At 40.4% G+C, this 72,089-nt stretch overlaps 1 pseudogene and 6 gene segments (V, D, J or C); all 7 read right to left on the reverse strand.

Annotated features, from left to right (window-relative positions):
* Window positions 1-26,799: 26,799 nt before the first annotated feature.
* On the reverse strand, window positions 26,800-27,305 carry LOC127230521 (T-cell receptor alpha chain V region CTL-F3-like). The segment is given in 2 exon segments: window positions 26,800-27,149; window positions 27,260-27,305. Coding segments are annotated over 2 exon segments (396 nt in total).
* A 2,389-nt stretch (window positions 27,306-29,694) lies between these two features.
* Window positions 29,695-30,279, reverse strand: LOC127230073 (T-cell receptor alpha chain V region 2B4-like). The segment is given in 2 exon segments: window positions 29,695-30,044; window positions 30,228-30,279. Coding segments are annotated over 2 exon segments (402 nt in total).
* A 2,690-nt stretch (window positions 30,280-32,969) lies between these two features.
* Window positions 32,970-34,456, reverse strand: LOC127230432 (syntaxin-17-like; annotated as a pseudogene).
* A 5,405-nt stretch (window positions 34,457-39,861) lies between these two features.
* Window positions 39,862-40,391, reverse strand: LOC127230074 (T cell receptor alpha variable 9-2-like). The segment is given in 2 exon segments: window positions 39,862-40,226; window positions 40,334-40,391. Coding segments are annotated over 2 exon segments (423 nt in total).
* Window positions 40,392-49,285: 8,894 nt separating this feature from the next.
* LOC127230075 (T-cell receptor alpha chain V region CTL-F3-like) lies at window positions 49,286-55,908 on the reverse strand. The segment is given in 3 exon segments: window positions 49,286-49,592; window positions 55,291-55,624; window positions 55,752-55,908. Coding segments are annotated over 3 exon segments (738 nt in total).
* An 11,530-nt stretch (window positions 55,909-67,438) lies between these two features.
* Window positions 67,439-68,057, reverse strand: LOC127230076 (T-cell receptor alpha chain V region CTL-F3-like). The segment is given in 2 exon segments: window positions 67,439-67,890; window positions 68,012-68,057. Coding segments are annotated over 2 exon segments (498 nt in total).
* A 1,122-nt stretch (window positions 68,058-69,179) lies between these two features.
* On the reverse strand, window positions 69,180-69,778 carry LOC127230077 (T cell receptor alpha variable 13-1-like). The segment is given in 2 exon segments: window positions 69,180-69,559; window positions 69,724-69,778. Coding segments are annotated over 2 exon segments (435 nt in total).
* Window positions 69,779-72,089: the final 2,311 nt, after the last annotated feature.

Consider the following 72,089-nt stretch of genomic DNA (forward strand, 5'->3'; position numbering starts at 1 on the left):
CTCATTAAAGACCTGAGAAGAAACATAACAATACTAGGATAGACAGGAAGTGCAGATAGGCAACTTCCACATGGTGCAGTGAGGGCAGAAACAGCAGGCTACCTGGACAGTCACCCAAGGTCTCACTGTAGCATTGTACAGCCAGTTTTGGCTAATGCCAAGAGTACCTGACAGACCACAACAAAAGCAGCGAGGTAGAAAGGCTGTCTTACTCTGACTTGGCAGGGTTCAGCAGTCTTCTAGATTTGTCTCCTGCAAGCACACAGGACTGACCACATGTCCAAATCAGTGGTCAAGGTGAGGGCAGTTCTTTGCCCAAGAGGCCATTAGCCAAAGCAAGTATGGACTCCAGAAGGAGCGACAACAGTGTAGTGTCCAACATATTTTCAAGAAAGTGCATGCTGCTGTCAGGAGCAATAGTGTCTCATGTAAATGGGATACTAATATTAACACATTTAGATACCATATTCTGCAGGTCTATGAAGTGTTCAAAGATTAAGCATCTATGTCTGACTAATCTCATAGGTAAAGGAAACATGGGTGAAGATAATCTGTAATACTCAGGAACTTAGCTTAAAAAAAAACTGATTAAAACGTCCTTGAGTAAAGCAGGGATAAATACCTAAACAATATAACTATATACATATATATATACATGTAAATCCCTAAAATAGAGGTAGAGTAGAAATGTCTAGACAAGAGGTAGAACTATAAAGTGTAGCATGATAAAAATACCCTAAATTGTATCAAAATACAAAATGTCTTAACATAAGTAAAAGTATACATACATAAAATATGGTAAGGATAATGTGCATCAAACATCAAAAATGGAAGGATTTTATACAATATTACAAAATATAATATACAATTCTTCTGGGAAGGGGATATAAACTTAAATTTACATAGGTTACCATATAAGAGTCTATAACAATGTAAGCTATATAATACTAAGATCTCACTATTACTAAGATAATTCACAAGAAGATAGGCTAATCTACCTATATCCCATCTAAAACCATACCTTTCCCAAGCATACCCTATCCCTGTCTAAAAGAGATACCCAAGTCTAAGCATCACCTTTCATACCCAACCCTAAATAACTAAAACCAACCCTAAGAAGATAAAAATTATCCCTTAAGTGCCAGGAGTAGGGAAAGGAGAGCATCGTTATCTTAAGATTGCTTCCTGCTGAAATGGGATGATGATTGCTCCATGGAATCCTGTAGGAAGAAAATTTTTAGCAACAAAATTTCTCAATAGTATTAGCTGTGACATATGTAGCTGGTCTCTTTACAGCAGAAAACACTTAACTGGAGTTCTATCTGAAACTCTGGCCAGGGTGTAATAAGAAGGTGCACCATTAAAACTAGCTAGTCAGGAGTTGTCTCAGGCAAAACAGTCTCAAACCAGTTTTATGGTGATGTTTGTAGTTCAGATGCATCAGGTTGAGTCAAGTGGAAATGATAAAGTGGGGTACCATATGCATACGTGTAATTCTGGAACATTGATGCTTTTAGTTGTAGATTGTAACTTGTGGTAGTTATGCCTGGAGGCACCATATAGCATCTTTCAGAAGACCATCCTTCTGATCCCAGTTCAACATAGACAGAGGAACACCAACACGTTCCTGGTCCCAAGAATGCCTCCGGATGTTTTCCTGTCCCTGTGCTGCAAGCAAGAGGCCTGAGTAATCTTCTTACTCATAGTGTCCTGCAGGCATATCTGTGGAACATTGTTTTGATTAGTGATTTATGTGACCAGCACACTCCTTTGTAGGTATTGCCTCCCTTGGACAGGTGGACACAGGGTTTATAAGAAAGCAAGCTGAGTGGGCCAGTCAATCAAAGCAGTAAGTAGTATTATTCCATGATCTCTGCCTTAATCCCTGCCTCTAGATTCCTGTCTTGATTTCCCACCCTGGTTTCATTCAGTGAGGGAATAGTCTAGATGTGGAAAAAATGGAATAAACACTTTCATCACTAATTAGGCTTTTGCTTTAGTATTCTATCACAGCAAGAGGGACACAAACTAGAACAAAATTGTTGTTTATACACACAGACTTTCAACGATGTCACTCTTGGTGAGAGAAACCTCATTTGTAGCAGAAAATATTCAGTGTAGAAATATATATCTAGACAATGAACTGAGATAAGAAACTAAATGTTTACCCTAAATGTGACATCTTTTTTGTTTTGTTTTTCAGTTCTCTCTCTCTTTCTCTCTTTTTCTCTCTCTTTCTCTCTCTCCCTGTGTGTGTGTATCTCTCTCTGTCTCTCTGTTTCTCTCCCTCTCTCCTCTCTCTATACATACATACATACATACATACATACATACATACATACATATCCCAGTTCCCTCTCCCTATCTCCCATGCCCCCTGACACCCCCTCCCATCTCATTTCCCACCCACTCCATAGGAAGGGTGCTGCCTTCCAGGAGGGACCATCAAAATTTGTGAAGTCATTCTAGGCCCTACCTCCTGTCTCTAGGCTAAGAGAGTATCCCTCCATAGGGAATGTGCTCCCAAAGTCCTTTCACGCACCAGGATACATCCTGGTTCCACTGTCAGAGGTCCCTTATACTGCCCTGGCATTCTATTGAGACCCAAGTTCATGCGTGTGGTCTGAGTTGGTCCAATGCTGGTTTCCCAGCTATGAGTCTGCAAGTCCATGAGCTATCCCTTGTTCAGGTCAGCTGTCTCTGGGTTTCTGTAGCCTGGTCTTGACCCCTTTTCTTATTACTCCTCCTTCTCTGCAACTGGATTCCAGGAGTTCGGTCAGTCAGTGTTTAGCTGTGGGTGTCTGCTTCTATTTCCAACAGCTACTAGATAAGGGTTCTATGATGGCATATTAGTTAGTTATCAATCTCATTATCAGAGAAAGGCATTTAAGGTAGTCTCTCCACTGTTGCTCAGTTTGTTAGCTGGGGGTCATCCTTGAAGGTCTCTGGACATTTCTCTAGATTCAGTTTTCTCTTCAAATCTATAATGGCTCCCTCTATTATGGTATCTCTTTTTTTGCTCTCATCTATACGTCCTCTGATTCAATCTTCCTGGTTCCACATGTTCTCTCTCCTCTCTTCCCCTTCTCTTTCTCCTAACTCCCTCTCCACTCACTGCCCTTACTCACTCCGAATAGGCTCAGGAGATCTTTTTTCTTTCCCCTTCTGTATGAAATCTTTTAGGTTCCTCCTCGTATCCTAATTTCTTTGGCAGTGTGAATTATAGGCTGCTGATCTTTTGCTCTATGTCTAAAATTCATATATGAGTGAGTACATAGCATGTTCCTCTTTTTGTGACTGAATTAGCTCACTCAGGATTGTTTCTTCAAATTCCATCCATTTGCCTGCAAGTTTCAAGATTCCATTGTTTTTTTCTGCTGAGTAGTATTCCATTTTATAAATGTGCCACATCTTCTTTATCTATTCTTCAGTTGAGGGGCATCATGATTGCTTACAGATTCTTGCTATTATGAATAATGCTGCTATGAGCATAGTTCAACAGATGTCTTTGTTGCATGGATGTGGATCATTTGGATATATGCCTAAGAGTGGATTTGCCAGGTCCTGTGGTAGACTGATTCCCATTTTCCTGAGAAACCACCATACTGATTTCCAAAATGTCTGTAAGAGTTTACCTCTTTATCTACATCTGCTGCTCCGTGTCAAGACTCAGGAAACATTGAAGAGGAGATACAAAGAATATAAGCAGAAGATGAGAAGGTCTACTGTGGAATTCTAAGTTATGGACATGAATAGCTGTCATACATTCACACTTATAGCATACGTAGTTACTTACACAAAACTTAATTGAGACAAAGTCAGTCAAATTTCTGACTTACATGTATTTGTGCTAGGTAGGCTCTGCTCCAAAAAGTGTAGCCCCCACTCTATCTAGTGTAAATTGATGGCAGCTGGGGGAGAACAAATCACTCTTCCTGAAGGTGTACACATTTGTAGATATCCCATTATTCAGTGACTGGCCATATCCACACACCTATTGACAACATTTATTGAATTTGGAATTGTCTTGCTATGGATAATATCTTGAGAAAAAATAATTTGGGAGAAGGAAAGTTTCTTTTTGCCTTATGGTTTCAGAACACAGTCTATCACTGAGTGAATCAGGCCATAAAATTGAATACCAAGCCTCTTATTATTCTATATAGCTTTACCTGCAATAAGAGAATGCACTCTACAGCCAAAGAGGTACAGCAAGTATAAAGGAGAATGGGGCTCACTATCTGGTTTGCAAATCAAGTTATACTCATCCAGCTTTCTTCTACAGTTTAGGACCACCTTCCTAGGATGTTCTAGCCCACAATAGGCTGGTCCTCCCTATACTTATTAACAGTATCGACAAACGCCAAAGATATTCTGTTCCCCATAGGTCAGACATCCACAGCTGTACTAAATACAAAGAATATGTGAAACATGGTACTAAATCCACAGATATGTCTGCAATGTAACTCCTACACCTAAAACTAAAGAGAATCATAGAATATGTGGCAGAAAGATTGTAAGAGCCAGAGGACAAAACATCAATGTCTATAAAGTTTTCCATAGACATTAAAAGGAAATGTTCCCATGAATCTCAAAAATGGGGTTTCCTAAGCAAAACCAACATCATGATAACACCAGATGACATGGTAACATGGATAGGGAGAGTCCAAATGGTTCTACTCCTAGATGGTGTCTGAGGACTGGAGAAAAGAGAGACTGGAGAAAAGCAAGTAGTGACTTCACCTTGGTCTGCCTGTGGCTGAAGGAGCCCAAATCTTACATTCACTGTCACCAGTCACCTGTTCCTGCAAATCAAAGCTGCTTTGCACCTTTGCCAGGCTCAGCCCCACAACAGAGTTTTCCTGGATCCTCAGCTGCAGGTTTGGGTGTGACTCCAGATGCCTGGAGAGCACTGTGCACTTGCTGCACAAAAGAAGGTGGCTGAGTCTCCAGGCTGAGGATCTGTGATATGCAAGGAGAGCTGTTTATCTCTTTCACTAAAGACTGTGAATCTTCCATCTTTCTTTTTATTTGACATTGAACTTATGGTTATCAGGAGAGCAGGACCTTCACCAAGGAACTGCCTGTACCATGGGAAGTAATCAAATGCAGTTCAGAACTGAAGTCCCTCCTTCCCAGAATGTCAGAGATTATGGACTTTGTCTCACTTGCTGCTGGTCACTTCCCTCCTCCCTTGCTGGCTACTCTCCTTTGTGTAGTGAAATAACAGATGCCATTAGGTTCCTATGTATGTCCTTCCTGTCTATGGTTTCAGCATTCATGATTTTGTCTGGTGCCCTAGTTCTCCACATTAATCTCACATCCTGGGGTTTCTCCTCCATGGCTCCCAGGATGCATGAAGGGCAGGACTACAAATGATACTTTCAGGATCTTGTCCATTTCCTCCTAGACTGAAGTTTGGGGAGAACACAGTTGGCCTTTTATCTCTCCCAGAACACTGACACAGACTCCAATTTCTCAGTCAGCTAGTTCTTTCAACAGTCTCCACCCCTCACAAACACTTTGTCTAAAACTATTTCTGACATGGGAAGAACTTACCCATTTTGCTCAAATTTAGTATTGCTGAAAATACAGTCAAAGGGAATCAGAAATCCTCTGATAATTCTACCATTGTACACTGTTGGTAGAAATGTGTGTTGATATCGCTACAAAGAATAGCAGTATAGCAGTGTGGACTTTCTGAAAGTCATAAAAAAGAAACGAGATAGTGAATGTGAGAGAGCAAGCGATCAAGCAATAATCCACTTAAGAACACTTATCCAGGGTAACTGATGTCATCATATAAGAGAGAGACCTGCAGATGTGGTTATACAACACCATTCATAATTGGACATTGCAGCTCCAGCCTGGAAGCTACCTGTCAAAGGATGAATGAAAAATATTGTGATTGAAGCTACACAGTAATGCTGAACTACAGGTTAAATGATCTGAGCCATGTACAGAAAAATGGATGGTATCGAAAGACATATAGAGTCACTCAACACATATGTGTTCTCATATGTGAAAACTTAAAAGAAGAAAGACGGCAATGAAATGAAAGAAGACATGGTTTGAAAATAGAAGCTAGAGTGGCAATGTGATCTCGGTAAGATCCGTGAGTAAGATAAGACCATGTAGAAATACATATATCAATAATTATGGGTTAATAATTGAGACAGAGCTAGCCTGTAAGAAAATGTTAGTAACCAGCCAAGAGATTCATAATTAATACAGTGTCCCTGTGTGTCATTTGGTGCTAACATGGCTGTTGGACCAGGCTGGCAGTAAAATGCTGTTAACAAAATGGTGTCTCCAACGTGGGTACTAAGAACTTCCACTTAAAACTTGACAAAAGCTTAAAAAGGGATTTTAGAAACAAAAGAACAGAGACAAGCAAGGATCTTGGTAGCAGCATTTTTCTTGGGTGGGCTCTGTTTTGCTAGAGACAACAGACTCTCACAACTCTTTTAAGGGAGGTTCCTGACTCTACATAAGCAGAGGTAACTGCAGGGTGCCTCAACCCTCAAGACTTCAACCTAGAACCCAAAGACCTAAAGGAGGGGAATGGGGTCAAAAGACATGGAGATTGACCACAAGACAGGATTCTGATCAAGTGGCAAATTTAATTTTTCTACCTGGAAATTATATAGGCCAGCAGAGCAGGATTTAGGGGAGGGGACAGGGGAGGTAAAAAGAATAGTAAAAAGAACCAGGTGTTCTTGCAAGTAGAATATAGAAAATCACAAAGAATGAATGTTGGCAAGGTGGAAAGATCAAACAAGAAAAGTTACTATGGTAACAGGGCTAGTGGTTTGTTGGGGACCATCACCATCCTCACAACCCCAGGTATTTGAGATAGGAAATTACTGCCTCCTAAGAAATAAACAGGATATTCAGCAGAACATTCCAAGGTACAGGCTTGCAGTTTCACAGCCAGCTGAAGAATAGCTCAGGGCTATCTCTCCTGCTGCAATTTACAGCCAATTACAGGTTAGCTAAACAATTTAGGGCATTCCCTCTACTGACCTTCTCACTCTACCTACTGTGCCACTGCCCTTGCCCTGGCTACGTGCAAATCCCCGTTCATATCCTGCCCACAATCCTATATAAGCCTCCTCTGAGAAAACAAAATTTGTTATCTTGATTAGAATACTGTCTTGCTGTCCAATCTTCATGTCCCTTGTCCCTTATTTTCTTGTAGGTGTTCCTCAGTTTGTCATTGACTGCCCCGCGGGTCAGAGCAATGGTTATATGCTAGGCTGATCTTCGTAAATAGGGCTAGTAACTAAATCATCAACTCTTTGTGATATAACTGAAGGCTCTAAATGTAAAACCAAGGGAAAAAGCCAGAGTTCAGCCAAGGTTCATTCCATAACTGATCATAGACCCAGCCTCAGTTTCCAACAGCAGAGCATTTTTAAGAAGCCCTGCTAACAACTGAATGGTTTGTATGAGCAGCTGGCAATGGCAGAAATCAGTTCACCAAGCCGGCAGCATGCTGTTTGATGGCACCATAGACAAAGACAGTGAACATAGCTCTCAATGCTGGCAGAAAATATTCCCCAGCCATCTTGGAAAGACAGTGGCTAAAACAGCTGCAGCTTTAATTTTAGTGGTGCTGTTTAGCAAATAGAAGATATGTGGCTTGAAAAGGTATATAGTAAAGATATATCCAAATGAAGTAAAACCACTAAAAGTTTTATGACGTGTTGAAATATATATATATAGACTTGTAAGAGGATAAAGTATTAAAAAAAAAAAAAAAAAAAAAAAGAATTAGAGTCGCTGTGTGTGGTGGCACATTCCTTTAATCCTGGCACTCAGGAGGCAAAGGCAAGCAGATCTCTGTGTTTTCAAGGCCAGTCTGATGTACAGAGTGAGATCAAGGGCAGCTAAAGTTACACAGAGAAATCATGTCTCAAAAAAGGAAAAAATAGAAGCAAAATAAATAGATTAATAAAAAATGTAAAGATGAAAAATACACAGATAGTCTGGAGACTGTATGCCATTATCTTGTCTTTGAATTGTTTGACTGCTGAGGAAATAGCCACAACTGCTAAAAATGCTGCTTGATTAATTCAACTTATATACTTTTAAAATGCCTTGACTTGCAAATTTAAGTATAAGTATATGTTACTTTGGAAAAAAGATGTTATTTATGTTTCCACAGAAAATGAAAAGCTGTGGATTCCTTCCTGACTAACATGGTTTGATGAAGCAAGACCTCCTGGAGCAGTGCCCCAGGTGATCCACCACTCAAAACAGCTGGGACAAAGCAGTCTTGCAGACTATAGCGTAGATTTCTGGGTTTTTAGGATTCCCAAGGCAGCACTCCAAACAGCAGGAAGCAGTTTGAAAAAGGGACATCCAAATTTCCAAATATTGTTTATAAATATTTGTTTTCATTTAAATATGGTTGGTTATAAATGGTCAGTGATCACAACCAAGTTCTTTTTAAAGGTAAAAGGGGAATGTGGTATAAAAATGAATACTTTGTAGCGGAATGGATTTCATTTATTGATACAAATTTAAGCTCAATGCTGTGATAAGTATAGTTTTCCTCTTGTTTAAGTATTATGTTTATGAAACTCATTTAAAATGTAATGTAAAATTTAATACAAATCATAGATAGTTACCTATAATAGTCAAAACTTATAGTTAGGTTAGTTAAGTTTCTTAGATATGTAGAGTTTCTAGTGGATAGGCATTCTTCAAACCTTTCAAAAACCTACAGATTATGCCATTTAAAATGTTTAGGGTTTTTCTTGACTATGAGACACAACTGCTCCTGGCAAAACCAATTATGTCTGAGAAGAAGATGGGCAATGAAGAAACTCATTATGGATTTTGATTTAGTTCAAGACTAGCCATTTCGGCAAGTAACTACTCTTGCCTGGACTGTTTGACTGTTGCTGTATAAAGTGCACATGCAAGACCCTCAGGAAAGTGACTGCTGAACTTACAAAAAAGATAGATAGTCCCGAAGGGTTCATGCCAGACATTCTACAGGACACAGAGCAAAGTGGCTGACAAACAGCCAATACAACCAGTTAGTTTAAAGTTTCTTGCCAGACACACTATGGCCTATGGACTGAAGATGGAACACTATAGAACATTACAGAAAAACTTCCAGGTGACTGACCAGGCAGCGGGTTGTCTCTGTCATTTTTAGGGTTTATATACTATCTTTCTGTGGTCTTTGATGGAGTTGAAGACAGATAGTTATGGTTATAGTTTTTCTTAGTTAGAATAAAAGATAAATTACACATAAGATTTTAGACTCACAAAGATAGGATAGATGATGGAATATTTCTTTAAATCTTGCTAAATGTTAATGGACTAAATATTGTAACTATAGTTCTTACTTGATAACTATTTTGTTATATATAATTTGAGTATATTAAAGTTAAAACCTTTTTATTTAGACAAAAAAGAGGAGATGATGGGAAATGTCATTCTGTTAATATGTTGGTTAATTAATAAAGCACTATTGGCCAATAGGAAAACAATATAGGTAGGACTAAAAGAGGTGGAGGATTCTGGGAAATGTGGGATGGAGTTGAGATGTGATCTCAGGAAGAGAGGACATGTGAGTCTTGTGTTATCAATAAGATAAGACCATGTAGAAATACATATATTAGTCATTATGGGTTAATAATTTAGACAGAGCTAGCCAATAAGAATCACTAACACCTGGCCAACAGTTTCATAATTAAAGAAAGATAGAAGAAAATAGAAGCTATACATAGGAGTAAGTGGAGGGTGAATGAATACAGGATAATAGGAAAGGAAAATTGAGGGTAAAGGCAGGATGAATATGAAGATACCAATACAAATTCATTTATTTATATTTTATAAGAAACCCAAAAATTTGTGCAATTAATGTGTACTGATAATTATAATAATTGCAAAATTGATGAAAGGGTCAAAATAAACTTTTATGCATTGTAGAAGCTTATATATTAAAAAGAGTTATGATGTGGTTACCCTATTATAAAGAAAGAATAGGCCTCCTATACACCACCAGAAAACAAATAAATATGCCCATGTCAGGACAGGGTTAGCTCTTCTGGTGTTTGAATTAATTTGCTTACTATGGCTAAAATAAACATAATGGCCAGGTTAAACTTAGGGAAAAACTAATTTACTGTGTTTACATTTCTAATTATGACCCATTACTGGTTAATCTAATCCAGAATTGAAGCTGGAACAGTGGCAGGAAACATAAACAAAATATCCTTACTGGCTTGCTTCCTCTGGCTTGATCATGTTGTTTTTTACACAAATCATAACATTCTGTACAGGGGTGACAAGGCCCACAGTGGGCTGGGCCCTATTTTGTCAGTTGTTAATGAAGAAAATGTCCACAAACAATTATAAGAAATAAAATTCTTTGATTAAGGTTTTCTCTTCCTGGGTATCTCTAGTTGGTGTCAAATTGACAAAAATTAACCATCACAAATGACCCCTTACAAACCTGACACATAAAAACAGCTTATTGAAACATAATCTTTTGGGTCTTGCTGATTCCCAATATCTTATTTTAGTATCACAATATAAACCATAGTTAACTTTTAAAGAACCAGTCTTTTTATTTACACAATGGAGTATTAACTATTTAAAACAATGACTTCATGAAAATTGTTTGCAAATAGATGGAACCAGAAAAGATAATCCTGAGTGAGGTAACTGAGACTCAGAAACATAAACATGATATACACTCATTTATAAATAAATATTAACCATTGTGTCAGTATGAGTAGTAATTTGCCACCATAATCTCAAAGGGAATGGCACAAACTAGGAGTTGTGGCCTTACTAGAGTAGACGTGATCATGTTGGAGGAAGTGTGTCACTGTGGAGGCAGGCTTTGAGGTCTTGTATATGCTCAAGCCTCGAGTGAGCCAGTCCATGCCCTGTTTTCTTCTGCTCAAGATGTATTCAGCAACACAGGGTCATGGTCCCTGCCACCATGATAATGAATAGAACATCTGAACTGTAAGTAAGCCATGACAAAGGAAAGTTTTCCTTATAAGAGTTGCTGTGAACCTGGTGTATTTCAGTGTAAAGAAACCATAAGACAGCCAAAACCAGAGAGTAACCATGCTACAATCCACAGACATGGACTGTGGGGAGATGCTGGATAAAGCTGCTTCACATCAGGACTAAGGGGTATCAAATACTACCAGGCAAAATGGGTAATTTAAAACAAACATCAGTGGTGAGAGATTCTCTTAGTATGTGGAACAATGGGTGACTTAAAACAAATGGACTGTTTATTTCTGAAGCTTTCATTTGAAATTATAACCCATTAATTAATATAAGAATTTCAAAGCTGAAAAAGTTATCAGAAGTTCTGTATATTAACTGAGTGCCTAAATGCCTACTGTATGGGGAGTACTCGGTTATCTTTCATGACACACACTGTTCTAATCTTCATTCTAGTCTCAATATTCAAGAACAGTAAACTGAAGTTTACCAAAGATGCTTATGTGTCTACACAAGACAATGAAAGAAAGGGTGTGGATACTGCTGTGGGATCCACTCAGAGGAGATCCTAATGGAGGTGACTGATATGGCTTCAAACTATGAGTAGATATTTCAGTGGAAATGATACATAACACAGTTCTAGGCACAGATCATATTAGTATAGCTGGAAATTATACCAACTGTTGGTGACTGCACCATAATTATATATTAGAGAAGTTAATATGGCACCAGCCCTGAAGGATAGCATGAATATTCATAATGTTCACTTAAAATTCCTATTTCGGCTCAAGATAAACAGATATCATACAGGTAAATGGCCCAATAAATGCATGTACTTTTCTCTAATGAAACATAGGAGCTAAATTAGTTATTTTAAATAACAATCTCCAGCTTATTGAGGAGGGTGTGGAAGAGCCACAGCCTTCACCTACTGTGATCCAGCACTGCCCCTCTGTGGACAACTAGGAAGGTCTTTACTCAACAGTGTCCTGAGCTTAGAAGTCCATGACTTAAAGAAAGCTATGGAATCTTTCTCTGGAGACTATACTTTTGAGATGCAAAAAGAATTTTGTCTTTCTTGAGGTCAGATTAGCATAGTTTTCTATCCTTCCCTCTTCTAGTCTTTCTTTATGTATCATTATATTTCCTAATCTTTCTATTTGTCATAAACTACTCTGCTTTTTTTTTTTTTTAAATGGGAGAATCCTTCATAAGGAATGAGGAAATGTTAGCACTTATTACTCACAGTCAGGCTTCATAAAATAAGATGATGGCTATATTTAACTTAAGTCATATCTTATTGGCCCCTCACATAGAACATTTGTGCATATTGTGATTATTATGTCATAAACATCCTTTTTACTGAATATTTCATTATCACCTTCATTATTGAGAGTATAATATAATCACATCAATTTCTCTATCCCTTTCTTCCTTCCTAAACTTATCATTATACTCCTCTTTACTGTCTTTAACATTTATACCTCTTCTTTGATTAATCATTGTTACATATGTGGTATGTAAAGGTTTATTCCTAAATATGCAAACACAAACTAATCATTCTAAGTTATACCAATTGTGAATATGTTTTCTGGCTGTGAGGGGAGCACTTTGCATTTATAGCACAAAAATAAGTGCCTGAGTCTGTGGATTGGGAGGAGGAAATGTACAAAATGTACAAAGAGCTGTGATGATCCTTAGCTACTATCGTGGACTTCAGTCTTCTAGAAGGATTGTAAATAAGGCTGATGAGGGGTCCCCCAGGACTTTGATAAAACCACTGCATACTGTTCAAAACTGTGGAAAATTTGCACAGCATCTCTGCACTCTCTCCCTCCTGCAGAACCAAGAATTCAGGACTCTGCTCCACTTGTTGCCCTTTCACCCCTGAGTAGAAACAGAGAAACAGACACAGATGGAGGTCTCTGAGCATCCACAGAACCCTGAACACACCCCAAGTCCTCTGAGAAGCAGGCAGCTGTGCAGGACTCCTGAGCTGCTTCCCCGCCCTCCATGTGCCCAGCACAGTCCTCTCTGTCCCTGAGTGTGGACAGCCAGACTCACAGCAAACCTGGGAGCACAGCAGCCCCAGCAGAGAGCACAGCAGCCTCTTCATGGTGCTGTGTGGATGCTGGAGACAGAAGCAGTAACCAAGCCCTGGGCTGTGGTGTCAGGATGGCTATGAATGTCCCTCCTCCTGCACCAGGCAGCTCCACCCAGGACCCCTGCCAGGACAAACACTGCAGAGCTCCCTCCCAACTTCTGAGCCTGAAGCTCCTCCCAACCAGACCTGACTGAGAGTCTGGGGTGGAGGACAGTGAAGGGGGGGGGGAATTTTTAGATGACTCTGGGTTTTTTTTTTTTTTTTTTTTTTTTTTTTAATTCAGTATGAAAGCCTGGTCTTATCTTAGGCTTTTTTCCAAACTAGGTCTTTACACTTTTATTTTTTTTAACTCAATACTTAAATTAACACCTTTTATATTAATCTACTTTCTGATGTGTGGCTCATTACCTCTCCTCCATACTGTAGGTCTGACTTCCTTTGTGTCTCACTGGCTAATCCCCCTGCTTCAGATTCTTCCCAGAGTTCCTATCTCTGTATGGAGGTCCTCCCTGTCCTTTCCTAGCTATTGGACATTCACCTCTTTATTAAACCAATCAGAAGATGCCTTAGTGGGGTAAGGAATGACAGAGACACATCTTCACACAGTGTCATTAAATAACTCACAACACCCAACCTTATGCCATCTCAGTCCATCATTGTCCCAAACACTATTAGACCAGCTAATGACTTGCTAGGTATTTTGGTAGAATTTGGTAATAATTTGATAGAAATTTTAACTCAGGTCGTTGTGAAGGACATTTTTTTTTTTTTTAAACTGCAGTCAAATTTCTACTGAAGGACAAATCAGATCTTTTTGAAAAATGAGAAACAAAGACAAATAAGATCTAACCCATAGGAATGAACCATCTCCCAAAAGTCCAAGTCCTCTTTACTGTTGCTCTTATGAAATGTGCCAACTGCCTAAGTGCCTGAGACAGTTACCCTGGTCTCTAACACTAGAGTTTCAGGTGTCCAGCTCTGCACTTGTGACTCAGGCCAGAGGAACACCATCTTCCTCAGTTCTGCTGTCAGTGGATCATCAGGTGCAAGGAGTTTCTATTCTTCCACACTCAGTCTGAAATCCCTCTATGTCTGAGACAGGCTGGCTTCCTGGTGTGAGCTCAGGAGGCACCAGAGACCCAGGTGAGGGTATTGCACATTCAGAATGTACACAGATGAGCGAGGGATGAATAGCTGACCCACCCCAGACAGAGCAGCTGCTACAGATGCACAGGTGCAGCCCTAAGTCTGGGTACCACCTGGGCTCTGCATCCTCCTGTGTCATCAGTGATGTGTGGAGGACTCAGCACTAAGGTTGTCTCTGTTCAGAGTGAGACAGCACAGTGTTCCTTCTGTGGATGAGGGACTAAAGCAGAGTGACAGTGAGCAGCAGGGCTACTCTGAGCCCCAGGAGACACAGCAAGATCACCAAGGTGAGCAGGAAGCAGTTCACTCCTTCCTGGAGATTCTCAGGAATGGATACAGCCTGAAGAGTGGGAGAGGTGGACAGTGGTTGCTCTGAACTTAGGGATGTTTAGATACCTTCATCCCAGGGACAATGAAGAAGAGACATTGTCTTTCCCGTGGCCTGCTGTCGCGCCCAACCTCGACCAGCAAGGAAGACGCAACTCAGGGGAGATCTTCTTCTAGCAGTTTATTCAGGATCCTTGAACAAGCTTCTTCTAACTCCGGGGAAACGCCTGCGCAGGCTTAAATCCCCTTGTGCTGACCAACCCTAGTGAGCCACGTGGACCCTGCAGATAGGCTGCTCTTATAAGGAAGCAAGCAAGCTGAACAGGCTTAACCAAATAAGGAATTGTTTATGATAGAGAGCACTCACCATCAGGAAGGTGGAAGGCGGAAGCCAGTGCCATCTTTAAGGCGTGGCACTTCGCAGCTCTCTACAGTTCCCCCTTTTTGTTTTATTAAGGCAACAGGCAAGGGTAGTGGTCTGATCACCAGTAACATAGTGGACATTGTAATGACCCTGAATCCTGGTAGTCAGCCAAGTCAGTGCCACACCTGTCTGGTATCTTTTTCCTGGAGGTGGGGCCTCAGACTCCAACCCACATGCAACCAGACTTGCCCTTCTCGGAGTTGCTTGCTTCCAGAGCCAACTCGGAGTGCAGTGCTAAGCCATACAACCTGAGTGTGAAGGATCAATTCTTATTCATGACTGCGAGCCATGCCTGGGGGGAACTGCCCTGCCTCAATGGCTGTAAATGCCTGGACAATCATAGCTGCATGCCACCTCTGAGCAAGCCTCAGCCTGCAAAGGCACCACAGGCCCACGAAGGAGATAAGCAGCAAGAGGATAGCCATGGCTCCCATTCCCGCCCACTCTTTCAGATGATCCATGGCAACAGCAAGCCATGATGACAATCTGGCAGCCAGTCCCGCATCCCCAAGTTCACAGCAACGATGGCCACTCTCAGCTGTACCATTAAGTCATCGAAGTCAGCAGACAAATTTCCTAAGAGATGGTGTAAGACCCTCAGAATGAGGAGTCTTCCAGGTTCGGTCGATACCCCAAGAACTCAATGTCCAGTCCAGTTGCTGCAAAACGCAAGAGGCTTTAATGAACAGGAAACATTTGCGCAAACGGGCTCCTCCAGCATGCAGGCTAGAGAGAAGCTCCCTCCCATGGGCCCAGGTGTTTTTAAAGGCAAACCCACAAGCTTAGGGAGGGGGTGGGACCCTCTGTCCATTGAGTACGTGACCCTTGGAGGCCGGATGGTCTGTTATTAGGGTCAGCAGACCTTAGGGCCTCAGGATGTGCTAATTAATTTTCTCTAGCCAAACCGGAGTTGCAGCTATCTCTCTGTTTCCTAAGGACCCTTTCACCACCTGTTGACTCACAGGAAAGGAGGGGCAGTGTGAATTCTTCTTATCTCAGGGCCTGGTGAGAGGAAGCTAGAAAATTCCAAGGAACAGATATTGGTTAGCTTTCCAGGTCAGACTGTCCTTCATTTAACTTCACTTTTTGGTCTTTCATTGGTTAGACAATTGTGACAAATTAGCAGCACGTGTAAAATTCTCATACTGAGCGCTGGTAACACACAAGCCTGGAATCTCATTTCACATTCCAATTGGGCCAGCTGCCACAAGGTATCTATTTGCTCCTGCACCAGATCAATTCTTTGGTTCATGATCATAAGACCTCATTTTAACTGAGCATCAATTGTGGACTGAGCATCCAAGGCAGTAGCCACATTCTTGGACAATTCATTTAACTTAGAGGCTGTCTGTACCGATGTGCTTATGGCCACGGCAGCCGTGACTGAACCCACAACTGCAAAAGAGATAGCTGCAACTATGGCTGCTGTAATGCCAAAATCTCTCTGTTGTCTGAACACCGTCATAGCACTCGGGCCATCAACAGGCACGGGAATCCATCTAGGCAAGCGTGCAACCACAGCAAGGGGAAAATTCACAGCATCCCAGCATTAGGCAAAAAAGCAGGTCATATTATCACAGACTAACTTTTTACTATCCAATATACTACTATTACTTACAATAATCACAAAAGGTGGCCACACACATACTGGGGTAGAAGAAAAGATAGCATTAATATTAAATGGCCCTACCCTTCTCGAGGAAGGATTGGTGCTTACTTGGCCGCTAGGTTGAGGAGGATTAGGATTTAACCATTCACCAAAAAACGCTCAGAGGTAGACTAAGCAAATTCGGCCACCCCATGAACTCCTTATCATAAGGAAAGGGGACAAATCTGTGCAGCTGCCATTAATGCCGCACAAGAGCCAGAGATCAAAAGGGTTGGAAACATCCACCTGCTGAAGATCCTGATCAGTAAAGTTTCTCCCAGCAAAGGTTTTATTGAAGCTGGTACTAATTCCTGGCGAGAAGATAAAATATCCCTTGCTTGCCCAAACAACCTCTTTTGATTGACATCCTGTCCAGGGAAGGAAACCACCTCCTCATTTACTAGAACAATGAGGGGCCCACTTAGGCTGATGGGGTGCTGGCTTGTCAAACTCACTCTTAGCAGGCCACCATCCACTTACCCAGGAGGCGTTGACCTCCCTAATGGGGCCTCCCGTGGTGGGCACATCAAACCAAGCTGCAGATTGACTAAATAACATAATGCACTGACTCTTATCACTAATATCACATAAAAGCATAGGCTTCCTGTTAAAACAAAACTCCTATTTTCATTTATACTAGCAATCTCACTATCATAAGGCAAATCTAAGCTCTTATTAGTACTAAAAAATTGGGGAAATATTTTTGCATCATAGCGCATCGGCATGGGTCTTGGGAACACCGACAGGATCCCCCTTCATGGCTCCATCTGCACTGGTGGCCAAATCAGGCTGATGATCAACAGCAACAGCAGGCTCTTCATGTTTGTTGCACTTTCTTACAAACCTCTCCGGGACCCACAACGGTTCTTGGCGATCTTGGGGGAAAACACAAACAGACCCTCTCACCCATGACAAACACCAGATCAGGATCAGGACCATGCCATAACCCGGTGATCACATCTTTCCATTTCACATAGTCTTTTAGGCTCCCTCCTTGCTGCTGATGACGATCAGCAGCGGAAAGGCCATCAACATCCAAAATTAAAAATTTGAGGGAAAAAGGGCTAAAGATATTCTTTCCTTGGGAGTTCGGCCTTGGCCTACTCCCCCTTTTTGTTTTATTAAGCATTCTTTTAGGGTGCGATGAGCTCGCTCTACAATCCCTTGTCCTGGAGGATTGTAGGGTAATCCATGGACAAGCTGAACTTCCATTTGTTTGCAAAAGGAAGTAAATCTCTGAGCCATATAGGCTGGCCCATTATCAGTTTTTAGCTGTTGAGGTTTTCCCCAAGCCGCCCAGGCTTCCAGGCAATGTCCAATGACATTGCGGGCTTTTTCTCCACTTAAAGGCGTAGCATGTACCACACCTGAACAAGTATCCACAGACACATGTACATATTTCAAAGCTCTGAATTCTGAAAAAATGTGTGACATCCATCTGCCATATCTTCAGGGGCATTAACCCTCTAGGATTTACCCCCCACACCAAGTGGGTCTTGGTATATTATACACTGTGGACAGTTCAAAACCACCTGTCGAGCATCTGCTCTGGACAAATGGAATTTCTGTTGAAGAGTCCTTGCATTCACATGAAATTGCTGATGGAATTGCCTAGCCTGATCCAAAGATGAGCTGTAAAAAATACATTCCACCCTTGTCCATTGATCAACAATGTCATTTTCTTCACTTAAGGACCCAGGCAAACCCGTATGAGCTCTAATATGTTGAATATAAAAGCATTCCTTTCTCAACCAAATTAATCTTTGTAACTCTTGTAAGAATGAACAAACAACACTACTAATTTTAATAGGGCCTGCTAATTCCAAAATTTTTTACTGCATTCACCACATATGCTGAATCTGAGATCAAATTACATGCAAATGGACAAATTTTGAATACTTCGACTACAATTTTAAATTCCACAATTTGAGGGGATCCTGGCTGAAATTGACACAGCACAGGAGGCTTATTTGCAATCATATATGCCCCATAACCAGTTTTTGAACCATCAGTAAAAACATTTGGCACCCTACTAAGTGGGACTGAGGAAGTTACTTTTGGAAAAATCACAGGATTTTCCTTAAAAAATAACATTAAAGGATGCTTTGGATAACGATTATCTATCATTCTATCAAACCCACATTGCAATATGGCCCATTTATCAATAGTGCCACACAAGATCTTAACCTGGTGACTGGAGTAAGGCACCACAAGTAGCGCAGGGGACACTCAAAAAAATTGAATGCTTTGTTGAATTCCACTATGAGCCAAACTAGCGACTGCTGTGGGATAATGTTCTATTGCTTTCTCTGGGGAGACTTTGGGATAAATCCAAAGCAATGGTCCTTCCTGCCATAACAACCCTGTAGGCTGATTATAGGTAGGGAGAATGCATAACATGATAGCTTGACCTTCCTTCCATCTAAATAGAAATGCATTTTGTAGTCTTTCCTCAACTTTACATAAGGCTTCTCTCACTTCAACAGTCAATTGCCTAGGAGAATCAAGAGCCGATCCCCTACTAATATATTATATAATGGCTTTAATTCTTAATCTGGCAACTTTAAATAACTCCTAATCCAATTAACATCTCCTAATAACTTCTGAAAATCATTTAACATTTTCAAATTATCCTTTCTCAACTCAATCTTTTGAGGAACAATTTGTCTTTCATACACTTTGGCTCCTAAATAATTAACAATCTTATCCTTTTAAACCTTTTCAGGGGCTATAACTAGGGAGTCATGCAGTGTCTATTCAGGGCTTCAACTTGGGCTACAGTAAAAGAATCTGAAATCCCATATGTTCTCACAAACTCAGCCAAAGCCTTGATGACCTTGAAGTCTAAAGGCTCCTCATATCTATTTCCTTGGGCATCCTGGAAAACTGGAAAGGCTAGACCAAAATCAGTTCCCACGGCTCTCCAGACCTTAGGGCAAAAGGAATGCCCTGTCCCTCGGCCCCGCCCTTCCTCCATCTGATAAGGAGGTGCCAAGGAAGGCCTTATTGGGGGAGGGGGAATCTTCTTCCTCCTTTCATCACCATTTCTCCTTCTCTTCCCCTCTCCGTTCTCTAAGGGATTGTTTCTGAACCTTTTCTACGAGGGCCTGCAATTCTTCCTGAGTCTGTTTCGTCCTTATCAGACTCCCCTGTGCTCTTAACCTCTTCTGATCTTTCTTCTTGTAGCATTTCTAGCACAGCTTGCCCCTTTCCCACCGCCTCTCTACAGCATTTCTGGTCTTCATTGCAGCTATGCACTAACTTCCAAATGGGTCTGACTCTGGGCTTTAGTGTCCCTTGTTCCCAAGAGAAGTCAGGATCCCTGCCTAATTTGTCCCAGCACGCTAATGTAAGGTCTCCCCAAACTGTGAACCAAGGTGCAATGGCATCACATTCGCCCAGGAACCTTTCTAATGTGCTTTTCTTTATTTTAAGTTTCTTTGACAAAAGTAGCTCCTGAAGAGCCAGAAAAATTGGATGAGACTGAGATGTCCCCATTTAAAAAATTTTACTTTCGGTTCGCTAGAACCTCTTGCTCAAGTGCCTGAGACTTTATTGCTGTTTATCCCTGCGGTCCTTATTGTCCCACTCTTCCTAGGGAACTTTATTGCCACTTATTTCTGCAGTCTTTATTGTCCCACCTTACCTTGGGAACTTACAAGCACTGCCCTGACTGTAAGAAGTTCTGATCACAGTTGTGGCGCCCAACCTAGACGCAACTCAGGGAGATCTTCTTCTAGCAGTTTATTCAGGATCCTTGAACAAGCTTCTTCTTCTAACTCCAGGGAAACACCCGCACAGGCTTAAATCCCCTTGTGCTGACCAACCCTAGTGAGGCATGTGGACCCTGCAGATAGGCTGCTCTTATAAGGAAGCAAGCAAGCTGAACAGGCTTAGCCAAATAAGGACTTGTTTACGACAGAGAGTGCTCACCATCAGGAAATGGAAGGCTGAAGCCAGCTCCATCTTTAAAGCATGACACTTTGCAGCTCTCTACAGCCTGCATTTGGCATCTGCATAAAGTATGGTCTTTCAGAACAGCTACCACAGCAGTGGAGGAGATTTACAAAAATTACTATTGAGTAATTTCTTACATGAACATTATATATGCAATACCATCACCCTGCTGTCCTACAACTCCTCCCAGAACCCTCTATATGCCCCTCCCCCCTGAAGCAGCCAGGAAACTAGAAGTGGGGCATTATGGCAAGAAGACAGAGCTTAATAGAAAGAGGTTGGATAGTGAAATGTCAGAGGGAGCATGAGGGCCTCTAAGTGGAGAGTTCATGGCAGGGTAGGGGGCAAAGAAGGGTTTCTATCAGTTTAACCTAATATATGAAAGCAACATGTCCTTTTAGAAAGGGGTGTCCTCTAGAGGCCTAGATGAGAAATAAAAGTTCACAGCTGCAGTGGCTTCCCCTGTCTTTGCTGACTTCTGAGTGTGAATTCCAAGGCTTTCTGATCATGAGCAGAGGAAGCTTGATGCTTTCTATGTAGTGACTTGTGAGTTTTTTTAGAAAAGGAGTATATTAGGTTATGAACTGCAATGGGAGAAAAAGGTATATTACAATGACAAAATTACAACATCTTTATACACTTCAAAACAAGTATTGGGAGCATGGTAATCAGAACGCTGTATAGTCATCAGAGTTCTAAACATCATCATCAAAATGCCTGAGAAAAAGATGTGATTGGTGTTGCTAGGAATGCTGAAGCTGCATTAACACATGAGGAGTAAATGAGAGAGTAAAAATTCAAATAAGCATTGTAAATGTACATTTATACAAACAGCAAGCCTGCTATAGACAATCTTCACTTTGATGAACTGAAAGTCAACAATCAACAAACTGATGAGATACTCAGTTACCAGTTCAGTCTCTGCATTTTTTATAAAATGCCACATGATTCAGTAATGTCACAGACCATATTCTAGGTCCTGCCCACTGAGGAGACTATACCATGCATGGACATCAGAGGGCAGGAGTTATGAGCATTGCATTTCAATTCCAATGACACAATGCACTCTGTAGCAAGGTATTTTGTGTATTACCTTGTACAAATAAGGCCCCCTCTCCTCTCTCTCTCTCTCTCTCTCTCTCTCTCTCTCTCTCTCTCTCTCTCTCTCTCTCTCTGTGTGTGTGTGTGTGTGTGTGAGTTATCAATCAGAGCAAAGCCATTGAGAACTTTAACACACAGCATTCAATGAGGCAATTTTGTGTCAAAGGAAGAACACAGAGGACAGAATCCTCTTTAGGCAGATCAGAGTGCACGGTGTGGAGGCAGTGAGCAGTGAGAACAGAAAAGAACACTGGAAGCAGTCAGGGCTGGGAGACACAGATTACAACACTGGGGAATGCCTGGAAATAAATCAAAGTGACATGACTTTGATCGAAGTAACCAAGAGGCAAATAGTCATAAATGTAAACACCATTAGCTTAGTGATTATAACTATGTGTATAATGAGGATACAGTGGGTCATATGAGCAAGTCCAACTCAACATTCACCCTAGCCAGATCCAAAATATGTTTATAGTCTCTTTCTCATCAATTGGCAAAAGAAAATTATGCTTGTGGGGAATACAAGCCTTCAAAATATTTGATTACTTGAACACTATTTAAACTGATCACACCCCTGGGTTCTCCTTAGACCTTGAGTCTCTTTGGGCAAGGGACTCTGGAGCATGTGCTCCATTAACCAACATTAAATATTCTTCTAACACGGATAATTTATTACCTACATATTCTAAAAGAATGCCTTAATATAATCATTTATCACATAAATATTTACATTGTGTTTTTTCCTACATAAACCTGGCTTTGGTGAAATTGGGTGAATTTAATAAAAAAGAATTTCAGTATCAGGCATGGGAGTTATTATTCAGGGTGGCCCCAGAGGTATACAAAACAAGACAGGCCATTGTCATGGTTCTTGGCTTCCCACTTTAACCATATGGTGAGATTCTATGGCTCTATGCATGACATAGAGAAACCAACTTGGAGCTGACTGGGGAAACATCCTCCCCCACTGGTCATCTTTCATAGACTGCCAGAAAAGAAAGGATAGCAACAGTGTTAACCAGAGCTGGGCCCTGCAGGCTACTGTACTGAATTTCCAGGTAAGGTGTGCTCAGTGATGCAATAGTGTCCTGCCTGCTACAGAGCAGCAATGCTTTCTGATTGGATTTGAATCCTACTCAATGGGAGGGAATTAATACCTAGTGCTGGAACATGGACAAGAATCCCATGGTTCAGGAGGTCATAGGCCCCAGCGGTGAAACTACTTTAAGATTATTTGCTAAATGGTCCTGTGAAACTGCCCTCTGTGTGTTTAATGTACATATTATTACTAAACTCAACTTTGGTTGGATTACATGTTTCAGGAAGTTTCTAAAAGTGGTTTTATATACTGTTTTGTTCAAAATGTCTTTAAAGTTAGTTATTCCTCCATGACATCCCTTTCTTTATCCTACCTTCTCATCCCCATCCCTTTTAATCCTGCTTCTTCCATTTCCCCTTTTATGGAAGTTTGATTTTCTATTTCCTCTTCCTTTGAAGATCCCCTCCTTCCTCACAGCCTCTCATTGGTACCTATGTTAGATGTTCTATGGGTATTCCCAATAAAACACACATATTAAAAACTGCCACACACATACTTGAAAAAACACTGTTTGTTCTTCTTAATCTAGGCTATTTTGCTCAGGATGACTGTTTCCACTTTCCCTCATTTACCTAACATTTTCATAATTTCATTTTTTATCAGATGAAAATACCCCCACTTTGTAAATGTGCTATATTTTCACAATTTATGCATCAGTTGATGGGCATTGTTTTTAATTCCTAGTGATTATGATAGAGCAGCAATGAACCTGAAAGATCAAGTATCTCTGGAAATATGTAGAATCGTCTGGTTAATTCCTCAAGACTGGTGTAGCTGGATCTTGTGGTAGATGTGTGTTCCGTATTTGTAGGAACTGCCACATTGATTTCATATTGTTTGTGCCTGTTTACACTCACATCAGCAACGAGCACATCGTCTTCTTCATGTCACCTCTCAGCTGGTGTCCTGTTCCTCTGTTCTTACAGGAGCCCTCCTGCTCCTGTTCTGTGGTGTTCCCTGAGCCCTTGGTGTGGGAATTGCATTGTAGATGTGTTAACTTGGACGGGAGACATCACAATATTTGTACTCTGCTTTATGAGCAGTTATCTATGACTGCTGTAGCCACACTGCTTTAAAATGAAGCTTCTTTCAGGAGGAGATAGAACTACACTTACCTGGGTGTATTGGCGGTGGTCATGTTGGAAGAGCTTCAGTTGGCAATGAAGCCTAGGGATTACTGCTCACCAATGAGCACAGCTTGGATGAGAGTACTTTGGATAGGCAAAGTCCTCCCAAACCAGAAATGTTGTCTACATAAAGCCCCTTACTTCTGTGGGCTCTTCTCCAACTTGCTGCTGTAGCGTACTTACTGGGTTTGTCTTAGTATGATTGTTGAGTGGGAAAACCCCACTGTATCTAGTATATTGTGAATGCTTTATGGGGAAATCCTCGTTGCACAATTTACTTGCATATCATAATGAATATGATTTTTATATGGAAATGAAGCATACAGATGTGAGACTGGCTGATGAAAGCAAGGAAATTTCATGAATTATACACACATGCATTCTGCCTGTGAAAAAACTGTCTGATGATTAAAGAAGACAATTATGTCCCTATTTCCAAGTTTAGGTCTGAGTTCCTTGGTCATGTGGTTTACAGAATTAATCTCTGATGTCAGTGGCACTTTGAGAAATAAAGTTGTGAAAGAAATTTATATGACTAATTTCTGTGTTAAGAAAATAGATGGTTAGATAGTCCACTTGACTGAGGTTCTGTAGAATAAAATGGAAATAAACAACTGGTATACTATAACCACAAGCAGATGCCTGCCAACACAAAGAAACCAGTGAAATAAACTTGACAAACTTAAAACTTAGTCAGTAAATAAGCAAAGAATCATTGCTTTGGGGTGAAGATGTTATGGCTGGAAAATTAATATAAAGGAAAATGTTTAATTACATGTATACTTCTAATAAAGCATGTAACTATGATCGTAATGTGAGTTCTTCATGTATTAGATTTTAATTTGTTTTGGGAAAATAAGTAACAAAGTTGTGAGGTGGTTTCCTTCTTGCATAGAGATTTTTGTCTTAGGTGGTATAAAATGGTTAAGAGAAAAAGACAGGGATATTAAGTTTTACCCCCCCCCAGCTAAGTCTTCTCTGTGTGTTTAGCCCCTGACTCCACATCTCATGTCTAGATTATCTGAGCTGTTGGAGTTCCAGCAGTGTATAATTATAAATATTTACAATATAGGTAGAAGCTGCATTGATTAGGAAAAGTGGTGGAAGTAGGTTCTCCTATGATTGCTTCAGCCATGGGTAGTTAACTAGGTTTACAGTATTGGGCCTAAAGTCCCAATTGATATTGAGCACCCCTGAATTCAATAAGGCATACATTAGTATCCCAAAGATAAAACTGCTGCCATTGCACACTTGTGAACACCTTGTCATGGTGGTCATTGTTTTGGCTCATTGTCTTTACACAACTTCATAGGATGATTTAATGCTCTTCTTCTTTGGAATCTTATATGGACCTTCATATACTATGCAAACTCATCCTTAGGGAAGAGTATTCAGGGCAGTTCTAGTTAAATACCCCTATTTTCTCAGTCTGATGAATGTGATGTCCTTAGAAAAAGGGTCTTACCATCAAAGTCTATGAGGGAAATCAATGGCAATGGCAACAGCCTATTTTATTTGAAGAAGACTCTGGAATCCATTAACAACTTGAAGGGAAGTTTTCAATGACTGGCACTGGGATTTTATTGGATTTGGAATTCATTCTAGGTTTGATAAGAATTCTTCTGAGAGATACTATGCTATGTTGTACCATTAAAGTAGTTTTTGGAGTTTAAAACTGCTGTTTGGTATTTTACTTTGCTCCCTAACCAGTAGATAGCAAATACTACCTTGTTTTCCTTTGTGAACAAAAACATGAATCTTTCTTGATAGACACTGTGGTCCTTGATATCAGATCTTCCTTATTTTACAGAGAGATAAATTGAGTACTAGAGGATTTTAATAAGCCAGTGTTTTTTTGCTAGAATTGAGATGGATCAAAACCTTGGATTCCTTTCCCACACTGGAAAAGAATTTTCAGAGAATCTAACTCTAATCCAGGTGAGTGGATGTTAAGGGGGGGGGAGGCCTTTCTGGACAGACTATTTCATGACCAGGCTTCTTCCTACATGGTGAATAGGAATGGGAAGGAGCTGCCTCTAGGGCATCATCTTTAGAGTTCCAACACCTGTGTTTCCTAAGCATTTTCACTAAGTGAATGCTGTTGTGGAATCTGAAGGTTTCAATGAGAATGGCCCCATAAGCTCAGATAGCTGAATATTTATGAGCTGGTGGTCTGTTAGGAAGGGTCATGAGGTGTGGCCTTGTCAGAACAGTTTGCCACTGGTGGTGGCCTCTGAAATCTCAAAATCCTAGGCCAAGTCCCTCCCTCTCTCAACCTCTTGTTTGTCAGATGTAAGCTCTCACCTACTGCTCCAGGGACATGACACACTGTCTGCTACTATGCTGTCCACCATGGTCATCATGGATCACCCTCTGAAACTGTAAACAAGCCCCCAATTAAATACTCTTTTCTATGAGCTATCTTGGTCATGGTGTCTCTTACAGAAATAGAACAGTAATTGAGACCAGAAGTTAACCTGAACTTTCTGTAACATGGACCAAAGAGAGGATGAATCTAAACTTATGGAGTGATTCTGAAGGAGATTTTTAAAGACTAGAGTCTATGTTTCTCATTTAGGCATACATTTGTGGTGTAAGAGCAGAAGACTGCTAGATAATTTAAATCACTAAGTATTGCAAGACATCTTGGTAAAGTTAGATCCCACATCTGTATTTTTCTGGAGATGTTTTCTGTGAAAGGTCCTCCACTTTGGGAGAGATCAAATCCTAGGTTGTCTCTGGCAACGACTTCAATCCTATCCTATCAGAAAATCCTAATTTTTTAGGAATTTGACCTGAATTTTGTTGCTGTTTTTCAGAACGCTGGGTAAACCCCACTGAGAAGGCACCCAGCCCTCCCTCACAGGGCCACTCCCCTCACCCTCCTGCACCTTGGTTTGTGTGCAGCTTCCCCTGCATCTCCCTCACTGTGTCTCTCAGAGCACAGTAGTACAGGGCAGAGTCTGACAGCTGCACTGAGGACTTCTGCAGGTGGAAGGAGCTGCTGCTCTTATGGAGGGTGGCTTGAAACCCTTGCTGCTCTGTCCTCTTGCTGTCTGTGGAGCTCTTCAGGAGGAGCTGAGGGGCTTTGTTGAGATATTGCATGTACCAGAAAACCACAATACCTGAATAAGTAGTCTGATAAGTGCAGTTCAGCATCAAAGGTGACCCCTCTGTGACAGTAATCAGGTCCCCTGTCTGGATCACTGAGTCTCCATTGCTTCTCCCTGAAAATAAGTAAATAAATAAATGAATGTGGAGGAATCACTTTGCCACATGAGAAAGAAGGTAAAGACTACCACAGCTGTAAGAAAATGACATCATCAGTGTAGCTCACCGAGCATCAAGAGGAGCAGCAAAACTGAGCAGGTGTCAGGAAGCATGTTCACAGAAGACAGTGACACTTGCTTCTTGAGTTCACCAAACTCACAGGACAAGTCTCCTCAGGACCTTATTGCAACTCCTCACTCATAAACAATGACCTCCTCCTGCATGCACAGTGACAGTCTTGTGAAACCACTACCTGATGAGACACATCTGAAGAGGCAGCGCCCTCTGCTGATTTCCCTTCAAACTGCATCACAGATGTCTGCACACTACATTGTGAATAAACTTGAAACCTCACCCCAGAAGGCAGGTATCATGTCCACAGTGGATGCCCAAAATCACCAGGGTTACTGAACTATGTGTATCCTGTGATGTTTAGGGTGATGAGTGTATATAAAATAATACACACGCATGCACACATACACACACTCACATCTCTGACATAATTTATATACTTTTTCTTATTTTATTGTGTTTTGAGAATGTTATGCAATATATTTTGATTATACTCCCCTGATCTCTCAACTCTGACAGATCCATCCACTCCCCTACCAGTCCAATTTTGTGCCACCCCAGTTCCAATAAATCACCTCACTTTTGCATTACAGTTGTAGTGCCTATATATTCTTGAATGTGTGGGCTTCAGTGGTGAGTGATATATATATATATATATATATACCCAGGGCTGTACCATTAAAGAGAGCTTAGTCTCCTTCCTAGCAGCTACCAAACTGCCCATAGCTCTTTAGCTAATGGTGGGAATGCCCACCTTCCCTCTGTTTAATGGGATTGTGTCTGGCCTGACCCTTTGTAAGTCTTATTTGTGCTGTCGATTTCTGTGAGTTCATGTGTGCAACTGCCCTGCTATATCCAGAAAACACTGTCTTTTTGTGGTCAACCCCCACCTATGGCTCTCACGCCCTCTTCTTCAGTGACTTCTGACCTGGGTAGGAGGGTTTGTGATAGATATGTTCCATATTCTATTTGAAACTGACTGTGCTACAGCCTCTTCTTTGCAGCACAGTTAGTTCTGGGATTCTGTGTCAATCACAACATGCTGCATCAAGATGCTTCTCTGAAGAAGACTGATGCACAAATGTACTTTTTAACAATAATTCAGTATGAGTTGATCTAATAATATGTTTGTTCAGCAGTGTAATAGTCACAGGTTCTCCCCTAGGGTCTATGTCTTGTGTAGTCACAAGTTTTTGTCCTCAAAGGGTGTCACATATGGGTTTCAGCTTGTGAAGTAGACCTTAAATCAAATCAGTTGTTAATTAGTTACTCCCATGGTATTTGTGCCACTATTGAGCTAATGGGCATGCCAGCCAGGCTGTGGCTGTACCTCACCAGGTTCAGAGACCAGAAAGATTGACAATCCATGTTCCAGCAGGACACAGAGCACATTCTAGCGCTATGAAAGCTATCCAGTAAGAATGAAGTATCAAGGTGAGTATCAACTTAAATTCTCCATGTTCTTTGACTTATTCAAAAGGTTTGTACCATCAACTTTCAAGCAGTGATCAACAGTATTGACAATATTTCATAATATAGAGATGTATATGGAACCAAACTAGTCAACAGAAAGTAATCTACTCCTGACATTTAGCTTTTTGTTCGTTAACCTGTGTTGTCTAATAGGGGCATTGTTGCCCCATTACAGGGTAATTCTATTGAAATTCTTTATATATCTATATCTATATCTATATCTATATATATGTGTGTGTGTGTTTATAAAACTTCTATAATACATTTCTATATGAATTTTTCAAAACATGTAATTGGAAAAGTTTTACCACATACATCTGATACAGGTAAATATCTGGAATATAAAAATAACTTTGAAAAATCTAAGCATCATTACAACATACAACCTGATGAAAATTGAAATATGAAACTATACAAATATTTCTTAAAAGATGAAGTACAAATGATATTAACACTGCTAGATACTATGAAAATACAATTTAAAACTAGTTTGAAATTTAATTTTACCCAAGAAGAATGATTGATGTCAACAAAAGGAAAAGACTACTGTCTAATTACTCACTCATAAGCTGGTGGTCACCTAGCCCACTTGTATTCCATAGATACCATGAATAGAACAGCAATGAACATGAATAAGCATATATCTGTAGTAGTCTATAGATTCCTTTAGGTATAGTCCAAAGAGCATATAGCTGGACCATCTGGCACATAAAATTTCTAGATTTTGAGGAATCTTTACATAATTTCCTTATTGATCCAACAGTTTGTATGTGTGTCAGCAATGAATAAATATTTCCCTTTCTCAAAATCTAAGACAGTATTTCTCTTTGTTTGCTTTCTGGATCCTAGCCATTCTTCCTGAAGTAATATGAAATGTAAAGCAGTGCATTACCTAGTTACTATCAATGACAGCCTATAAAAAGAGTGGCAAAATCATCAACAATAATAAAATCCAGCTCAGGTCTCGTTGGGGTCCAATAGGTTTTTGTGCAGACTGCAAGTGCCTGGGGAGCACTGTGTGCTCACTGCACACAGGTAGACAGCTGAGTCACTGGGCTGGGAGTCTCTGATGTGCAGAGAAACATGCAGGCTGGCTTTATTGAGGAAAGCTGTGAATCTGCCTTCTTTCTTTTCACCATTGGAGATGATGGACATGAGAAACTTGGGTCCTTTCCCAGGACGCTGTCTGTACCACCAGAAGTTCAGAGAAGCACTATCGCTGAAAGTGCAGTTGAGAGAGGCCATGGCTCCCTCTGGGACACTGAGGGATTCTGGGTTCTGCTGCACCTTCTGCTGGCTGCTCACACCTGTGCAGAAAGACAAAGGTCAGACAATGAAAACTAGATGCTTATGGAGGCCAATAGTATAAAATGGCTTTTCCATGGGCCTCCCACCCTTGACTAGAGAAGAAAAACTTCCACCCTTACCCTGGAGTAGACATCAACTTCACATATGACACCTTTACATCCAGAAGACATGCCCAAACTCACAATTAGCCTGAAGCCACAGGACCAATAGTAAAACACTCCAGTATTTCTCCATTCTCTCTTCACTGAGGATCAGAGTTTAAGCTGAGAAAAAAATAGTTTCACATTTCTAATGTTTATCGTTCAGGAAACATCAAGACTCTGTGCCACCAAGTAGGAAACAAAGCTCTTTTCACCACCCCTGTTTCACCAGCAAACCCCTCCCCCCAAACTCTCTCAGAACCACTTGAGAGGTCCCCCATGTCTCTGAGAAGAGACCGCCATCTTGTGGATACTGACAGTGGCAAAACATTTGCTAAACATAAACACCTTTCTTTTTTATTTTAAAACAATCTTACTTTACATACCAAACCCAGTTCCCTCTCCCAGCTGTTCTCCCACTCCCCTCACCTCCTCCCTACCTCATCCCCCATCTACTCCTTAGAGAGCTTGAGCTCTACCATGGGGAATTAACAAGTCATTCACATCATATGAGACAGGACCAAGGTCTTTCCTCTGTATCTAGCCTGATCAAGGTATCCATATAGGATGGGCTCCAAAATGCCAATTCATGAACAAGGGATAAATACTGGTTCTACTGCTAGTGTTCCCACAGACTGTTCAAGTCACCCAACTGTCACCCACATGCGGAGGGCCCAGTTTGGTCTTATGCAGGTTCCCCATCTCTCAGCCTAGAGTCAGTTAGCTCCTACTTGCTCAGGTCAGCTGTTTCTGTGGGTTTCTCCAGTATGGTCTTGACTCCTGTGCTCATCACTCCTTCCTCTCTACAACTTGACTCCAGGAGTTCAGCCCACTGCATAGCTATGGATCTCTGTATCTGTTTCCATCGGTTACTGGGTAAAGGCTCTATGATGGCAAGTAAGCTAGTAATCAATCTCATTATAGTGGAAGGGAATTTAAGGTAGCATCTCCACTATTGCTTAGATTCTTAGGTGGGATCTTCCTTATGCATTCCTAGGAACTTCCCTAGTGCCTGGTTTCTTTATAACCCCATAATGGCCCCCTCTATCAAGGTATTCTCATGCCTCCCCTCCTTCTCTGTCCTTTCCTGAAGTAGACCTTCCTAATCCCTCATGTTCTCTTCCCCATCCCCTTCTCCACTCCTCACTCTCCTATTACCTACCCTCCCCCCTCCCCTCATGCTCCAGATTTACTCAGGAGATCTTGTCTATTTCTCCTTCGTGTGTGTGTGTGTGTGTGTGTGTGTGTGTGTGTGTGTGTGTGTGTGATCCATGTATGTCTCTCTTAGAGTCCTCCATGTTTCCCTGCTTCTCTAGGATTGTGAACTGTAGGTTGGTTATTTTTGTTTTATGTCTAATATCCACATATGAGCACATATACACAGTGTTTATATTTCTGTATCTGGATTACCTCACTGAGGATTTTTTTTTCTAGTTCCACTCAATTGCCTGCAAATTTCAAGATGTCACTGATTTTTTTTTTCAAATGAGTACTACTCCATTATATAAGTATACCACATTTTCTTTATCCAGTTGAGCAGAATCTAGGTTGATTCCAGGTTCTAGCTATTACAAATAATGTTGGTATGAGCATAGTTGAGGAAATGTCCTTGTGGTATGAGTGTGCATCCTTTGGTTAACTGCCCAAGAGCGGTATTGCTGGGTCTTGAAGTACATTGATTGCCAATTTTCTGAGAAACCACTATACTGATTTTCAAAGGTGCTGTATCAGTTTGCATTCCCACCAGCTATGGAGGAGTACTGCCCTTATTCCCCTTCCTCTACAGCATAAACTGTCATCAGCATTCCCTAATCTTAGCCATTCTGACAGGTGTAAGATAGTGTATCAGAGTTGTTTTGATTTGCATTTCCCTGTTGGCTAAGGGTGCTGAGCAATTCCTGAAGTTTTTTTCAGCCATTTGTGATTCCTCTGTTGACAATTCTGTACCTCACTTTTTAATTGGATTATTTTCAATTTTGATATCTAGATAGAGGGAGCCATTATGGGGTTAGGGAGACACCTGGTGCTAGGGAAACTCCTAGGAATCCACAAGGATAACCCCAGCTAAGACTCCTAGCAATAGTGGAGAGGATGCCTGAACTGGTCTTCTCCCATGAGGAGCTAAAAATAAAAATCTGGCATCTTAGTTAAATACAAAATTAAGAGTCATTTGCTCCAAGTCAATGTATGTTTTCATGTACTTCAAGTTACACTTCAAATATTTCTGAGTTTCCTCAAGCAGCCACTTCCTTGAAATTAGTGACTCATATTTTCCTGTCGCCATCTCTGAGTGAGGTTCTTGCAGGTCAGGAGTATTTCACACTCCACACCTTCATTTTGGGCCACACAATACATCTGTATAAAACACTTTATCTTTGGCTTTTGGGAGAATTTCTTCTAGTTTAGCTTCTGCAAAAGCTAAACTTGATGGTAAGGATGTGTGAAGTCCTACAGGCACATATAGGGCAGTATGGCTTTTAACCATGGGATAAGAAAACCAGTACAACATTCAGTGTTGCACCTTCATTTTCAGTAAGTAAATGACAGTTTATTCCATAGTAAAAGCTGCTATGATACTAAGTTTACATCAATTTTGAATATGCAAATTTTATTAAAATGACATCAGGATCTTTTTATACATAAAACTGAACATTTATTTACCTGTTATATTGTTTGGAACATATCTATAATCATATCTTATGCATTTCTCTTTTAATTTTAGTAAAAGGAAACATGCTACAAAAGATGTTAACTTTCAACTTTCCTTTCTTTTTTTTGGGGGGGGGGCTTCTCTGTCCATTTTATAGTATTGGTTTCCTTCACCAGAAAATATAGATGGCCCAAGTACAACCAGCCCCCAAGTACAGAAGTAGTTCACCTGTGTCCCTTGTTAGGTGACAACATACCTACCAGACAGAAAGACTCCTCAACTCACCTGTCTCTCCCTATAGGAGGAAATCATCTACAAATACACTGACTCTCATGTGCCCGATACATTTCTACACTTCTTAGATTCGTAGAGTTACAGGTTCAGTTTTCACATTTCCAGGCAGAACGTTTGCTCTTTGGCAGTCTTTAAACTGGACCTGACAGACATCACACACCCTCAGCCCAGGATCCTCCCCCTCTAACATCTCCATTAACAGCCAGCAAACAAACACATCCAATACCGGTGGTTCAACACCACATGGACATGGAGAGCCTCTTCCCGACACTGTTCCAACAGCTGAGCCTTCAACAGCAGCAAGGTGCTCCTTAGGACGGATGCACTGGCACCAGTTGGAGGCTTGGGCTTTAACTGCATTTTTTGTCACTTTGGCTAGGGAGATCTGGACAGTTGGAAGTGAGCTTCTCCATCATTTTCTGTTTCCTTCTTTGTATCAAGTTTCCACCTGTGAAGCCCAGCACCCCACCACCAAGTGCAGCTGCAATTCCTGCCACTTTGAAGCCTGCAAGGAGGCCGATGGGACCCCCCACCACTCCTCCAATGAGTGCACCTGCCACAGGCAGAGCTGCCAGCTTGTATTTTGCAGCCTTCCCCAAGTTTTTGGTTCCCTCTTCAACATTAACAGCGGCACTGTTGACATGGTCTGCAATGCTGTCAATCTTCTCCTGCTGAGAATTCACTAGGAGGGAGAAATCAGTGACCAAATGGCTAAGTTCAGTTAAGTCCGCTTCTAAGTTATCCCAGGACTCAGTAGCATTTTGGTCTCGAGGAATTTCAGGCAAGGCATATATCTGAGTCAGACTCTGAGAAGCAGCTTCGGCCTCTGTAGTGTGGAGTGCTCCACCAACGGTTGTGGATCTGATCAGAGAAGGCTGTAATAAAGCTTCCTCACTGAATTGTTTCTTGAGTTCTTCAACAGACTCCAAATGGAGCTGGAGAAACTCTGCTGTGGCCACCGCCGCTGATTCCTTAACAGGGTCGACCATCCTCTTCAGAAGAGCCAGATCGTCTCTGTGGGCTTTCAAGCAAAGCTTTTCCATTTCTTGGATATTGGAGCGCAGTTGCTAAACAGTGCACCCTGCATTGATGTGCTCTTCATGCAACTTGTCCCAAATTCTGCACCGTTGATACTTCTCAATGTTTATCTGGTGTTTTCTTAACCTCTCCAGGTCTGTTGGTATCACTATCTTAGTGAATTTCTGGATAGCTGGCTCTAGTCATCATAACCTCACTTTTTCTTCATCTTCAGACATTCTGTTGGCCACTTCCACTTGTAGTGGCTCTCTTCTCTCATGCAGAAACACCTCCCACCTAGGCGCTCAAGGCTGTCCAAGATGTTAACTTTCTATATATCTATGTAGCAACATTAATCATTGTTCATTAATTTTGTGTGACCCTAAGTTATTTAATATTAGTTTTTATTATTTCACTCTGCAATATTATCCGTAAGATTTCAATTATTTTTAATTTTAAAAGTATATTTTATTAATTCTTTTAGAATTTCTAATTAAGTTGTTAGCCAAAATGGTCCCATAGGAATCCCCAACCAACCCAGTCTGCTGTCAGGACTATATCCTGCTCTCTACAAACCCAGGGTAAAAGGAAATACTATCATTATAAATAATGTAGCAATAAAATCATTCCTAATGACATTCTACTATACACATAGAACAATGCCAAAGAAACATCATCCTGCAGCAGATAGAAACAAATACAGAGACCCACAGACAAACATTATGCAGAGAATGAGAGACCTTGCAATGGCATGAACCTTTTAAAACCGCAAAACCTACCTCCAGTGGCTTCCTTCAATAAGCTCTCACATCCTAATTCTATCCATATAATCCTACCAACTAGTATCCAAGTATTCAAACATATGAGCCTATGGGAGCTACTCTCATTCAAACCACACACGTATAGAAAAAGGTTCAGGTACAACTAAGAAATTACAAAAAAAAAAAAAAAGATAAAAAGAAGAAGATGAAAGAAAAGAAAAGAAAGGAAAGAAAAAAAATGAAGGAAGGAAGGAAAAGAAAGAAGAAATTTTATGATTTGTATGCTGGTGGAGAAAAACAACAACCTTATCAATTGGCAAGGGATGTTCCTTGTCCCTTCATGGTGTGGAAGGGTGTGCAATTACTAGCCTTTATTCTTGATCAATTATTATAGCTTGGAAAAATAAAAATAATGAGCTGTTTGTGGATCTCTTGTATACTACACATATTATTGGGTTTGCCAACAACATGACTATTCTACCATTTCTCAGAGATGTGCCATCAGGATGCAGCTAGAAGCATGAGGTATTATCTTAGATATGGTTACTATCACTAAGATGAAACACCATGACCAGAACAACGTGGAAAGGCTTACATTTTATCTGGCTTACATTTCAACACTGTAGTTCATCACTGAAGGAATTCAGGACAAGAACTCAAACAGGGCAGAAACTTAGAGGCAGAGCCTGATGAAGAGGCCATGGAAGGATGCTGCTTACTGGCTTGCTCATCATGACTTCCTCAGCCTGATTTCTTACAGAACCCAGAACCCTCACCTTAGGGACGGCAGCACCTACAATTGGGCTGCCTCATCCAGTCAATCACGAATGAAGATAATTCCCTACAGCCAGAACTTATGGAGACATTTTTCTCCATTGAGGTTCCTTTCTTTCAGATAACTCTAGCTTGTGTCAAATTGACACTAAACTAGCCAGCACAGGCAGCACACCCTATGACACAGTAGAAACTCACTCATTACTTCTATTGGGGCAGGAGAATCACCAAGATCAGAGTTCTATTCAACTGTAAAGAAAATGACTTCATAAAATTTGCAGGTATATGGACAGGAACCAAAAGTATTATACTGAGTGAGGTAACCCTAGTGCAGAGAGAACATCACATGCTGTCTGATTTGTGGTCCTGAGACTGAATCTTCAGAAGTGAGAACACAGCTAACAGTGACCACAGAAACCAGGAAACTGAAAAGGTGCCATTGGGAGAAATGGAAGAAAGAGTCCATGAAAGGTGGGCAGTAGGGCACAGAGCTACAAACGGGAAAATCTGAAAAGGGAAATGACATTTAACTTGGAAGAGGGGATACTAAGGATGTCTGAAAAACCAGGCCCTCTGCATGTGGATGACAGTCATGTAGTTTGGTCTGTTTGAGGGGCCCCTGACAGTGGGACCAGGATCTGTCCCTAAGGTGTGAGCTGGCTTTTTGAAACACATTCTGTATAGTGGGATGCTTTGCCCAGCCTTGATACAAGGAGGAGGGGCTTGGTCCTGCCTCAACTTGATATGCCAGGCTTTATTGATTCCTTCATGAGGGAGGAGGGGCAGGAGTTGAGGAAGGAGGGGAATTGTGGATTGGTCTCTGAAGTGAATAAAATTTAAAAAACAATGTGATCTGAAAAATGAGAATGCCAACTAACATGTCAACATAGATATGGAAAATCCCATAAGGTCCCACTCCTATTTGACTGTTCAGAGCAAGGGAATCAATTTTCCCTAGAGTTAAGACTTATGATTGGTTATCCAGTCCAAAGAGGTCATCCTATACACGTGCACATAGGAGCAACATTAAATGGATTCAATCAGAGTGTGTGTGTGTGTGTGTGTGTGTGTGTGTGTGTGTGTAAGTAATTAAAGAAGAAGACATGAATTTGGAGATGAAGTAAAGAAATGTGGGAGGAGTTAAAGGAAGATCAAGTAGAAATTATTAAAGTATAGTACACATGTATGAAATTATCAAAAATGTTTAAATTAGAATTAATAATTACTCTTGGTGAAAGGTTAACATATGAAAGAAGGGAGACTGGGTGCCTTTCCTTAACTGGATTTTATCTAAGGAACATGGATTGTGCCAAAATGCCAAAGCATTATGCATGGTAGAGATGGGGATTCTATGAGTCTGAAGAACTGTATATAGTGTAGCCAGATGTGTTTTGGATTCTCTCTACAACTCATTAGCACACACAAATTCTTAGGAGTGTTTTCATTCTTAATAAGCCATTTCTGTTTCCATTTTAAGTCTGTATTTCTGGTGTAAGCCTTTTTCCTGGGACAGAGGAGTATGGTACTGGTTGCTCTCTGCATATAGATCCGAGCTCAGCACTTCTAAGCAAATTCCCTGACATTCTTGGCTTTCTCAGTGTTTCTCAGACCTCTGTGGTGAACTGAAAATGCTAATATTTTCTCCACCTCCTCACCTAATGGTGGCTGCCAGGATTTTCTTCTTTCCTGTATTGTTGCTTTTCTCTCAAAAACTATTAAAATTTTTCTTAAGCTTTCTTTTCAGATTGTTTTACAATTGTCTTTTTATTGAGATTGATAAAGCCTAAAGAGAAATTCAGTTCTCTAGTACAGTGTTGCAGACTGCTCTGTCCCCTATGCCTCCTTGAAGCCTGCAGGAGCAGGTTTTGGTGTTGGCTGCAAGTGTCTGTGGAGCATGGTGCACCCACCACACAGATGTAGGAGGCAGTGTCCCCGAGCTGGGTGTCTGTGATGTGCAGGGTGCTGTGCTGAGCTTCTGTATTCAGACTTGTTGAGAATCTCCCATTTGAGTTGTTGTTCTCTCTGTGAGTCATGACTGCCAGGGACACAAGACCTCTGCCTCTGTCTTGTCTGTACCACCTTAAGTTGTTAAAGGGGCGCACGGTGTAATTGCATTGAAGGATGCAGCCTTTTCCCTGCAGGACAGCCAGGGAATGGGGACTCTGCTCCACTTGGGTCCTGCCAGTAGCCCCTATTCAGAAAACAGTGTGAAATTCAGAAATCAACCATCCATACTTAGTGCTTGTGGTTTGTATCCTTCACTCTCCACGAGAATCTCAAGTGACCTAAGAATAGGCATAGTTTACTCTCTCCACCAATCCCAAGGAATTACATCCTTCCTCAAAATCCTAAGAAAATGTTCTTTGATTCCTGTGGCCCCCCCAGGTTAAAACCACCACTAACTTACACTGAAAATACAGCCATGAAATCACCCAGCAGGCACTCTGATGCTTCTCCATTGTTGTTCTGCAGAAGTCTGCCCCAAAGTTGCTGCCTATTTCATCATCTCTTTTTTGTAACATACAGGAAGTATCAGGCAGCACATCCAGCCAATCAGAGACTGGAGACCCACCTCAGCTCCTGGAGTCAGGACCAATGCAGGCACTGCCATCCTGGGGTCAGAGCTGGACTTGCACAAATCCTTTGAGTAAACTTTTTGTGCTGGTGATGTGATGCATGATGTAGATTCTTATGTATCCACAAAAACATGGTGGGGTTTCAGTTACAATCTATTTCAGGACCTCAGTTAATTTTGGCTCTACATAGGACATTAGAAAGGACATTAACATTTATTTCCTCATCTAAAAGTAGATGTGTAATGATTTTTCAAATGAATAGTAATGACTCATGCATGGTAGGGGCTAGTAGTAACAACTAGCCTGAAAATAGTCCAAGCCTAAAATGTGAATTCCTTTAGAATGTGACTTTTCCCTGTTCTGTTTGCTACAGTCACCAGTGTCAAAAAGTGAGTTTTGTCAAGAAATAGGTACATTAAAATTCTGTTTAAAAATACAAATTTTATTAATTATTTGACAATTTCATGTTTGCATATATAATGTATTTTTGAGTTAATGTTAAATTCTGCTCTCATAGTAAGTGTAGAATTTTAGTCATTTATTATTAGTTCTATAATACTTTCAAAGACCTGTTTTCTCAAAAATGCTAAGGATTAGCAATTCTCTGTGCTCCTGAATTACACCAATGGAAAAGTCCAGTATATGGCACAGGTACTGACAAGTGCTAAGTGTTGAAGGTTTTGAAAATTCCTTTCTTAATGCTTTTTATTTCTCAGAGAAAGTTAAGCCAATGAAAAAGTGAAAATGATTTAGGTAAGTAAAGATTTGCGGTATATCTGAGATCTAATGCACAGAAATGGAGAAAACTAAAGAATGGAAACATATGTTGCCTGAAAAATCAAAAGGAAACTAGAATACAAGACAAAAACAGACTTCTAGGAGAGAGTTAGGAGCAGCAAAGACAGTATGATCACTGCTTTTGTGACAGTGTGGCCTGACCAGATTGTTAATCTCACACTAATCTAAATCTCACTGTGAAATAGATGGATTTCCTGTGATCATTTGAAGGATTTGAGGAAAAACGACAGTTGGCCATAGTGACTTGTGCCTTTAATGTCAACACCTGGAACACAGAAGCAGGTGTGTCTTTGTGAGTTTGAGGCAAGCCTGAGAGTTCCTGAATAGTCAGGACTATATAAAGAGACCAGCAAAGTGAGGTGTCTTCTGCACAATGAGAGTCTCTCCCTTCAGCTCTCCATGTTGCTGTTTGCAAGTGAGACCCTGCAGTTTCTCCTTGTCTTTAAGAATTCCTCAGGTTTTGTGAGGAAAGGCTTGCAGCTTTCTGTCACTTTCCTACCAGATTGTTAGGTTACATTATGCAGTTGTCTCTCCAGCACATTTCATTATCTAAAGATAGACAAGGTTTAAATGTGGCTCAGTGGCAGACCCCTTGCCTGGCAGGGACAAGGCTCTGGGTTGGTCCCCAGCACTGCAGGAAAATAACTTAAGATTACTGTCGCAAAGACCACTTCATTCTTCTACTGATTTGAGAAGTGATGTGGCCTGGCATGCGAACTGTTACAGGATTTTCACAGCAGAGAAGTGTAAGGCCACACAACACAGGGTACACTGAATGAAGGCAGATGGATTTCAGAGGCAGATGCTCAGCAGCCAGGCAGCCTGCTGCCTCTCAGTTTGTGCTCAGCTCCCCCTGCAGTTTCTGTCACTGTGTCACCCAAAGCACAGTAGTACTCAGCCGAGTCTGACTCTTGGACTGATGATTTCCGCAAGTGGAAGGAGGTTGATCCTTTATCATGAGTAGCTTCAAAACCTCTGCTGCTTTCCTTCCTGCCAGCTGTAATGACTTTCAGGAGGAGCTGTAGACTTTCTCCAGGATATCGAACATACCAGAAAAGAACAGGGTATGCGATGGTTGTGATTGAATACGTGCAATTTATTGTCAGGAACCGGCCTTCTGAGAGGGTCACTTGGCCTCCTGCTTGAGTCACTGAGTCTCCATGGGTCCTTCCTACAGTGCAAGGAGAGCAGAGAGAGGGAGAGTGAGTTCTGTGTCACCTGGAGGATAATGCTCTTAGATAACTTAAGGCTAAAGACTTTGTTGTTTAAATCACTTACCGAGTATAAGGAGTATTGCAGTCATGAAGCACAGAGAAGAGTCCATTTTTAATGTCATCTAGAAAATGGTCTTGATGCTTAGCATGAAGAAATCTTGATTCGGAGGAAGTCTGAGTCTGCTCAGAAGTCTGAGTCTGCTCAGATAAAAGTCACACAGGAAATAAGACTATGTTAGGAAACTGCACCCCCTGGTGGACAGGAACTGAACTGAGGATGGATGCTACCCTGTGCCTCCTCCCAGATTTTAATAAGGCATATGTCAGTCTTTAGGTTCTTGTACATGTAAAGACAACTGTCATGTTACCTATGTCAGAATGGACAAGATCAATAAAATAAATGACAGAACATGTTGGTGGGGATGTGGGGAAAAGGAACTCTTATTCATTATTGATGGATTGCAAACTTGTACAGACACCATGCGAATCTTTTTGGTGATGCCTTGGGAAGATGAGAACAGATGCTATACAACTCTTGGGAATATACCCCAAGGATCCTGCACCTTACCACAGAGGCACTTGCCTATCCATGTTCCTTGCTGCCCTATTCACAGTACACAGGGATTGGAACATCCCAGATGTCTATCAACTGATGAACAGATGATGACAGTGTAGTACATCTACACAATGGATTAGAGTTCCATTGTTAAAAAGAGAAATTATGAAATTTGAAGACAATTTGATTGAGCTATAAAAATATGAACCTGAGTGAGGTAACCTAGACCCCAAAATATAAATATTGCATATTGTCTCTTGTATGTGGATATTAGCTTTTAAACTTTTGATAGGCATGCCATAATCCAAATAATCACAAAAGTTGGGTACCAGATAGGGTCCTATGAGGGATGAGAGTGTCACCCTAGGAAGAAGAAATAGAACACAGTGTTATAGTCAGACAAAAGGAAAAATGGATTAGGAAGATTAAATAGGGAGAGGATGGAAGAGAAAGGTAAATGAGGGAATTTGAGGAGGGACAACTAAAACGAAAGGCCATTTGAAAACCCATATGAGAACACATAATTGTAGAAGCATCCTAAAATATACATACATACATACATACACAATGAATCTAAATGGAGTCACTGAATAATAGGGCAGACAATGCTCCAGCTAGACATCTTACATCACCAAGTAAAACCCATGTTGATACGAGTAGGAGACAGAAAGAGGGCACAATAGTAGTAAAAACTAAGAAGTTCTTCCAGGCATTGTGACACATTATTTAATCCCAACACTAGGGAGGCAGAAGCAGGAGGATCTCTTATGAGGTCAGCTATGTCTACATAGCAAGTTCTAAGATAGAGGATCCCTGTCTCAAAAAACAGAACAAGCAATAAAATTAAAGAGAAATATATAATTGTATTTTGTCAGATAAAATAATGAAAATATGGTGAAAGCCTTTTGTAAGACAACACTGCAATACATTTACCAAAGCTACCATTTTATTTTCTTTGAATACTTTTTTTTTTAGATTGTCGCCTGACACACAACAGGCACAAATGACTGCATTGAAGACATGTGTTTAATGCAAAATTATTAATGTTATGGTGGTAGCAATATTTGGTTTTACTATGTGTTTATTATTTTAACAAATATTTTGCAATACAAAACAATGAAAATTAATAGAAAGATAATGATTAAAGACTAATCCCTCTTTTTCAAGTGTAAAATTTTGTACTTAAAATTAAAATGTGTCTGTGTATAAACAAATTACTTAGAATTATGTAAATGTAAAGCCCTGTACAGTGGAACACGATGAAAATCCCAGCCTGTGGAAGGCTACATTATCTCTCTCTCTCTCTCTCTCTCTCTCTCTCTCTCTCTCTCTCTCATCTACCTATCTTGCTTAAAGAAGTAGGCATATTTTCAATTCTCCTCAGAATGCAAATGGAAGTAGAGTTACTCTTTTCTATTTACCTCAGCATTTTACATTCCTACTGGCAATACATGAAGTTACTACCTCTATGCCAACAATCACTACTTCACATCTATTTTATATTACCTATTTTATTGAATGAAATTGCATTATCCTAAAGGCTGATCTTGTTTGCTATATTTCATTGTGCTTTATTCCATGCTTAAAATAGTCACATGTAATCTAGGCTGGCTTCAAAGTCTTAATCCTTCTGCCTCACCAATCTGAGTGCTGGAATTGAAAACATGTGCCACCATGAATGGGTTTATACAGGGCAATGCATTCCATCATTTGTCCACTTTGAGTTTCTCATTATGTTATCATAGAATTCAAGGGGATACAAATTGGAAAGGAACAGTCAAAGTATCATTATTTGTAGATGATATGATAGTGTACATGTGACCAAAAAGTTCTACTAGTTAATTCCACAGTGGCTAAAGTCCTACAATGATGTTACTGGATACAAGATTAACAAAACAACAACAACAAAAAAAAAAAAACCAAATCCAAAACAAAACCTTAGCCTTCCTATATACAAATGACAAATGGATTCAGAAAGAAATCAGGAAAACTATAACCATCACAACAGTGACAAACAATAAAAAAAATCTTGGGGTAGCCATAACCAAGCAAATGAAAGATATATGACAAAAACTTCAAGTCTTTAAGTAATGAAATTAAAGAAGATATCAGAAAACAGAATGATCTCCTATGCTCATGGATCAATATAATTAACGTAGTAAAATGGCCATCTTACCAAAAGCAATCGACAGATTCAACCCAATCCCCATCAAAATTCTAATATAATTCTTTACAAACCTTGAAAGGACAATACTTAATTTCATATACAGAAGCAAAAAAGACTCAGGATAGCTAAAACAATCCTATACAATAAAAGAACTACAGGAGGTATCACCATCCCTAATTTCAAGATCTACTACAGGACTACAGTAATAAAAAGCTGCATGGTATTAGCATAAAAAAAACATGGAATTGAATGGAAGAACCAGACATAAGTCCACCAGCCCAGGGACACCTGATTTTTCCATCAAGAAGCCAGAAACATGCAATGGAAAAAATAAAGCATCCTCAACAAATAGTTCTGGTCTAACTGAATGTCTGCATATAGAAGAATGCAAATAAATGCACACTTATAACCCTGAACAAAACACTAGTCCAAGTGGATCGAAGACCACAATATAAAACCAGACAATCTGAATCTCATAGAAGAGAAAGTAGGCAGTAGCCTCAAATATATTAGCACTACAGACAATTTTCTTTTTTTTTTAATTTTTTTAATTTTATTTAATTTTATATAACAAAGTCCAATTAAATGAAAACAAACATTTATACACAATATTTGGGAATTTGGGCGTTGTTCTTTCCAAACTACTTCCTGCTGGTAAGGGGCGCTGTCTTGGGGGGATTCGAAGAAGATTCAGATATCCTGGCTGTAGCACTACAATTTTCTAAACAGAAAACCAGTAACACAGGCACTAAGAATGACAATAAATGGTATCTCATTAAACTGAAAAGCTTCTGTAAAGCAAAGGATACTGTAAGACAATAGGATAAAACACCAGCCTACAGAATGGAAAATTTTTTTCAACAATTACACATCTGATAGAGGGCTACTATATGTGTTACACATAACAAAACAAACATTCCAGTTAAAAAATGGATATAGACTTAAACAGAGAATTCTCACTAGAGGAATGTGAAATGGTTGAGAAATACTTAAAGAAATGTACAACATCCTTAGCCATTAGGGAAATGCAAGTCAAAACTCTCTGATATTCCATCTTACACCTGTCAAAATAGCAAAGATCAAAAACAACAATGACAGCTCATGAGGAGCAAGGGGAACACTCCTCCATTGCTGGTGGGACTGCAAACTTATATAGCCACTATGGAAATCAAAATGATGGTTACTCAGAAAATTGGGCATCAAACTACCCCAAGATCCAGCTATACCATGCCTGGGTACTTGCTCAGCTATGTTCATAGCAGCTTGACTCATGATAGTCAGGAAAAGGAAGCAATCTTGACATCTTTCAGCCAAAGAATGGGTAAAGGATATGTGTTTTTTTTGTACAATGTAGTGATATTCAGCTGTAGGGGGAAAATAAGCATCATTAAATTTGCAGGCAAATGGATCAAACTAAAAATAAAAACATCCTGAAAAAGACAACCCACATCCAGAAAGATAAACATGTTATGTACTCAGTTATAGGTGAATATTATCTGTTAAGTAAAAGCTAATCATGCTACAATCCACAGACCCAAAGAAGCTAAGAAACAAGGGAGGTTCAAGGGGAGGGTGTAAAGATTTTCCTGGGAAGGGGAAATAAAATAAATTAGTTGGGTGGCCTGGGGGCAGGTGGGGTGGAGACAGAAGGATCAGGTAGGGGAGAGAAAGACTGAGAGAAATGGCTTGAATGGATGGACATTAAAGCAATATGGACCTAGTGCAGGATAAACTTTCTGAGACCAACAAGTGACCCCACTGAGGACTCCTAGTAATGGAGGATATGGAATCTGAACTAGCTTCTTCTGTAACCAGGCTAGGCTTTCAGTGGTGGAACTGAGACAACAAGCCAGCCACAAAACCTTGCACCCAAAAACAGTCCAACCTGCAAGAAGTACTGGGTAAATAGTGGCTCAGAGCTTTGTGGGAGTGACCAAGCAATGACTGGTCTAACTTGAGGCCCACACCATTAGAGGGAGCCCATGACCATCACTGCCTAGATGGCCATGATCCAGACGCTGGATGGCTCAGAGACCTAGGGTATGACCAAACATGACTGATAACAACAACAACGAGTTAATGAGATGAGTCCTAGTAAACTCTGCCATACTCATTGATAGGTGCCTAGCCCAATCATCATCAGAGAGGTTTTCCAGTAGCAGAGGGGAGTAGATACAGAGACCCACAGTCAAAAATCAAGTGGATCTTAGTGAGCCACGCAGAAGGATTGTAGGAGTCAGAGGGTCAAGGACACCATGAGAACACAGTCCACAGAATCAACTACACAGGACTCATAGGTGCTCACAGAGACTGAATCAGCAACCAAGAGCACACACCGGTCTGTTCTAGGGCATCTGATTACATGGTGTGGTTGTTTAACTTGGGGTTTTTGTTGGACTCTTAACAATGAGAATGGGGATGTCTGTGACTATTTGCCTACTCATGAGACCCTTTTCTTTCTACTGGGTTGCTTCATTCAGCCTTGATATGAGGGTTTATATCTAGTTTTGTTGTATCTCATTCTGTCATGTCCAGTTGATAATAACTAGGAGGTCTGCTGTCTTCTGAAGGGAAACTTAGGAGCAGTGAATCTGAGAGAGAGGGGAGGTGTGGATGAGTATTGGGTAGAGGGGAGGGTGGGGAGGCTCTGGTTAGCAAGTATTGTGTGAGGAAATGCATTTTTTAAAATAAATAATAATAATAAATAGTGATTTACTTATATATTGTTTGGCACTGCCTCAGTAGATACATGATTTGTAAACATTTCCTTCAACTTTGGGGTTCTTTTTTCGCTTTATCAATGGTATATTTTAAAGCATAGACTTGTTAGTGCTAGGACTATAGTTCAGTAGAGGCCTTGCCTAGCATTCATGAGGCCTGAGTTTAATTCCTAGCCATGAGAAAAGTAAAAAAATAATAATTATTATTTTCACTTTAATGAGGACCAACTACTTTATCTTCACTATGATTCTTGGCCCTTTGTTGTCATAACTAAGAAAGATGTTCCAATTCATGTCATTAAAATTCATTTCTGTGTTTACTTAAATGTGTTTTACTTGGCCTGGGGAGATGTCTCAGTGGTTCAGAGCACTTGTTGATCTTTCAGAGACCCCAAGTTTTGTTCCTAGCTGTTAGCTGCCTGAAACTTAAGCTCTCAGGTATTTGGTGTTTTCTTCTGGCCTCTGTAGGCACCTGCACTCACACACACAAGCACACACATCATCATCATCCAAGCTGAATACATTTTGAATCATGCTTCATAACTTGGTTATAACATTTGAGTGTGGGATCTCTTTGGTCTTTTTTAATGCATTACAGAAAGAAGGAACACTTTCTTTCATTAACAGGTAAGTATCCACCTACTTGTCCCTAGATTTTTCTCGAGGACTATGAATCTCTTTGAAACAGTTGCAGTACCATTCTATCTAATTCCTAGCCTGTATTATGTGCCAAATCCAAATTCACCACAATCCAAGTTTTTTTCTCCTAGCAATGTCACCCCCAACTTCCATGATGTTTAATTCAGTTCCCCTCATTTGATGTATGAGCATAATTGAGAAGGTTCCTCTCTTTGCCTTAATTCATTTTTCCCCCAGGAGCAAAGCATGCAAGATCCAGAATCCTTTTCCTCCATGCAGATCACAGCCACTTACCTACTAGAATGAAAGTAGAATACCCTAGAAGCACAAGGAAGAAGCTGCAGAATATGACATACTCTTGGCCAAAAGAATAAGAAAAGCAAATAAAAATGGAAGGAACTTATCGCGGTAAATAAGGATCAGGATAAACAAATAGGCTGAATAGATGTTTATTCAGGGAGAAATAACTTACAACCTAGACAGATGAACACCAGGAAATTCAACCCGATCCTCTCCTGTCCGAGTCACGCCAGAAAAAGAGAGCATCTTCCTGGCCCCCTCTGACCTCCTTCCACAGGTCACTTCCGCCCATGGCTCCACCCCCCAATGGGCGTGGTCACTGCTACAGAAGGACTATCTCACTACAATTCCCCTTTTAGTCTAAAGAAAAGATTTAGGCTTAATACAAAACTATATACAAAACAGTGAATAACAAGTGTGCTCCAAGAAAAGGAAAATTGAGAACAAAATGACCTACATATCTAGTCCTTGGGTGAGGGCATAATGGAGTTTACAATAGAGTTGTCCTAAGCTGGAAAACATAAGTCTAGTACCTAATATGTCTAACTAGGAAGAGAGAATAATAGTTGTGATAGTTTAATCTTCAACCTCATCAAGACCTGAGAAGGAAATTAACAATACTAGAGTAGACAGGAAATGCGGATGGACAACTTCCAAAAGGTGCAGCAAGGACAGAAACAGCAAGCCACCTGAACAGTCACCCTAGGTCTCACAGCGACGTTGGTACACCCAGATTTGGCTAAGGCCAAGAGAACTTGACAGACCACAACAACAGCAGGGAAATAGAATGGCTGTCTTACCCTGACTTGGCAAGGTCAAGCAGTCTTCTATATTTGTCTCCTGCAAGCACATAGGACTGCATGTCCAAATCAGTGGTCAAGGTGGGGGCAATTCTATGCCCAACAGGCCATTAGCTGAGGTGAGATTGAACTCCAGCAGGAGCAACAACAGTGTCCAACATATTTTTGGGAAAGTGCACGGTGCTGTCAGGAGCAACAGTGTCTCATGTCAATGGAGTACTAATATTAAAACATTTAAATGCCATGTTCTGCATGTCTATGAAGTGATTGAAGATTAAGCATCTATATCTGACTAATCTCATAAGTACAGGAAATGTGAGTGAAGATAATCTGTAATACTCGGGAACTTAGCTAAAAAGACTGATTAAAACTTTCCTGAGTAAAGCAGGAACAAATACTTAAACAATATAACTATTTACATATACCTACATGTAAATCCCTAAAATAGAGGTAGAGTATAAGTGTCAAGACAAGAGGTAGAACTATAAAGGGCAGCAAGATAAATATCCCAAATTGTATCAATATACAAAATGCCTTGAATACAGGAAAAGTATACATACATAGAATATGGTAAAAAATAATGTGCCTAAAATATTATAAGTGGAAACATTTAACACAATATAACAAAATATAAACTTAATTTTACATAGCTTACCACATAAGAATACACAACAATGTAAGCTGTAAAATACTATCTCATTCTTACTCAAATTCTCAAGGAAATAGGCTAATCTACCTATATCCCATCTTACCAACCATTCCCTATTCCTGTCTAAAAGATAAACCCAAGTGTAAGCATCACCCAATCCCAAATAACTAAAACCAACCCAAAGACGATGACTATTATCCCAAAATTCCAAGGGTAGGGAAAGGGGGCGTAGTCATATTAAGATTACTCCCAGGTAAATCCCACTTCTGACACCAGATATCGCGGTAAATAAGGATCAGGATAAACAAATAGGCCGAATAGATGTTTATTCAGGGAGAAATAACTTACAACCTAGACAGATGAACACCAGGAAATTCAACCCGATCCTCTCCTGTCCGAGTCACGCCAGAAAAAGAGAGCACCTTCCTGGCCCCCTCCGACCTCCTTCCACAGGTCACTTCCGCCCATGGCTCCACCCCCCAATGGGCGTGGTCAGTGCTACAGAAGGACTATCTCACTACAGGAACTTATTTCCACAAGATACAGACTGTCTCTGTTGAGAGCTACTACTTCTAAATGTAGTAAAATGTAAGACTCTTTATGAAAAACTAATAAGTTATCAGACATCGGGAGGAAATAAAACTAAACCCTTTTCTTACTGTACTTTACCAGGATGATATGGAGCATGTGCACACAAAAGCCATGATAATTCTGTGAATGACATGAGTCAGGTTTGGGAGATAAGATTTATAGAGGATGATCAATACATACACAGTTTCATTCAACAAGAGATTTTGTATTTCAGAAATCACAAATTCAGCCTAGTATGGTGGTTCATGCCCATAACTCCAGCCCACTGGAGGTACAGGCAAGAAGGACACAATTTCAAAGTCAACATCAGCTTCATGAGGAGTTCAAGGACCACATAAGCTACTTGAAATCCCTTCTCAAAACACAAAACCAAAACCGGAAATCACCATGGTGTGTGACTGTCTTTGCTCTTTCTGATTAAGCCTAAAGTAAGTCATGTTTCCTATGTGTTCTCAGTGCTAAATTGCATGGTTTACACTGCAGCAGTGCCTGGGTGTGCAGTTAGTATCAACAATAGCAGACCTGCTCCTGGTCCCTAAATGAATGATCTCAGACATGCTCAACAGTCACGATCCTCGTTCTCAGAGTTTGTGCTCATCTTCCCATGCAGATTGTGCCACTGTCACTCAGAGCACAGTAGTACACAGCCGAGTCTGACTCTTGGACAGAGGCTTTCTGCAAGTGGAAGGAAGTGGATCCTCTATCATATGTAGCTTCAAAATCTCTGCTTCCTCCCTTTTCATTTGTTTTCAAGGCTCTTACGAGGAGCTGTGGACCTTCTCTGGGATACTGCACGTACCAGAACAGGGTTGGGTACTCTTCAGTTTCATAGGAGCAGTTCACAGTCAGAGACGTGTCACTTGGACTTCTGTTTGTGTCACTGAGTCTCCATTGCATTGTCCTAAAAAGAGAAATTGATAACAACAATTCAGTGTTGGTCACATTGCTGATGACCTATATTTTTCCTCATAGGAAAAATGCCCTTAAAATTTATATCAATATCACAGAACAAGACAGAAGGTCCACTTACCAAATGTCATTCCACTTACCAAACATTAAGAAGACTAGTCCCAGAGAAGAGTTAGTTCATTTTCTGAGCCACTGGTGTGTGTGAGTCTTAATTTCTTAAGTTAGGAAAGGTCAAGGTCTTAGTGAAAGGATAAATGTGAGCTAGGAATTAAACAGGAAATGTGTATGTGTTAGGTAGACTTACTCTCCCCCCCCCACCCCTGTTTTAGGCAATTTGCTAACCTCAGAAGATTGTTGACCTATATTTTCTAAGTCAGTGATGGAGTGGCACCCTTGGAGCTTTTATTTTGCCCAAGACAGCTGGTAGAGGTTTGGGCAGGGCTTCCATAATTCTGAAGGATAGCTGTAATAGGCTTATTTGCTCTTTTACATTGTCTTACTTGGAAACACCATTACATGCCATTTATAAGTTTCTTGTGTAGCCACTTTGGACCATGTGGTAATTCACTGGAAAAATCAGGCAAGTAAGGAATATCAACCAGATAACCTAGGGGAAAAGAGACACTTTTTCCATGTGTTACCCTACACTTGGGCAGCTGTCATAAACCTAAAGGATAGCAAACAGATACTTGTAAAATTAATAAATGAAGGAGGCAAGGGGTGGTGGGAAGGGAGGTGGGAGGGAAAACTGTTGGAATATAAAATGAAATAAAAAATAAAAGATGGAAAAACTTTAATAAATGAATATTGTTTGTTTAAAGGAATGTCACTACTTGAAACAGTCATTTGCTTCACATTTGAAACATTTATCATAAACTCAACTTAGTGAAAGTTTTGAAAAATTCAATTTTATATTGCATGTATATTATTGAATAATTTCAAATATTGTAGGTGTTACTCAGTGATAGAGCACATAGCCTATTATGCATGAGGCTTTGGGAATCGGTCTCCATCACCTCAAAAATAGTAATAATAATAACAAACCCCATGGCTGTTTGAAGAGAATGGTACCTATTGGCTCCTGTGTTTGAGTACTTGGTACCCAGATGGTAAAACTAGGAAGAGTTAGGAGGTGTGGTCTTGTCACCTTCTCTGCCTTGTGGTTGTGTCTCAGGATGGATGCTCTCAGCCATTGCTCAAGTAGCATGCTCCTGTGCCATGCTTCCCACTATTATGGACATGAACTCTAATCCTCTGAAACTGTAAGACCTAAATAAACTCTTTTGTCTGTTAGTTGCCTAAGCTGTAGTGTCTCTTCATAGCTACATAAAATTAACTAAGATAAACCCATATAACTTGCATTCTTAGGGAAATACAGAATTGAAGATATTGAATACCCATGGAAGTGAATGGAATTCTCTTTCCCCTCACATATGATTGGCCTGTGTACACTGAGCAGATTTTGCATTAGATATAGCCTTAAATGTATTGTTGTTTTGATACTATCCCTTCTATAGATACTTTTTCTCAACTTTGCTTTCCCTATATCTTTATCTGTCAACATTATTTGCATAATCAATATAGTTCCACAAATTCATAGTCACACAGGACCACATCTTCCCATAAATTCATAGTCACACAGGCCCATGTCCTCCCAGAGTGAGTATGTTTCTGACGAGACTGAAGATTGATTGAGCTAAACCTTACCCTCTAGGAACAGGCACAAATGGTGTGTCTGTGAATTAACAGTGTGCTCCTCACAATGGAGCCACTCTCCAGCCCTCACAGCTTTTGAAGTGTGTGTTTACTAAGGAATGACTCTGATTGATAAATGCAGTAAGACTCTCAAGAGGATCTGAGTTCGGTTCCCAATACCTACTCCCAATGACTAAGAACATTCTTTAATACCAAAGCCAAGAAAATTCAATGTCCCTAAGCCCTGAAGGCATTAAACATCATTAAAACACACATGCACACATAAGCACGCACACACAAATGTGCACACACCATTAAAAATAAGAAATATTTTCAAGTTGTGGATTGCATCAAAAGTTCTGACTCCATCCATGGTTTCTGTCACCAAAGGTCTCCTTTTTCTATTAACAGCGGCCCCTTACTTCTTGAAGCAGGAGCTACAACCTTTCCACGTGCTAACACAGTCAGGATGCTTTTTACTGAGCATCACTGAATGAGGTAGGCAAATAAAGACTATGGGTATGTCATAGGAGGCTAAGGGTTTCTTTTTGTTTATAGTGGCTCTTTGTTTTTTTTTTTTTTTAATTTCTTCACTGTCAACTAGAGAACTATGTCTTTCTGAATGCAAAGTGAAATTGCACAGTATTTAGGAGGCAGAGATGAGGTACCAGCTATTGTCTCCCAAAGACACTGTATACTAAGTGGTTACATCTTGCTCTTGTTTTACTCTATTCCCATCTAAAAATAAATAAACAACTCCACAGTAAGTAAATAACCATTACTGTCATACACCTCAGGTACCATGTAACCTATCATAAAAACAGAAACTAGAATCATGAAATTTATCACAACTTACAGTAACTATGATGTTGCAATCTTTGAGGACTTGTCATTACCATATTTATTCCACATAGAAGATTCTTGCTTCCATTTAACCATAAAAAAAAGAATCCTACAGACTCCCTTTATGTATTTACCTCCTATGGCTACCTCTCTGTTAATTAAATCTTTTCACTGAATTATTCTAGTATCCAGCTTTGAAAGGGGCATTTGAGTGCAAAAAGTCTAATTAGGAAATATATGCAGCAATGAAGTAGGGTTTTAGAGAGACCATAAAGGGGATGAAGTCACTGTGGCTCTTTTACACTCTTGACAAGAATGAAAACCAATGAGAGCATTTTCAAGAGAAGTGTGATATCTACAAGTAGTTCATATGTATGTGTGTGCACACATGTAACAGTGTATGTAGAGTGTATGTAGAGATCAGAAGACAATTCGTGGTAGTCATTTCCTTCTGTCCACCATGTGGATTCCAGAGATTAAAGTCAGGTTCTCAGGGTTGGTGATGAACACCTTGATCCACTCAGCCATCTTGATGAACTTCATGGAAAATTTTTAAAAGTTCAAATTCTATAGCAAAACAAACCTGATTGGAGATGTCATTCTGTAAATATGTTTCTCATACTGGTTAATGAATAAAGCACTGTTGGCCAATAGGAAAGCAAGATAGGTGGGACTAGGAGACAAGGAGGATTGGAGGAAGTAGGAGGGAGGAGCCAGCATGTAGATACTGGAGAAAACAGAGGTCCGGTCCCACTCTCTGGTAAGATGAGACCACATGGAAATACTTAGATTAATAGAAATGGGATAATAGTTAAGACAGAGCTAGCTGATAAGAAACTAGTAACTGGCCAGCAGCATTATATCTAATGTCTCTGTGTGTTAATTGGGGCTGGTGCCAATGGTGGGTTGAGGCCAGCAGGAAAAACTTTACTCCTTAAACAAACCTTTGAGTGTATTAAGTTTCTGCTCAGCAACATAAACAGGGAAATAGCTAGAACTGCATTCCTTGTGGGGTCTTTGAAATAAAAGCATGGAATTTCCTCCTTTTAAAACATCATGTTAAATTTCTAATTCTCGTTCAGAAACCCAGTAAAGATAAAGATCAGCTGCATCACTCTGAACATTGCTTGAGCAACACAATTCTAATTCATAAGCTCTATCTGGACTGTAAAAGAATTGTGGAAGCTAAAAATTATATCTCAGTGACTGTTGTAACTATGACAGTAAGTATTGGTTCCTGCTTACTACATGCTCCTTCTAACTCCAGGTGGCCTGTTGGTCTTGGTCCTTCTTGGCTGAACACTTGACTAGGGAGGAGAGGGGAAAAGGCTGATAAAGGAAGGCTGAGCTGTGTAGAGGCCTGAAACCTTGGAAATGTGACTGGTGGTGACTTACTGATCTTGTGAACCCTACTTCTGACTGAAACTTCCATTATTTCTGCTGATATTGCCCCAACCACATCAAAGTGACAAATTGTATATTTTTAAGTTGAGATGATGCACAGTAGTTTAAAACATTGTAATAGATTATTACAACTTTCCCATGTCTCCAAATTATTTTAGTAAAAAAGCAAACCTCGTAATTATCAAACAATGTTTTATTATTGAATATAACACAGAGCTACACTGCATTAATATATGCAATTATATTAGAAATGCAAGGTACACATTTGGGAAACAAAGTTGATCAGCTTTGTTTTCAGAGAATGAAAGGGAATAACAATGAGGTGCAAAACAAGAACAATAACAAATTTATTGATAATGTTTTAAATTTTAATTGAAATTTTACATTTGAGTATAACCATTCTAACTTAGAGAAATATACTTAAAGGATATCATAACTTGTCAAGAAGCAAATATAACTGTCTGAAGCTTTGAGGTTTTCCACTTCTCATTAGTGTATTTATGGAACATTGGTCATATTGCTGAAGAAGAAATAATACTGCATTTATCACATATGATCCTGTGTCTCAGTCATACAAACAGAATTCCTATGAGGTCACAGCTGTTCTTGCTCCCGTTATTATCAGTGAGCTCCAGAAAAAAAAATACTTTGGTGAAATAGCCTGCTTCCCACAACAGTCTGTCTTAAATGAGCAGGCACCATGAAGATTGAGAGGCTGTAGCCTCTTGCAACTGGACAAGAATCCTCATCACAATCCTTTTCATAAACTCCAAGTGTTCCTCTTCTTCCTTGCAGACCCCCATTTCCCATGAAAGAGTGCCTGTCCTTCACTGTTTGAAGTAGTTTCATCTGTTGAGGTCAGACTCTTGTCTCTTTCCTGCCTTTTGTCTCTTTACTCTTTGCACCGAATCTAACGAAGCTGCCATGAGATTAAGTAAGGATGGCATTGTACTTCCCTTTCCAGTTGCTATGACAACAATGTCAGGTTACAGTCCATCATAGCATGGAAATCACAGCAACAGAAGCTTGAGTGAACTTATCACATCACACCCACAATCAGGAAAAAAGAGCATAGAATGCTTTCATGACAAACTCTACTCAGTCTCTCCATTTCACCCAGGGTACAGGGCAGATCTGAAAATGGTGATGCTGCTCATGGTCAGCTGAGTCTTCCTACAGTGGTTATTGAAATCTGCCACAGACACTCACACACAAACCTATTCCAGATGAGCCCTTATTGAGATTCTCTTCATGGTGATTCTACCCTGAGTCTAGTTGACTGAACTAAAATCACAGATGAAGAGTATTTCTGAGGCTCCTGAGGCAGTGAGTGCAAACTGTTACACTTCCTAACTCTAACCTGCAGTCTGAAGCAGGAAGAAACCAACACATCTCCATCTAATGCATACCACATAGACATCCACTGTAGTCATTGTTTATGCAGAACTGAGATGTATCTTCAAGTTTCCTGGAGATAACCAGTTAGTACAAAACATTAAGGAAGTCTACAAAACAACCATTAAGGAAGCAACAATGGCTCAGGAACTATTGTATGATTTTACCCTGCTATGTCACTTTTTCTACAAGCTGTGACCAAATGTCTATATACCGCGGATAGAGCACCAATGACAGACCAAATAACGATTGCAGAAAAGTCCAACTTGGAAAACTAATAATTTTATTTAGGTTACTTACAGGAGCATGAGTGATTGAAAATCAATCAGCTACAGTCCTCTCCAGCATCTTACAGGTTTGTGTTCAGCTCCCCCTGCAGCCCCAGACACTGTGTACTCAGAGCACAGAAGTATACAGCAGAGTCACTTAGGTGCACAGAGGCTTTCTTCAGGTGGAAGGAAGAGTCGCTCTTGCCAAACTCAGCCTCAAAACCACTCAAGCCATGAACCACGGGGTCTCCTGAAAAGTATGTGAGGAGAAATTGGAGGCCATAGCTAGGGCTCTGCCTGTACCAGAAGAGGTAAGGAACTCCACTGTAGGAATAAGTGCATCTGAGCTCCACCGAGTCTCCTTCGAAGACAATGACATGGGCATCAGGCTGAGTAACTGACTGTGCTTGGATGTCTCCTGCAAAATCAATAACAAGTCAGTAAATGTGATGCAGACTTCATGAAGGAAAATATTCTTACTACAATTCAGGCGAGAAAAACACTGATTCATGTACATACTTAAACAATGAGGATGTTTTACTCACCCAAGAAAAAATGCATCCCCAGGAACGAGATGAGGACTGGAAGCATGGCTGAGCACTGGGAACACTTTTGCAGTCTTTCTGGAAAAGCTTGGCACATGCAGGGAAGTGGCTGAAGTCCCAGTTCTTGAAGACAATGGCACAAAGTTGACTAGACACCTATCACTTTTAGATAAAATTCTAAAAAAAAAAAAAAAAAAAGCCTGCAGAAGTGGCCCTGGTATTGGGAACTTTCTGGCGTCTGGCTATCTTCACTTCTTCACTTAATCACATGTTCTAAGAACTCAGCCAGACACAGGGACAGAAGACTAAGTTGAAAGTGTGGAGCTACTGCAGAAATGGAGACAGTTAGTCTGTGCAACGTCGCCCTCAGGTGGCCTGTGCAGGATAAAGACGCTGAAGCAAATTCGTGTCTTTTCTGTCTAGAGCATGTCTCAAGTTTCTAAGCTAATCTGTGCTGTGTTGAGTACTAACCAAATGAAAAATTGGCCATGCAGAATGGAAGGGTAATTTTCTTTAAAAAAAAATCACATGATAAAAACTGTTAAATTTGGAGGCCATCACCACTTGAAAATAAAAGCATAAGCTGCAAGCAGCCCTGCTGCCTGAAACTTGTCAAAACCCAGAGACTGGATTTTTTATTGAAGGCAGAAAAAAAAAATCTCCCTTGTGGTATTTTCTCATAGCATTTTTGTAGAGAGCCAGAACAATGGATATCAATGTGAAGAACAGTCTTATTTTCCTGTTCAGATGGCTCTTGGATCTGAGATGTCCTTCCCATTCCCTACCGCCTACTAGCTCTCCCTCTCCCCCATTTCTTCCTCACTTCTCTACCTCCACACAACCCCATGTTTAACTGAGAACAAACAGATCATTATCAGTGTGTTTTCCTGAGGATTCCTTCTTACAGAAGCAGACCACACATGCTCTTACAATTCATATGCAGAGGGCCCTCTCACTGTGCCCCTAATACAGCTGTTTCCTATGCAGACACATTCAGGCCAAATGCCCTTGGCAGGCCTTTATAGGCCTTGGCTGGCAGTGCACATCCAATCAAGTATCTTTCTGGTAGGGTATGAAGATAATGACTGTGGTGAAATGAAAGAAAAAAAGGACAAATAGAAAATAGTAGTCTGATATGTGAAACCTTGCCTTTAAAAATGAAAACAAATGTATCGGTTTCGAGTAGGATTGTGAAGATTCAGTAACTTAAGATAAGCATTAATGATAATGCAATAGAGAAAAAACAGCAAAACCACATCATTATTCAGTCTGGATAGTTCTGGGATGACACACCATCAAAGAAATAACAGACTGGAGCATCTGCTGATGGAACTATGTTGAATAATGAAGGTACTTATACACACACACACACACACACACACACACACACACACACACACACACGCACAGAGAGAGAGAGAGAGAGAGAGAGAGAGAGAGAGAGGTCCTTTAAAAGTATCAAAATTTATGAAAAGAGTAAAAGAAAGTTTACAGGAGCCATGGACTCCTTAGGTGGAGCACCAGTGAAGCCCACCAGTGAAGCCCATCCCAGAAAAACAGAAACCGTGAGAACAGCTTGACATAGACACACATTAGTTTCCAGCAATTTTAAGTGGGTGGATGTTGGGTAAGCTAATGAAGGTAACGTTGATTGTGGCCAATAGCCATGCCATTGTGAAAGATAAGTTTTTTCTTCCCCCTTTGTGTTAAGACATGGGGTTAAAAGAAGGTTAGATGTTAACTCAAAACAATAGTATCGTGAGATAAAGGAGTCACTTTACGATGAGTAAAGGGTCTCTGTCCAGAAGAGATGATTTTTCTGTTTCTGCACTTAATAAGAGAGTCATAAAAATGCATGAAACAACATCTGAGAAAATTAAAATGAGATAAGTCTACAATCAGAGTTATAGATTGTAATGGTCACTTTCAAATAGTTAATATGACAAGGTAAAAAACGGACTAGAACTAGATTAGAGCAACTAATTAGACCAAATTGACACCTGTACTGCCATTACGCTCACCAATGCTGTGGACTTTTTACCAGTGGACAAGCAGTGTTCTCTTAGACAGACCAGACACTTAGACAGTTCAAAATACACCAATGAGCCTTCAGGGATTGAAGTTACATGACATTGTTTGTTGGCCACAAAGTAACAGAAATCAGTCACATGACAAATGAAAAAATGTAACTGAGTATTTGGAAATTAAATAACACCTTTCAATTAACCCACTGATACTGATAAGGGTAAAGATAAAGGGGAGGTGAGAAACTATTGTGAACTAAATTTTGGTAGAACAAAGCCTATGGATATGTTTTGGGTGTAGCTAGCACAGTATATAGATGGAGTCATATAAGGTTTCAAGGAGAGAAGGAAGAGTTCAAATCATCAACAGACATCCACCATGAGACTCATTCTTCACAGTTTTCCAATTCATTTGTACTTAATTTATTCAATATTCACTGGTGCATAAAATGTGTTTGATTCAATCCACTACCATTCCCTCTCCACCAATGCCTCCTACCTACTATTTCTTTTCCGACTTCATGGGCTGTCTGTGTGTGTTTGAGTGTTTATTTGTTTTCTTGTTTTAAAATAAATACCCAGTCAGTCAATCTAGTGCTCCCTGTATGTGCATAGTGTGATAGCATCCCACCATCCCACTAGATAACTTCTTAGGACCCGCATCCCCAACGAAAAGAGATTCTTTCTCTCCTTTTGAAATTGTTCAATTAAATATGTGAAATAAGTTACTTCAAACAGGAAAATCTGACAGTAATGTAAGTTTATTATTTTCTTATGCTGGCTATTAGCATAGTATATTGCTTTTTCCTTACTTTCATTTTCAGTCTGTATTTGTCAACAAAAATCAATTTTTAAAAGAATGGTGTGCATTGCATGGTGGAGTATTACACTTACTTCATGGTTCTTTTCTTTTGATTGGAATATTCTGCTCTTTATATTTAATGTAATTATTTAGGATCTGCTTGATACTTGCTTTGCTTTTGAAGAATTTTGTTGTTGTTGTTTTGCTTTTACACTTACTTTTTATTCTAGTATTCTCTTGTATATGAATTTTTGGAATTGTGTGATGGTCTAATTCATGCAATATTAGTATCAACAAATTTTGTTATTACATAAAAACTCCAATGCTATATATATATATATACACACATCTATATATATGTTGTTGGACAACAAGACCCCATAGTCCTCTCAAAGTGAAATCCATCCCAATTCTATAGGGTGGGGCTTCACATCACATTGCATTCCTGGGAGGAGCTGATACAATCTTGAAAAACTCCAATGAGAATGCATATACAAATATTCAAGAATAATAACTCATCTTTGGCACTCAAACAGATCCATTTGATGTATAAAATAATGGTCTTTAAGACATCTGAAATTGAAGTGAAGTTGAGTTATAAAACAAAGTTCATAATATTCTTCAGTGGCATACATTTTAATTTACATAGCATAGTTCATGGAGATCCATGACTTGTTAGGTCCTGGTCTAACAGGTTTCTTATTTGGGAAATCACCATATTGCAATGTCACATTGGAACATTGAGAATTACTGTAAATATAATATAAACACTAGAATAATTAGAATAAAATAGAAGTTAAAAAACTCTACTGTGCAATTGCCCTAAATGGCACATTTTCTCTGTACATTCCTCAAAATATTTTGTCCATTCCTCACAATATTTCTACAATGCAGTAGATACAATTTCACTTAGCAAGAAGAAATTTTTCCCCACCTGCATATCAATGACAAGCTTTTTTTCCCAAAGTACAGTAGTAACTCTCCAGCCCTGAGTGCATTTTTCTTTTCTTTTTGCTTAAGTAGCCATTTACATTTTATTTATTTAAATAACACTCTTTTATATTTATTTTATATGCCAACCAGTTCCCCCTTCCCTCCTTTTTCCCATCTACCCTTCTCCCCATCCACTCCTCCTACATCTCTATTCACAAAGGGATAGGCCTCTTATGTACTTGCACAAAGCATGGGACATCAAGTTGAGGCAGGACCTAGCTCCTCTGCTTACCTGGATTATCATCCAGGCTGGGCAGGTCATCCAGCATGGTAAACAGGTTACCAAAAGCCAGCTAAAAGCCAGGGAGAAGTCCTGCTTTCACTGTTAGAAGCCTTACTAAGAGACCAAGCTACAGGATTGATGCATACATCCAGAGGGCCTAGGTCGGTACTATGTAGGCCTTGACTGTTGATCCAGTATCCATGAGCTCCAAGAGCTGGGGTCAGCTGTCTCTGGGGATTCCACCTCCATGATCCCTGGTTGTGTGCATTTTTTCAATTCAAGTTCAAACAAACCTAGGAAAGCAACAGATGAAGAAGAGCCAGGCTCCCTGAATCTTTTCTGGCATGATTGCTACAGCAGGAACTTTGCTTCAGTTCAGGAATGGATGCTTCTATTGTGCTAGGCTTTGTGCTAGGAAATGGAGCCAGTGCAAACATCACTAATGTGTTAGCCGGACACAAGATGGCAGTGTTTCAGTGAAGCACTACTTTCCCCTCCACAGGGAGAACCAGAGACTGATTTTTAGTAAAGGAAAATAGATTTAGACACTTTCACAATGTGGTGACCCTTGGCTGAATACATATGGATGAGAAATCTGTAAATCTTATCAAGAATCTGTGGCTGGGAGCTCTTAGACCCTACAGATAAACCCATTCTTTTGCTAACTGAACACAGTATTAAATTGCATTTTAAACATGAATCTCATAAATAACCAGGAAAGACTATTAAGTGAAGTTACGCAATCTCAGGTTGCAGAACCAATTTTTAGTAACCTATTTGTGGGCCTTTACTAGGATCCAGCAGACTTGCCTGGTTTGTATCTGAGAGGGGGAGTGTTGATTGAGCAACAGCAAAGATGCTTAAGAAATGGACAGAGACACAGGATAGAGTTGGGAGGGCAATCCAGGGAATATTGGGTGCCCCAAGCTTACTTTTCAAAATTCTTAAGAACTGTAACCAGAAAGGGACATGGCAAAAGACTTTTTTTTTTTTTTAAATCATGTATAAGGAACAAATAGACTTTCTTTCCTTAATCCTCCAAGCATTTGGTAACAACCTTTAGACTGAATTTCCCATTACAGTTTTACTTTACCCTTTTAATTATCATTCTTGGTATCACCATAATTTCTAATTCATAGTTCATTTATGTACTGGCATCATCTAACCTTTCTTCCCATATGTTAGCTTAGCTGACTTTCAGGAAGTTCAGGGTCAGTATATATGCAAAAAAACAATAGCTTTGCAGAGATCCGACCCATGGGCTCTTGCTATACATCTCTAACCTTTCCAGAGTCTTTTCTATATACTCATGGTTGTGTGTCTCTATGACTAAAACAGACATAAGAGCCAAGTGAGTGATTTTCACTCCTAAGCACTACATTCAAATTTGTCAATAGATTCTAATTTGTGCTCTGAACAAAAGAGAAATGGACACTTTTCAATTATGTTGGTGCAAGCTCTTCACCTTTGGGTACATTTACACATCTTCTCTATGTTTTGTCTTTTGAGTAAAATACTCAAAACAGATCATTTGAAGACGGTTTCTCTTAACTTCTGTTTCCAAAGAGATGGCCAGATGTTTTATTTGTAAAGGAATTCTCTGATCCAGACAACGCTAAATCACTTGTCTGCAACTTACAGATGTGCTTCTAAGTGGGTCCCTGCAGCAGGCCTCATTAGGGAGCTCCTGGATTTTGTTCAGCTTACACTGTTACTGCTGCATTCATGGAGCACAGAAGGACTTTATTGAATCCTCCAGCTGAAAGGAGGAGTAGAGCTGATACAGTTGGCTGATTTCTGGAAAAAGACAGAATGTTAAACATTCCTTGTACCCCAACCAAAAGAACTCTGAAAATAAGGAAAATTGTCTTTCCACAAAGACATTGCTTATTCCAATGAAATGTGGAAGGTGATCTTCCTTGAGTCCTATGAACAATCCAGGGTGGAAGCTTCCTATACCTGTAAGGCAGTAGACTAAATACTGTGACACTTGGGATAAGAAGGATCCAGAGACAAATGCAATTGAAGTCACAGTTTGCTTCTTTTCTCCAGATCATTTTCTCCCAGATCCATGTGAAGCTCCGTATGTTGAGAGCAAGTCTTCCTGTTAATATTCTTAACTGTATGGGAATCATCAATACAAGAGAAGGCCAAGGCCATAAACACACACAGCAGGCTGGGAGGAAGCATGGGATACATATCCCTCTACACAAATGTGTCTGCTGTGCCTAGGCTCTGGCTTCCATGTTTTGAGTGACATCCAGTGTGCATACACACTCACTAGGTGGTTTTGATTTTTTACTTTTCTTTATATTTTTGGATTATGATTGCAACATTTCCCTCTTCCCTTTTCTCCCTCCAAACTTAACCATACACCCCTCGCTTCTTTTTCAAATTCATGGCCTCTCATTTTATTAGTTTATTAGTGAATATATATATATATATATATTCACACATATGTGCATGTATATATGTGTGTGTGCTTAGATGTGTTTATATGTATATACATTTATATTTTTATATTCCTAAATATAATCTGCTCAGAATATATAATGCTACTTGTATGTCCATTTTCTGGACTGACATTTTAGCATTTGATAGGCCTTACAGAAAGCTCCAAACACCCCAAAAAGACAGGCCCACTGACTAAGTCCAGGCTGACAGCTTGGCTTTTGCTCAGAAGGATTGCTGGCAGATACTTTCTTCAGTCCTCAGGAAGCTGCGAGAAGGGTTTCTGTCTGCCAGGAAGACCCACTTCCTACTTCCCCTTCCTCTGACTGAGGAGACATCTGGCTCCCTGTTGCCATGTAACAATGGTGCATACCAAAGGCAGTTCTAATCTCCATGCTCCTTGGGTACCTACTGACAGCCTTCTGGCTGATTCTCACCTCCCCTGTACCCTAAACTTCCTGGTTGTTTCAGTTCACAGGATTCCCTCCCCTCACCCTGCTCCTACAGGTTTTCCTTTATAACACATGATGTTTTCTCATCTCCTTCTCTTCCCGCTGCTCCTAAGAGAGATATCCCCAGCCTGTCTGCCACTCTATTCTCTGCCTCATAGTAGTCATGGCTGCTTTGGGCTTCCCCTGAGGCCTCTGGCTTTTCTCTCATTCATATCTATAATAAAAATCTTTTCCCACCTATGAATTGGAGAGTTCCATGGCCTCCCTATGCCCCTACTCACTGCACTGGTAACCAACTGGTGTGATCTACCCTGGGGAAGACTGGTTTTAGTTTTGTCTTTTGCTATCACCCAATCAGAAAATGAAGGTCTTGGTTCCTGGACCACAAGGCTTGTCTGTGCAGGCTAGAGAAGCTAGAGCAGGTGCTATTCCACCTCCTGCTCTCTTCCCCTGGCGTACACAGCAGTAGACATGAGCTTAAGAAAAGCCACTGGTGCTGAGGCTGGAGGCCCAGGTGCCACAGACTGAATCACATGACACACACAATGATGGTATTAAATGGAATAATTTGAGAACTCACTTAAAATAAAATTTATTACATGACCCAGTCTCTTTATAAAATTAAGAGTTCTACAGAGTGTGACAGGGAAAGACAGGACAAAGTTTCTTTCACTTTGTATTCTTGCTTGGGCCATTTTTAAGATTAACAAGAATTGATGGGAGATGTCATTCTGTAAATATGTTTCTCTTATTGGTTAATGAATAAAGCACTGTTGGACAATAGGAAATCAAGATAGGTGGGACTAGGAGACAAGGAGGAGAAAGGAAGTAGTAAGGAGAAGATTCAAGATGAAGGATGGAAAGAGTAGAATCCCGAGCCCTCTCTCCGGTAAGATGAGACCACATGGAAATACTTAGATTAATAGAAATGGGTTAATATTAAATACAGAGCTAGCCAATAAGAAATGATAATAATAGGATTGTAGCTTTATATAAAATACAGTGTCTTTGTGTGTTGTTTGGGGCTGGCGCTGTGGTGGGACTAGACCGGCAGGGACAAATCTACTCCTAACAAAGAATTTTATTTCCACGATGAGAATCCCTATGGAAAATTACCCAGAAACTACCAAGACAAGCAGTTAGCTGGAAGAGCTTCTGTGCAAACAAACAGTTTAACAGAAGCTATGATAAGCTAGCTGGGCATCTTAACCTTGGGTTCCTAGAAGAGAGTTAAGTAGTTTTCCATGGGGCAGTTTATCAAGGAGATGAAATTATAGTCAAGCCTTAGCAGGAAAACAATTTCTATTTATGAATGCTACAGGCACAGGATAAACTGATAAAATATAGGTAAATGGCCCAAAAGATGCATGTATTTATTCTCTAATGAAACATAGGAGTTAATTTAGTTATTTTAAACATTAATGTCCATCTTATTGAGGAGGGTGTGGAAGAGCCAGAGCCTTCACCTACTGTGATTCAGCACTGCCCCTCTGTGGATAACTAGGTCTTTACTCAACAGTGTCCTGAGGTTAGAAGCCCATGCCTTAAAGAAAGCCATGTGATCTTTCTCTGGAGATATACTTTTGAGATGCAGAGATTTATGTGTTTGTTGAGGTCAGCTTAGCTCTTAGCTTTTTTTCTTTTCCCTTCTAGTCTTTATATATAAAATTATATTTCCTAACCTTTCTATTTGTCATAAACTACTCTGTTTTTAAAAGTGGGAGAAGCCTTCATAAGGAATGAGGAAATGTCAGTACTTATTACTCAGTCACGATTCATAACACAAGCAGATGACTATAGTTAACATAAGTCATATCTTATAGGGCTCTTATATATAACACTTGTACATATGGTGATTATTAAGCCATAAACATTTTCTAATGAATATTTTATTATTGCCTTCATTTTTGGGAGGAGTACAATATAATCACATCAATTCCTCTATTTTTTTCTTTCTTCCTAAACCTCCCATATAGTACTCTTTGCTCTCTTTCAAATTTATTTATGCCTCTTTTTTCATTAACCATTTTTACATTTGTATGCATATACAGGTTTATTCCTAAATACACAAATACAAATTACTCAATCTACATTATACCATTTGTAAGTATTTTTTTCCAGGCTGACCAATCAGTATCGGGTACCCAGTTGATGTGTTCTCTAGTAAATGGTATTTATCACATTACCAACATTCCTTAGGTGACAGTACTTCATTGTCATGGACTAAGGCTCTGTGTACTGTCCTCCATACAGATTAGCATTTCTATTCTTGTTGTCCTAGTCCAGTTCTTGTTTAGGCAGTCATGTTGGTGAGTCTTCATAGATATAGCTTCTGACATTTTAGGAGACACAGTTTCACAGTAAACTACCTAATCTTCTGGCACTTATCATATTCTCTCCCCTTTTTGTCAATGTTTCCTGAGGCTTAGTTGCAGGAATTAAATTGTAGACATGGGCATGGGTCTAAACTTCAGAATTCTGTATCTTGACTGGTAGTGGTTTTCTGCAACAGCAGGAACATCCAGTCATGGAAGACACAGAATGTGCAGAGAGCTGATGTTCTAGTTTCCTTTCTGATGCTTTGGAGAAACCACTGCACTTGGGTTGCAGAGGTGGAAAATTTGCACAGCATCTCTGCACTCTCTCCCTCCTGCAGAACCAAGGACTCAGGACTCTGCTCCACTTGTTGCCCTTTCACCCCTGAGTAGAAACAGAGAAACAGACACAGCTGGAGGTCACTGAGCATCCACAGAACCCTGAACACACCCCAAGTCCTCTGAGAAGCAGGCAGCTGTGCAGGACTCCTGAGCTGCTTCCCCACCCTCCATGTGCCCAGCACAGTCCTCTCTGTCCCTGAGTGTGGACAGCCAGACTCACAGCAAACCTGGGAGCACAGCAGCCCCAGCAGAGAGCACAGCAGCCTCTTCATGGTGCTGTGTGGATGCTGGAGACAGAAGCAGTAACCAAGCCCTGGGCTGTGGTGTCAGGATGGCTGTGAATGTCCCTCCTCCTGCACCAGGCAGCTCCACCCAGGACCCCTGCCAGGACAGACAATGCAGGGCTCCCTCCCAGCCTTCTGAGCCTGAAGCTCTTCCCAATCAGACCTGGCTGAGAGTCTGGGTGCAGCACAATGGGAGGAGGAGGGCATTTTAAGATGACTCTCCTATTGTTGGAGCTAGTGATCCAGGAAGCAGGGGAGAAAAAGCCCCTCCCAAGGAGAACAAGCCTTAAGTCCCACATAGAACCTGTCTCATTCAGAGAAGCAACAGCTAAAGTTTTAACTCAGGAAGAAAGAGCTTGTTCTGAGTAAAGACATTTCTGGGCCTGAGGAATGGCTCAGTAGAAAAAGGTCCTAGTCCTTCAGGAGGCCTTAGTTCCCTCCCCAGCATCGACATCAGGTGGCTCACAGCTGCCTGTAATTCCAGCTCTTGGGGACGGGATGCTCTCTTCTGTCTTCCTCAGAACCTGTACACATGTACCAGATATTTACACAGACCATCCCTCATATACAATGAACACAAAATATCTTCTCTCAGGAAATAATTTAATCAAAATCACCACAATAGAGAAAGAAAAGAAACGGGGCATAGCAATAAAGGAAGTATAAATGCAATTGTTTCAAAGTTTTAGAATGCATTTTAAAAACTGGAATAGTCATAAACCATGCAAGATTTGTTCCTAATGTTGTTTAAAATTGACCTCATAGAAAGTAGTGGATTGGGGAAAGCTAATGAAGAAGTCTTGGCACCCAGAGTGACTGGGAAACCAGTGCTGGTATGCTATTGATTGCATATGGTGGTTGCAGGGAACAGTGCACTGTGCATCCTAACAGTAAATTCACTTTAAATATTTCAACATTTAGTGGTTGCTTGAGAAATGAGATTAGTAATGAAAAGCAAATACAAAATTCCTCAATTATAACTCACAGTCATCTTACACCATCTCAACCCATCACTGTCTTATAGAAACTAATGTCTTCCAACCTGTAGAATATTATAATAAAATATTATAATAAAATTTTAAATGATGTAAAAAAACGCTATCCCAGAAAACTGTGTTTCTCTCTGAACAAAGACCCTCTTTAGTGCTGAGTTCCCCACCCAGCACTAATCCTGCAGGATGCAGAGCCCAGGTGGTACCCAGCCTGATGGCTGTATGTGTGCATCTGCAGCAGCTGCTTGAGACCTGGGGGCTGGAGACAGCTACACATCTTATGTCCCTTAAGGCCAAAATTCTACTGAAGGTGAAATCAGATCTTTTCTTTAAAAATTAAAAACACGGATGACAGCCTGAACCTATGCTTTCATGATGATCACCATGGATCACCCTCTAAAGCTGCAATCAAACCCTCTATTAAATTTTCTCTACTATAACGTGACTTGGTTATCGTGTCTCTTCCAAGAATAGAACAGTAAATAAGAGCAGAAGTCAGCCTGAACACTTTGTAGCATGGGCCAAGGAGGGAAAGAATCTAAATACTTTGTGGAGTGACTCTGAAGGAGACTTGTAAAGAACAGAGTCCATGTTCCTAATATAGCCATACATTTATGGGCTAATAACAAAATATTGTCAGCAAATTTAAATCTTTAAATTTTATAAGACATCTTGGTAGAGATAAATTCCACATTTTGGTTTTCGTGGAGGTGTTATCCACATAGGGAAAGATCAGTATTTCTGGGGAACAAAGACAATCCTGTTTCTAGAAATCACTTTCATCCTATTCCGTCAGAAAATCCAGATTTCTAGGTTTCTAGGAATTTAATCACAGTTTTGATGTTGTTTTTCAGGAGGCTGGTTAAACCCCACTGAGAGAAGGCACCTCCCTCCCTCACAGGGCCACTCCCCTCACCCTCCTGCACTTGGTTTGTGTGCAGCTTCCCCTGCATCTCCCTCACTGTGTCTCTCAGAGCACAGTAGTACAGGGCAGAGTCTGACAGCTGCACTGAGGACTTCTGCAGGTGGAAGGAGCTGCTGCTCTTATGGAGGGTGGCGTGGAACCCTTGCTGCTCTGTCCTCTTGTTGTCTGTGGAGCTCTTCAGGAGCAGTTGAGGGGCTTTGTTGAGATATTGCATGTACCAGAAAACCACAGGAGTTAAATAAGTAGTCTGATAAGTGCAGATTATCATCACAGCTGACCCCTCTGTGACAGTAACCAGGTCCTCTGTCTGGGTCACTGAATCTCCACTGCTCTTCCCTGAAAATAAATAATAACTACATAAATAAGGAGGAACCACATTGCTACCTGAGGAAGAAGGTAAGGACCCCCACAGCTGTAAGAAAATTGCATCGTCAACACTTAGGTAAATATAACTCACTGAGCATCAAGAGGAGCAGCAGAACTGAGCAGGTGTTAGGAAGCATGTTCACAGAACACAGTCACACTTGGTTCTTGAGTTCACTGAACTCACAGGACAAGTCTCCTCAGGACCTTATTGCAACTCCTCACTCATAAACAAGAACATCCTTCTGCACAGTGACAGTCTGTCATGTGAAGCCACCCCCTGATGAGACATTAACCACATCTGAAGAGGCAGCACCCTCTGCTCATTTCCCTTCAACCTGTACAACACACAATGAATAAACTTGAAACATCAGCAAAGGAGGCAGGACTCAAGTGCCCAGTGGATGTCTGCAATCATCAGTTACTGAACTGTATGTATCTTTTGGTATTTAGTGTGATAAATATACATAAAATTATATATATACATATATATATATGTGTGTGTGTATGCATGTGTGTATGTATGTATATTTACATACCTCATATGATTCAATGTTTTTCATTTTACTAGATCTTAGGGGACATTATCCAATGAATTTTGAGTATATTAACCTGCCCCCTACACCCCTGCCACCATTCCCTGACAACCTAGTTCCCCCCTCCTTTAAAATGAACACATCAGGGTTTGTACAGCCCATATACTCTTAGATGTGTGGCCATCAGTCGAGAGAAGTCTCTGCACCAAGGGCTGCAGCAATAAAGAAACATGGATCCTCCCAGCAGCTACCAACTGCCCGTAGCTCCTTGGCTAAAGGTGGAAATGTCCACCTTCCCTCTGCTTGCTGGAATTGTGTCTGGCCTGATCCTTTTCAAGTCTTGTGTATGCTGTAGACCTCCGGGAGTTCATGTGAGCAGCTACCTGCTATGGCCAGAAAACACTGTCTCCTTGTTCTCAGACCCTGCCTAGCATCATTTCTGCCTCTCCTCCTCAGTGATCTCTGATCTTGGGAGGAGGATGTGTGATGGAGGTGTTCCACCTGGGGCTGAGTGTGCTACAGCATTTTCTTCTCTGAAACACAGTCTGGCACCCTGGACAGTAAATGACAAAATTTTATTTCAAGATTTAGAATAATTTTTAAACAGAAGAAGGTGAAAATTCTCCTAAATTGTTTGAATGACTTAAAGCTAACTTTCTCATTTTGTGTATTTTAATGTCAGTACTATAGTTGGCACTTGCCACCTGACAACTGACTAATGCTGCACTAGAAAGCCTGTGACACAGGATATGGATGGGGTTCCAGGCCCTGTGTCAGGTTTGAGGACAGGCTGCAGGTGCCTGGGGAGCAGTGTGCACTTGCAGCACAGAAGTACATGGCAGAGTCCCCAGGCTGGGAGTCTGTGATGTGCAGGGAGAAGTGTTTGGTTTTCTTATCCTGTAAAACTATCAGTCTTTGGTCCTGCTTTCTTTCCATAGTTGATCGAATGGCAATAATGAGCTTAGGATGCTTTTCAGGTCCTTGTTTATACCAAGGGAAGTAGGATGAGGCACTGTCTGTGTAAGTGCAGTTGATGACAGCACTGGCTCCCTCCTGAACTATCAGGGTGGAAGGAAGCTGATCCACCTGCTCCCCTTGGCTCGCCCCTATGCAGAGAGAATGGAAATAAAGGAGAAAAGTTGTCAGGTCACTACTGTTCAGGATTATCTTTGTCTATATTCACTAGAGAAACCCTGAACAAATTAGAGTTCCTCCTGGATGTCTCAGAAATGCCCAGAAAGTATTTTGTGTTCCAAAAATCATAACTCACCATCCATCTTCAGCCACAGAATCATGAATAAAGTGGGGACATGTGTCTTCATCATTCTTCCAATTAAATTAAGATCCAGTGTAGTTTGTGATAACTAGCAGGTCAGATACAGCTTCCAGGATCTTGTTCTTTCTACATAAGAATTATACCTCTAGAGTCGTCCACTCAGCCACTGAGAAAGTCTGTGATTCTACCCTAAGCCTTCACTACCAGCATACAAGGAAGAGAATTCTCTTCATACTCCCCAGCAGCTGAGGTCTACTGCCACCTTGTGGTTGCATCCTTAACCAGTGAGGTCTCTGCTTAAGTGTTCTCTGACCTGTGAGGGACTCAGACACAGAAAACAGCATATCAACAGGGTCCTAGTGCCGAGAGATCAAGAATGTTATTTATACACACTAGTAATTCTGTTTTTTATCTTTAAATCTGCCATAGATTATGTATAGTACTTCACATGTAAATGTATATACAGGATTTTTCATATATAAATGCATATATGATGCATTTGTATGTATATGTGCATGAGAGAGAGAGATAGAGAGAGAGATTATCTTATATCTGGAACTGTATTTACAGAGTGCTCAGATCATTCATCAAGCAACTTTTCCTTTTCTTGGAGACAGATACTTATGTCAACATTTGTCTTTGAGAGCTATGTCACCCAAGTAAAGGCTTTTTTATGTCTCTCCTGGGCTCTCAGTTGCAAAATGATAATGTTCTTTCCATTACAGTGAGATCTTGTTGACAATACAGATATGATGCTTGTATGCATGTATCTTACTTTCCAGAGAGGATGACCTTACCTGGAATCACAAATACACATAGGAACTACTCTTTGGGAAGTTCTCAGAAGGCATTTGATCTTGAGGATGCACCATCCATTTCACTCACTCCCACCGCATTTAGACTAAATTACTCATATAAGAGCAGTGGTATATTCCCTGGAGAATCTGCCAACCTTCACAACAATCTCAACTTTCCTCCTTTCCATGGACCCCCCCCCAGCACCACCCCACTCCATTTCTGGCCCATCTCCTTTCCATATAGACTTGGAAAGTAGGTAGGTCATCTTCACTGTTCTTGTCCTCCATTACAGTTCCCCCTGGTACCATCTCCTGTAATAGACAACTTGCAGCAGCCTCTCCTCACTCTTCCTCCATTCACTGAGGATTCATCACAACACCCAGTGCTAAGTGGAAATTCCCCATAAAACATCACCCCTCAGGGTTCAGAGAATTTTGCAAAGAGGAAGTAGAAAGATTATACAAGCCAGTGGGGATGGAGGCACTAAGGAAATAATGCCATCCACACAGTAAGCCTGGATGACATATGAACTCATAGAGATGGTGACAACAAGCACATGGCCTGCACAGGACCTATACAGATGGGATCCCAGTGCTGAGAGGTGAAGTGAACATGATCCCTCATCCCTAACCAAGAAGCTATCTCCAATTGACAACCTCTCAAGGAGGAAAACTTAGTTTTTGCCAAGTATATTTCACTGGTACACAAACCACTCTTAAGGGCAAGCCTCATATCCAGCTATAGATGCTATAGATGGCCGACTCAATGAGCTCAATTTTATTTTTAGAGTTTTTTAATCTCATAATTATTTGTCTGGGCATTATTTTACACATTGGTTGCTTGCTTATATATTATGGCTTCCAATATTGTGTTTTTATGAATTTTTGTATATGCATGTATTTTTGCACATATGTGTATGTGCTTCTTATTCTTTTTATTTTTTTCTGTTCCTTTGTTCTATTCTGGTTTGTTTACTCAATGGCTGGTGTTCTAAAAAGAGGGAGGAGTGTGAAGTTAGATAGGTGTGGACATGGGAATGATCTGGGAGGAGATGTGGGGAGGGAAGCAGTGATCAGAATATATTACATGAAAAAATTGATTTTCTTTATGATTTGTTTACTTATTCATTATGTATACATTGTTCTGCCTACATGTTTGCCTGCATGCCAGAAGACAGCTCAAATGTCATTATAAGTGGTGTGAGACACCATGTGTTTGCTGGAAATTGAACTCAGAACATCTGGAAGGGCAGCTCTTTACCTTTGAACCATCTATCTAGCCCCAAAAATCTATTATCCAAAAATAAATAAATAAATAAATAAATAAATAAATAAATAAATAAGCCTGTGTCTTTCTTTTTCAATGTGGTCCAGGTTTGGAGCTCTTATTTCTTATTGTTGACAGAATGGACCACATCCAACATGCAGAGCTGAAAATGGTTGATATTCCATTTGGAGACTGCTTCTGCAGGAACAGGATGGAGACACAATGCTCAGGAAGAATTGTAGAAGCAGGGTTTCTTTCTATTCATGCTCATTTATCATCTGTATCGTTTTTATTAA

The sequence above is a fragment of the Phodopus roborovskii genome, unplaced genomic scaffold (genome assembly GCF_943737965.1).
Source record: "Phodopus roborovskii unplaced genomic scaffold, PHOROB, whole genome shotgun sequence".
NCBI classification, from domain to species: domain Eukaryota; kingdom Metazoa; phylum Chordata; class Mammalia; order Rodentia; family Cricetidae; genus Phodopus; species Phodopus roborovskii.